The 67057-nt window shown below is 27.2% G+C and overlaps 6 protein-coding genes across 8 annotated transcripts; all 6 read right to left on the bottom strand.

Annotated features, from left to right (window-relative positions):
- Window positions 1–15161: 15161 nt before the first annotated feature.
- Window positions 15162–28556, bottom strand: LOC149059925 (cleavage stimulation factor subunit 1-like). Of its 2 annotated transcripts, XM_089217006.1 has the most exons (12): window positions 28413–28556; window positions 28207–28345; window positions 26740–26856; window positions 17027–17125; window positions 16762–16961; window positions 16543–16697; window positions 16247–16477; window positions 16022–16182; window positions 15797–15947; window positions 15634–15727; window positions 15446–15577; window positions 15162–15382 (listed from the first exon to the last, which is right to left on the bottom strand). In XM_089217006.1, exons 4-12 carry the CDS (start codon window positions 17101–17103, stop codon window positions 15267–15269), a joined length of 1317 nt encoding a protein of 438 aa, XP_089073132.1. In that variant the 5' UTR covers window positions 17104–17125; window positions 26740–26856; window positions 28207–28345; window positions 28413–28556; the 3' UTR covers window positions 15162–15266. The 2 variants fall into 2 exon arrangements, with proteins under 2 accessions (XP_089073132.1, XP_089073133.1); XM_089217007.1 differs by lacking the exons at window positions 26740–26856; window positions 28207–28345; window positions 28413–28556 and having other exon boundaries at window positions 17027–17414.
- A 300-nt stretch (window positions 28557–28856) lies between these two features.
- Window positions 28857–29740, bottom strand: LOC149059924 (protein ZBED8L-like). The gene is made up of 2 exons (XM_089216341.1): window positions 29554–29740; window positions 28857–29449 (listed from the first exon to the last, which is right to left on the bottom strand). The coding sequence occupies exon 2, from the start codon at window positions 29404–29406 to the stop codon at window positions 28930–28932; it is 477 nt and encodes a 158-aa protein (XP_089072467.1). The 5' UTR covers window positions 29407–29449; window positions 29554–29740; the 3' UTR covers window positions 28857–28929.
- A 2254-nt stretch (window positions 29741–31994) lies between these two features.
- Window positions 31995–37309, bottom strand: LOC107167535 (uncharacterized). Of its 2 annotated transcripts, none has more exons than XM_015516631.2 (6): window positions 36925–37053; window positions 36662–36826; window positions 36467–36603; window positions 33174–33302; window positions 32997–33108; window positions 31995–32393 (listed from the first exon to the last, which is right to left on the bottom strand). In XM_015516631.2, exons 2-6 carry the CDS (start codon window positions 36783–36785, stop codon window positions 32260–32262), a joined length of 636 nt encoding a protein of 211 aa, XP_015372117.2. In that variant the 5' UTR covers window positions 36786–36826; window positions 36925–37053; the 3' UTR covers window positions 31995–32259. The 2 variants fall into 2 exon arrangements, with proteins under 2 accessions (XP_015372117.2, XP_015372116.2); XM_015516630.2 differs by lacking the exon at window positions 36925–37053 and adding an exon at window positions 37092–37309 and having other exon boundaries at window positions 31996–32393.
- Window positions 37310–41614: 4305 nt separating this feature from the next.
- On the bottom strand, window positions 41615–44068 carry LOC107167533 (cleavage stimulation factor subunit 1-like). Its single transcript, XM_089217005.1, has 9 exons — window positions 43768–44068; window positions 43505–43704; window positions 43284–43438; window positions 42999–43229; window positions 42774–42934; window positions 42549–42699; window positions 42385–42478; window positions 42197–42328; window positions 41615–42109 (listed from the first exon to the last, which is right to left on the bottom strand). The coding sequence occupies exons 1-9, from the start codon at window positions 43842–43844 to the stop codon at window positions 42006–42008; spliced, it is 1305 nt and encodes a 434-aa protein (XP_089073131.1). The 5' UTR covers window positions 43845–44068; the 3' UTR covers window positions 41615–42005.
- A 10055-nt stretch (window positions 44069–54123) lies between these two features.
- Window positions 54124–57886, bottom strand: LOC149059923 (zinc finger MYM-type protein 1-like). The gene is made up of 2 exons (XM_089217117.1): window positions 57214–57886; window positions 54124–57083 (listed from the first exon to the last, which is right to left on the bottom strand). Exons 1-2 carry the CDS (start codon window positions 57410–57412, stop codon window positions 54529–54531), a joined length of 2754 nt encoding a protein of 917 aa, XP_089073243.1. The 5' UTR covers window positions 57413–57886; the 3' UTR covers window positions 54124–54528.
- Window positions 57887–60541: 2655 nt separating this feature from the next.
- Window positions 60542–64050, bottom strand: LOC107167536 (uncharacterized). Its single transcript, XM_089216560.1, has 2 exons — window positions 63321–64050; window positions 60542–63205 (listed from the first exon to the last, which is right to left on the bottom strand). The coding sequence occupies exon 1, from the start codon at window positions 64033–64035 to the stop codon at window positions 63634–63636; it is 402 nt and encodes a 133-aa protein (XP_089072686.1). The 5' UTR covers window positions 64036–64050; the 3' UTR covers window positions 60542–63205; window positions 63321–63633.
- Between the last annotated feature and the right edge of the window lie 3007 nt (window positions 64051–67057).

The raw sequence follows: 67057 nt of genomic DNA, 5'->3' as shown, positions 1-67057 counted from the left end.
GCCGGCCGACTGCGGCGGCTGTCGGAATATACCGATTCCGCTCTCGTACCCCATTATATTTATCTCAATATTGTCAAGTTTTATTGCCATAGGAATAAATAAATAATTGCCAAAAATGTAATTTATTTTAATAAAATAATATATGATGAAATTATATGAGTACAAAGAAATTATAATAAAATATGAATACCAATAAAGTATAATAAAACATCAATACAAAAAAAGTATTAATACCAATACAATATGAATACCAAAAAAATTATTGTAAATAAAAAATATTTTTATGATGGAAGCATTGAGATAAATATAATGGGTAACGATGGCGGAATCGGTATATCCCGAAAGCCTCCGCAGTCGGCCGGCCGACCGTTGGGGGTACAATAACTGAAAAGTACCCCTTGACGTTTAAAGTATATAGGTTTGTCTCCACTCCCCCCCGCTGGATGGAAATGGATAAGTTAGAGAAGGTAGAGAAAATCCCCTTAAAATCCCCCCAAAAATGAATTTTTATTTTAATTACGTCGCATAACTAGGTCTTTAAAATATTTCGAGCTGCTTAAATACCTATTTTATCTCTTTTTATTCGGGGTTAAGTACCTATACTGATTAATTAAATTATGTTAGTTTGATTTAGACTTCCGAAGTATAGGCAGTATATTCGAAGTATAAATTATTTATAATAATATAATATCTATATAATATATAATATATTACCTACCTTATAGGTACTTGAGAAATGAACTTAACACAGGGATGCTCGTAACTCGTAAAAACTAACTAAAAATAGTAACTTATACGGAGTGTATTGGAGGGTATACACAAATATACCTTAACACTAGTTTACTGATTTAGCGTATATCCGGACCTTTCCAAAGTTTTCCGGGGTCAAGGGCAAGTCAATGTTGGTACCCTTCAACCATCATAATACGGTATTATAAGCAAAGCACTCATTAAGTAAAAAGTAAAAACATTTTTTCGTATTATTTCAAACATTAACCAACCTAAATCATTAGTATTCATGTAATGCATTACATTTTTCAATAACTCATTAACAATGTATTATTCGATATACTAAAAAATTCAATTTATCCCTGGATAATTACCTAACCTAACCTAACCATCATCTACCATAGCAGATCGAGCATCATTATTTTAATCAAGCTGCAATATAATATAGATTATAGGAGTACACATAAAGTACATACATTATATGTGGCTGACACAAGACTTAAATGGGGAACCGAACAAATATTCTAAAAATCTAACCGGGGGAAAAAATGGTCTAGTTGCCACTCCACCCTTTTGAACGACCCTAAAAAAAAGATTTTTATTTCATTATCAGTTATTGTGTTATTATAATAATATAAATTATAGTGTTACCAAAAATAGTATGCAAATATCTTTTTTTTAACCCATCCATATCAAACAGAACGAAATCATGTAACAAAAGTGAGTTCAACTCCATATCTGATGCATAGACGTAAATATAATATTTAATAATCTAGGGGAAGCTAGATAATATTAATTAACACAGGCGAGGATATAACTCAGTGAGTCCAAAGGTCAGAACCATGTACCAGTGTACCACTTGCCACTGGCCAGTGGCCACCATGGTGGTACGGCACCACCCACCTAAACTAGGTATTGCATCGGCAATACCTGAACATAGGGATCGGCGCCACTGTAACTCACCATTACCCAAGTTCAGGTTAGGTCAAAGTGGGGCTAGGACCTTTATTTTCACCCCCATATATACCCATATACTGAGTGTATACCCTAGAAAAAAATGTCCAATACATCACTAAATTAAGGTATAATGCCTGCCGGCTGCCACACGGCTTGCTATCTGCATATAAAATTATCATTGCTAATTTTAAACGGATTACGGGTGTAACTTTAAAACTACTATATTCTATTCATGATAAAGGTAAATACTTACCTTTAAGCTTGATACTAGGCTAATAAATTCACTGTAATATTAATCTAACAACTAGAAAATTCATATTATTGATTCTTCTGAATGCATATTATGTCCATGTTGTCCGTCTACGGTTATGCAACTAGTCTATTATAATATATTATGCTGGTGTGACATCTTTTTAAAAACTAATATAGTAATAATTTATTAATAATATTAATTATTATGTACCTTTTTGTTTTTTTCAAAAGTTATAAACATGACTGTAATTCGTTGTTGTTAATTAGTAAATAAGGATCCAAAAAGCACTAGTACGGTTTTGATAAAATATTATTTTCAATTGATGAGAGAATAAAAAATAAAATTCCAACACAATATTCCCTTCAATTTTATAAACATAACAATACCCTTTAACCAGTTTAAAACTTCAAACAATTTAAAAAAATCAATAGAGTGCCAAAATCATTTGCACACTATAATTAATTTAAATACATGTAACTAGTAACTACCAATATTTGAATTCAAAGCTGAATTTGGTAGATGACTAGAAAAAATCTATTAATTATATTTTCTTTTGAAAATTAAATAATTAATCTTAGTTGTTTATTCTTAATCTTTCTTATACTTACCAAATAGTAATTTTTATTTTTTATTTTTTGTGCTTTTAGAACTTTAATTTTTTTAACAGATTTACTTCTGATTGTTTTAAGTCAAGTTTAATATTTTGAGTAGGTAGATAGGTAATATCTACCACTAAATTACTGTAGTCTAAAATATAAATAATATAATATGTTATTATTTATGTATTTTCGTATACATTTAATGTAGGTACTAAGTACTTTGTACATATTCGTAAAGAAAATAGCACATTATAATTGTTTATGAATTGTATGATCGAGACCTAAAACCTTAATTTTCAAATAAATTGAAATAGGCACATTATAATGTAAATTGGGTTGGTACATATTTGAATATTTCACAAGGAATAATGTAAAAAATAACAAAAACAAGGTTATTGAATTACAATAAAGTTTTAAATTATTTCGAAAATGAATACAGTTATAACTTAAAATAATTATTATTGAAAATATTTTTGAATTAACACATTTAAGTACATATTAAAATGCATAAGTATATAACTACAATAATATATATTTATCATTTGTGAGTGAAAAAATATATGAATACTTATTATTTAGGTACAAATAATATTGATAAAATTATTAAAAAGTTAATCTTAATGATATACTTGTAAATATAAAAATTTAAGTATAGTAACATTATACTAACACAGTAACACAGGTCACAACTATAGGGCAGGGGTGCTAGAAGCGCTGTATATATAGTCATATACGATTAATTTACGTCAATCGATATTAAATAATTACACATATACTTACGGTATATTTTACTTATAATCATAAAAAATAAATTGAATATAAGATAAGATTATAGGTACCTATAGCAAAAAAACAAAATTTATAATTTAAATTAAAGTCTCACCATAAAATTAGCGTCGGTCTCCAAAGCGAAAATACCTAAACTCTATCACCACAGAATATTTATCTTAAAAAATATGTGTACGATTTTTTTGGTATTGAAATATCAATTTTACTTTTGATTATTACTTTTATCTCATTTTTCAAGAAGTGTATTAAACAATATTTATTATTAACAATAACAGTCAACAAAGAGAATATATTAATTACCTATCATTACATTAGGTTTTTCTATATAAGAGTACCTTAATACCTATTATTATACTGAAGTTATATAAAATAATTATTGTTCAACCATCGCGTTTGTACCTACGTATTTAAAATAAATGATACCTATCTAGTTTGTCTATTTTATTTTATTGATAATAATTGTAAATAAAAAAAACATTAATACTTATTACTGGATTAATATTATGATTTATGTTATACATAATAATTTATAACTAGATATACAGTGAAACCTCTAAATACCGGACACTCTCAGTCGCTTAAACGTCGTCCGTTATTTGGAGAGGTGTCCGTTAAAGGAGGTTTCACTGTACATGTATTATGCATTTTATACTTGTAGTTACCTAAAATGTAAATGTATAAAAAAAACCTTTGTGTTTGTTCTTCGGAATATCATTTTTGTGTCAATTTTGAATTGCATTATTTACCTCGGTTTCCAATGTTTGTCTATCTTGATATAAAAATTGAAGCCTCTGGTTAATTGTCTTGTCTTCACTTATCCAAACGTTTTTAAAAAATTCCGAAAAACGGATTTTAGTTTTATATTTTAAAACCATCTGGACATAATCGTTTGATTTAAATACCATCCGAATAGGACGATATAGTCCACGATAGCTACCTAATCGTTTAATTTCCGGGAAATCATATTTGTATCTCAAAATCTTCAGTAAATCAACAACTATAGCACGTAACATCTCTGGTGTCTCGTCCTTCGAATCGGGAACATGGAAAACTAGTACATTCTTAGATCTTTCATAACGATCCTGAACCTCGGTAGCAATTTTATAAAAGTCATTGTCTAATTTTCGGCGGAATAATTCATAAATACCATTGATTGAATCTTTTAGCATTGCAATTTCATCTGCCATACCATCTCTCTCGTTTTTAACTTTGATTAATTCAGCCTTGAATTTATGTATCATGTCGTTAAATAATCCATACGTGACATTCAATGAAGATACATTTATTTGGAGATCATTTATGATCTTATTCTGATCTGACAATCTATCCCGAGTGTCCCGAGTATTAGTGGGTTCCGAAAAAAAAGAAGCACTCGTTAAAGTATTGTAATCGTACTCACCACGATCGGCTTGGATGTTACGGTTGTTCCTCTCCAGAGAAGACGTACCCATTCCAATTCTGGATTGATCCATGTATGGTGTTTGCTAATGTATATTCGTATATAATCTGGTCTTGTGGTTATTTATTATATAGCCTTGGAAAATGTAGGTGTAAGATCAACCACGATGACACCACAATAATGAAATATCCTCCTTATTATCACAGCTATGTAAATTTAAACTAAAATGTATACACGAAAGTCGATGATTTTCACGCACCAATAAAATAATACGCCATAAATTTACTCAAAATAAAAAAGTTACCATACGAAAGATAAAAAAAATACCATAGCGAAACACCTGCACACTCGCGGTCTACACGACCATATTATACCAACTAAGCTTCGAGAATCTTCGATTAGTACAAGTTTCCATAGTCTGCATGATGACGCGTTTAAATAGCCATTAGTTAAATGCTAATGTCTTTATTTTAGGAATGCTATTAATCAACCAAAAATGTGATAAATATTAAGGATACGCCCTACCTATATAGATGTACCAACGGCAGGGCTGCAGAGAATTGTATTATAATTCGTAGAAATATTTGTTGTTAGTATTGTACTGCTTAATATATATCTTTTCTATTTCCAACATCGTTAAATGTTACGATGAAAAAATATTTTTTAAATGTGGTGGAAAAAACACTTGTCCATTTAAAACGAGTCCATTATAAATGTAGCATAATATAAAAGTAATTATTTGCAAGCTTTATACGTATTCGGATATTTTTTATACGATATTCCAATCTTAATATTAGATGCACGTTATTATTAAGTTCTATACATAACTATCGATCATTCGACGATGACTGGCCCAAAGATTTTATTTGATACATAAATTTATTTCTGAAAAAAGTGTATAATATGAAATCTTCCTACTAATTTTAAAAGTATAGATTATAAGCAGATACATAAAAATCAATCCTTACATATATACAAAAACAATATTATAAAGGAGTTCTATCAACAACATTTAGGTAGCATATACGCCTTACGGAATTAATAGCTAAAACAATTAAAATTGTAGTAGGTAGGTAGTTACCTATATAATGTATTTATTTGTAATACATTTTAACATATTATTATTATTTATTATGTGTTTAAAATATCTCTTAGCCACTACGTAAAATGTATCGTTTCATGAAAATTTGACGAATTTAGTAGATAGATAAGTCTTTTTAACACTGTTTCTGACATAGTTACATAAGTTATATAAGACATAAGACAAATGGTAGGTACAACAATTTTTTGTCAATAGTTTATGAAAAAAATATTCCGTGCACCAAAAGTCACAGGTAACCCAACATGCACTTACACTCAAGCCTGGGCAAGTTAATGATAATTTTTAACTGAGTTAAGTTAAGTTAATGGAAAACATTTTAAAAAGTTTAAAGTTAATAGTTAATCTAATATAATATTATTGACCACAGGAAATAGCCAATAGCTTTTCTATATATTGGTATTGAATTAATATAATTATGTAGTAAGTATGAAAAAAATACAAAATTGAAAATGCCGAAACAAATACAATCTTTTGATTTATTAACACACTAATACAGACAACTGACAATTATTATACATTTTTTTTAAATTATTAAATAAAAATAACATGGTATTTAAGAACGTACTCTGAATACTTTTTCAGGAAACTAAAAGTCTAAAACTGTTTGAGAATATAGCCAACTATATACTTCATTATATTTATTATTTAATTATTTATAAATTAACTTAACTCGAATTTGATTAAAAGTAACTCGTTATTTATTAAGTTTATATCAATTAAAATAAGTTAAGTTAAAAATTAAGTTTATGAAAATTAAATTTTAAAAAGTTAAGTTAATTTTAACTTAACTTTTAACTTTTTAACGCGTTTATGCCCAGACTTGCTTACACTGTCCAAAAAAATGGTTTAAAACGTAAATTAAATATTTCGTCAAAACAATTATTTTTATTAGAAGTTACCTACTCCCAATCAAAACAATTTAATTGATTTTAACAAAGATTTGTGTTTAGTCCTAGTAGCAGCTAATATACCATGGTATAAAATGCAAGTGACTCAATTTCGTATATTTTTAGAGAAATATACTGGACATCATATTCCAGATGAAAGTTCGTTACGTAAAAATTATCCCGGGCTGTGCTGCTGCCTGCTATAACGCCTTAACGGAAATTAAAAATGAAATTGGTGGAAACAATATTTTTGGATTGGTGTCGATGAAAAAAAATCAAAAATGTCAAAAGTCTATATAATTATACTATATTAAATAGCTCAAAAAATATCAAACTATTATGAAAATTATATCGTATACATAAAATGCTATAATACAGTGGAACAAAATATATTGAGCAAAATTGTATAGGGATGACCAATACGAATTAATTTTTTTGACAGGTTTCCGTGTTTAAAAGGACGCCACACCCGCATGTGTTGTCTTCGTCGTACAAGTGCGTAGCATAGCAAATTTTACGCTCAGCAGATCACGTTTATCTCCGTATCTCCGTTATTTTAAAATTTAGAGTGAATTGACCTATTATAAAAATTAAAGGCAAGATTATTACCAAGTGCATCTTATAGGCTTTTTATTATATTTTAATTTTAAAGCGAGTAATGAGTATTTTAAAATTGTAAATAATTTTTATATCTAAAAATACTCATAACTCGGCTTAAAATTAAAATATAATAAAAAGCCTATGAGATGCACTCGGTAATAATCTTGCTTTTAATTTTTATAATAGGTCAATTCACTCTAAATTTTAAAATAACGGAGATAATCGTGATCTGCTGAGCGTAAAATTTGCTATGCTACGCACTTGTACGACGAAGACAACACATGCGGGTGTGGCGTCCTCTTAACTGAATAAAAATGAAAAATCCATTTGAGTTAAAAATTTAAAATTTTCACCAAATTTTTAATTTTATGTACATACATCATATTATCATATAATAAAATATAACGAACACGATTTTCAGAAACATAAATCGATGAATAGTAATATTATATTTATTGAATAATATAGTGAATTTATCGTAGGGTCAGAGATACTTTTCAATTATTTTTTCATATTAAAACATACCCCTTTATTATATTCATCAAGGAATAGGATTAAGTAGGTACTATACCTATTACAATTTGCTTTGGAACGCTAATTGTTCAACTTCATTTAGAGTCCGCATTAATTTTTTTTTCCAATTCAACCACTGATTAAATAACACCAAATATCGTTAATTATAAATAATTATTGTTACTATTTATTACCAATGCTTACGTGTATAATGGATGTATACCTAATAATAGTATAATACATTTTAATTTCAAGTAATTATATAGATAGTAGCTGCACTGCCGCAGGTTTAATAGGTATGTAAAAATTAGTCTGTATAAAATGTAATTAAATTTTTCAAAACGCATGCTCATAAGTTTTGTCTGTTTTTTCGTCTCAAGAGTAAGAGCACATGGAGAGCGTAACGTACCTACGAATAATACGACGGTTGAAAGAATTTTGTATTTTTGTGATCCGCAAGTAGGCAATGTTTTATTGACGTCCACTACTTGTAGCAGGCGGTCGGCGACGAAATCGCTCGTTTAGAAGCGATGTTTAGGATTTATTTTATGAACCTTCGTCTGTGAAGTATCGAGTCAATATTAAAGGAGCACACAACACAAAAATTAAGTTTTTTTATTTGAAAGAATGTTCAATTACGTATAAGGATAATGTTATAAGTTTTACGTTTCTATTCACATTATCCAATAAGTTATGAGCAATTGAAAAAAAACGCATGACGTCATTGGGCCTTACTCTTCGTAATCGCCTATCTTATACGTGTAAAAGTTCCTCGCTTATCACAACGATTTACCCACCTAAACATTTTATTTTTGAAATTTAATTTACGTATAAATTTGTGGTTTTATATGACGTTTAGATTTTAAATATTTAAAAAACTAAACGTTATATAAAAATTCTGATTCTTGCGTCTTCTTAAACACACAAAACCACACATTTATACATTATACGTAAATAAACTTTCAAAAATAAAATGTTTAGGTGGGTAAATCGTTGTGAAAAGTGAGGAACTTTTACACGTATAAGATAGGCGATTACGAAGAGTAGGGTCCAATGACGTCACGCAGCTATTTTACATTTTATAATATCTCTTAAAGTAAAAATTTTTTTTGCATCAGATTTTCACTAAATTATTTCATATAGCCATATCTACAATAATTTAACATATAAAAATAATTTTAATTTTATTTTTTTTGTGTTGTGTGCTCCTTTAAATTCATAGCACTAAAATATGTTTAATGTCCGAGCATACTTACGTGATTTGTTTAGGTATTTTGATTTTTATAGGTATATTTACCATTTTATCTATATTCATAAATCATAAAGTATCCATATAATAATAAAACCATTAAAACCAGTGCTTCGATGACGAAACCTCTGCTAAAATACATTTTGTTTATAATATGATGTTCGTGTGCGAACATTAGTTGTATTGCCATTTTCTATATGTATACCAAAAAATTTTCGAAATATTATAGACAATTATGTTTTCAATAAACTTGAAAATTGAATAAAAGGATCTTCATAACTCCTGAATATACTTATATAGTTATTGTTAATGGAAGTATTACAAGATTTCTCATAAGCTATTTCTTACAACAAACATAAAAAAATGTTTACCATGAAATCAAATACCTACATTTTTATGAAGGTTTGAAGACAATGGGTTTTCAGTAAATAAACGAATTCTCATCAAATGATTTTCTTATTTTGTTTTAATAGAAAAACAAATAACCAAAAATTTTGAAAATTTAAAAAAATGTTTATTTAATAATTTTATATGTATGATACATTTTTCAAAATATTTTGACTCATTTGAGTTATGAAAGACATTCTTTATTTTTTATTTATTTTTTTGATAAATGTCAATTTTTATTTATTTCGTATGGCTGGTATACAAATCAACACAGTTAAGGCCACAATATATATCGAATATAAATCAAAATATGAGTATAAAATAAAAAATAAAATAACTACAGTTATATAAATATAAAATGTAAATAGTTAAATAAATAAGTAATGATAGTAGGGGCACATGGTCATTGTTTACAGATAAAATCCAGTCTTAAGGCAATGTCTAGTTCTCGAATCCATTTTAATGCTTCATTATTTGCCGCATGAATTCCCTCGATGCCCCGGTTGAACTTCCTTTTTGCCCTTTTTGTCAATATTTGAAATTCAAATGCTAATAAAAACTTAATTTGAATTTCCAGTGGAATTTTTTTTTGTGATAAAGATTGACAAATTTGTAAGGAATCATGTATAAAAATTTTCATATCTTAGATTTAAAAAGAAAATTTTTATGAATTCTAGCTTAAAACAATTTGTGAATTTTTGTGATTTTTACGTATTTTGTCAAAATTCAAAATTTAAATGCTTGTAAAAAAAAAATGTGACTATGAATTTATTTTATTTTTTAACTGCTATTTCAAAAATATGTTAAGAGTATTGTATTACATTTTCAAGATTTTCTACCCAAAAAATAAATTTTTATCGATATTAATTTTAAAAAAACTAATAATGATCGAAAATTGCATATGCCTATGAATAGTTCAACTTAAGTCAAAAATTTTTTTAAATTGCGTAGTGGATAAAATATACTGATATAAACATTCGGTGAAAATTTCACGTATCAATGATCATTTGTTTTAAAGTTACATCAAAAATCAAAATCGATTTTGTCGAAAACTGAGTGTCCGTAAAATTCCCCGTTTACCCCTTAATTTTTAGTTTGTTTTTCTCGATTATTTAGAAAAGTATTAAGAATTTTTTACTTTTTACTCACCAAAGTACCAACTAGATTCAACGATGTACTGAAGTCAAAAATCAAAGCACAAAAAAAAAATATTCATGGTTTTAACGAATTTTTGTCAATATTTTAATTTAAAATACTAATAAAAAAAAATTGTGCCTCTGTATTCTTATAATTTTTATAATCATTATAAGAATAAATTATGAGGAACTTTGTATTAAATTTTCAAGTATTTTGATTGGGCCAAAAAAATTTTATCGACACTTCAAAAAAAAAATTTTCAGAAATATTGAAAATTTCAGTTGCCTATAAATATCTCAAAAAAATTAAATTATGTAAATAAAATGCCAAACTAAATAACTGGTAAAATTTTCATGTATCTACGACTTATACTTTTTGAATAATAACAAATATTTAAAATCGTTTGAGGATAAATTGTTATCGTTACTCTATTTCGTAAAAATCTGAAATTCAAACGCACTTAAAATTTTTCCTATAATGATGCTTCGAGTTTTCTCTATAGCTACTTGAAGGAAAACTTAGTGTTGTATTTTTAGTTCTTAGTTATAAACACAAAAATTTTTTTGATTTTTTAACTTCAAAATTACTTGCAAATTTTTGCGTTTTCGACAGAATTCGTACAAATTTGAAATATAAACGCTTATAAAAAAAATTGTGCCTATGTATTCTTATAATTTTTTAATCACTATAAGAATAACTTATGAGAAACTTTGTATTAAATTTTCAAGTATTTTGATTGGGCCAAAAAAATTTTATCGACATTTCAAAAAAAAATTTTAAGAAAAATTGAAAATTTCAGTTGTCTATAAATACCTCAAAAAAAGTTAAAATATTTTGAAAATTAAATCATGTAAAGAAAATGCAAATCTAAATAACTGGTAAGATTTTCAAGTATCTACGACTTATACTTTTTTAATAATAACAAATGTTTAAAATCGTTTGAGGTTAAATCGTTATCTTTACACTATTTCGTAAAAATTTAAAATTCAAACGCACTTAAAATTTTTCCTATAACGACGCTTCGAGTTTTCTCTATTGCTATTTGAAGGAAAACTTAGTGTTGTATTTTTAATTCTTAGTTATAAACACAAAAGTTTTATGATTGTTCAACTTCAAAATTACTTTTACCGGCATTTCAAAAAAAAAATTCTCAAAAAAATTGAAAATTTCAGTGGTCTATAAATAACTCAAAAATGTCAAAAAAATTTGAAAATTAAACTGTATATATTTATCACTATCATAAACATTTGGTGAAAATTCAAGTATTTACAATGATTATTTTTTGAATTACAACCATATAAAAAAATCGATTTGGCGAAAACTGGTTTTACGTAAAAATTCCCGTTTTTCTGTCATTTTTTTTTTTTTGTTTTTCTCAATTTTTTTTAAAACTGTTGGAAAATGTTTTCTTTTGACCTCTATAATGCTAATGCACCAAGGATATTCACTTTTACATCGGAAACCACCCCCAAAGTTTGAAATTGAAGCATTATTTCGACTAGTTATGCTGTACACACACAAAAAAAAACACACATCATTGTAAATTCAATACATTCATCACTTCGTTCAGAATCTAAAATGTTATTAAATCAAAATCTTTAAAATGTAATACAAAGTTGCTCATAAATTCTTATAATAACAGTTGGGACATATTAGATACATTAGCATGATTTTTTTACCATAGCATTTAAAGTTTAAAATGTGCAAAATTTGTCGAAATCTAACGAAAACTAACAATTAATTTTTCAGTTGACTTTTATAATATGTTCAATTTTTATGACTAAAGATTGAAAATTTAAAAAAGTTCCTTATAAAAATTTCATACGAAATAAATTTCTAAATAATATATGAATACAATTTTTTTTTTATAAGCATTTTAACGATTTTAGTTGTTCTATTGCTATTTAAAAATACGAGTATGATTTACGGATTTCCTCCTATTGGACCATTATTTTTTATTTTTTTTTTATTACAGGATTATAATTAATGATTATAAATGTATACCATACCTATTTGTATTGGAAAAATTATGAAAAGCCCACACTATACACATCACCAATGAAAAATAGGTAAATACACCACTATAGTGACTAATGAGATAACCAAAAACGAATTGAGGGAGAGTTTAACCCTCAGAATTATTATTGTTTTTTTGGGTTAGCTAAATACAAATCTTCATTTTACTAATCATATTGAACTTGAAATGGCGAATGACAATTTACGTCATAGAATAACCTTGTAAAACCTACAAAGTACAAATATTATCAATTTTTTAACTATTTATCAAAATCATGTTTCACATCAGAATATAATAAATAGTATTATTTCAAATTCTGAGCAGTCTTTGATACTTTAAAGTGGTAAAAATTTTAAATGTGCAGTACACTTAATTATAAATGATGGGAAGGAGGGGGAATTCTGGAATTTTAATACAATATCAATATTTGACTAAAGAAATAGACATTATTTTTATTGTATTTTGTAGGTAACTAATACCTATCTTCATTTTACTTATTAGTTATTATATAATGTTCTGGATTTGTGATGATCTGGATGTTACTTGAAGATATCAAATTAATGAATAACCTTTTAAATATTATTTTTATTTCTTAAGTCAATGGCTATAGCTAAGTAAACACATATATAATAATAAATTTAAATAAAAATATTACAGTATTATACTATTTTTTATTCAGTAAGCAACCTATCTAAAATAATACAATTTTTTAAAATGTTACATTTAAATATAGTATAATAGTATTATAGTAATGTATATTTACCTTGACAAACATTACATTTTGTTATGGTGAGTGGGTCTGTTGGATTAAATTCTATAAATATATATAACATTATGTTTAATGGTGCTTCAACTCAATACAAGTTTTATTTTTATTATTTTTAAAATACTACCATTAAAATATTCAGTTAGTGTATATAATTAATTGGGATTTTAATTTTAATTTTTGTTCTCAAGGAAGGATTTACTGACCACTACACTCCTCAACATGTGTGTACCACAGTGGCGGACTGGCCAGGGGGGCTAGGGGGAAATATCTCACTGGTCTGGTCTAAATTGTAAAATTTAGGCCGGTCGTCGTACAATAAACTTGTAATATATTTAGTCAAGTAGTCTACTAATAAATAATAATTAATAATATATTTCTATTAGTCATTGACATGCAATCAATTTCCAACTGGTTTGTATTTAGACTTAATAAATAATTGTGGATCTATTCTTTACTCGTTTACTGTAGGTATTACTATATTTTATGAAGTATAGGCAGTATAGCTGTAGCCCTATGTATTTGAAAAATCTTGACTTTCAGACTACAGATTGAATATCTAATTATATCGTTCCCTATGAGTTATTGTCTACCTGGTACACAAATTTAAAATCATTTATTATTTTTGTTATCGATGAAACTAACATAATATTGTTGGTTGTCTTTTATATGGGTTATTTTCATCATTAGATAAACGTGTCTGAAGATCCAATTCTTAGAATAGCTTTGAAACAAAGCTCACCATTAATGAAAAAAATGTTAAGTTAAACATCTAAACACATTCAAATGTAAAAAAAAAAATAATAAATATTATGTTCATAAGATAAATAAAGGAAATTGTATTTTATAAAGGTATTTATATTTTTTTAAATAGTTCTACAAGTAAAATTTACATTTGTTTTAAAAAAAATATAGTAATAAAACATTCATATTATTTACAAAATCACAAATGAAATATAGTAATGATATAGTAAAATATTTAGGGCCGCTAAGCTGTATTCCCCCTCTGGGCTGACAATCTCCCAGTCCGCCCATGGTGTACCAGTGTACCACTATTAATATAAGTATAGAAAATGTCAGAAATCAACCAAAATATATGCATGGGTAATATCTGAAGTGATGTGTCCGATTAGGATTTTCCTATAATACAGGTTTTCTAGAAGGTAGCACTGTTTATGCATACTATAAGCATAAATTATTTGATTTAGAAAATAGTATCAAAGCCATAGGTTTAGCTTACTTAATAAACTACAGCAAAAGATTAAGAAATATTTTATTTATTATTCAAATGAAAAGTGAAACATCTAATTATTAGATAATATAATTAATTCAAAAATCTAAGTACCATAATAGTTTTATAGGTTTAGATCAAAAAAATGCCAAAGGCCATATGCTGTCTCTGTTCAACAAATGTACTACATATCTAAGCAGTTTCAATTTTGAGTAAATACCTTAAATAACAGAAGTAACCTTTTATAAACTCTAACATATGAACATTATCTATGATTTCTTATCAGATTTTTTTGATAATTTAATTTTTAGTAAGTACAGATATGAAAAATATTATAATTTTAAAATTCTCATAATTCACCAAAATTAAAAGTATCATAAAAAACTTCCAATAAATAAATTACATAGTTTTGAATTTAATAAAAGGTAAATTCACTTAAAATTATACTTTTTTTTATTAAATATCCATTATTATGCCAAAAAATTTAATTTACTATAATATTTGAAATAAAGAAAACATCATATAATTAAAATGCACATTTCAATATTCAATGAATACATAAATTATATATTTTATAAGATTTGGTATTTTTACCATTGTTTATTGTAAATTAAATAAATGGATTTTTAGATAAAATAAAAAATATCCATTTTATGATTCAATCAATTGTTTTTTATACCAAAAACGAGCTCTAAAATCGTCCGAACATGTTAAAAATGCTGCTGAATTTGGAGAATGCACTATTGAACGAATAGGTCCATTATGGCCTAAAAAATAATTCACAATGATAAAATTTTAATAAAATTAATGCATTTAATAAAATAAAATACCTAGTGATAACAGATTCTGCCGAGAAGCGTTCCGAGCATTCCATGCGCACAAAGCAGTAGTGACTTCATCTGGAAACATGACATACTCCTCAGAATGATTAAAAAATGCTTGTGTACGGTGTTTTTGTTTTCCTATTTAAAAATAATGATTATTTATACAGTTTTTATGAAAATTGATACTATTTTACCAGTAGTTCCAGCTCCAGTATATGCAATCAGACATCTACTAGTGGATAACTCCCAAAGTTTCACCATAGAATCTTTGCCTGATGATAAGATGTACTAAAAACGATAAAAGAAAATTTTTTAATATTACTATGTTTATAAAAATAAAATCATTAACATTTTCACCTTTCCATTTCTTGAAAATGTCACAGAACACACTTGACTACCATCATGTGCTTTTTCAAATGTGTTAACACATTTATTAGACACAGCGTCCCACAATTTAATTGAACCATCTCGACTAGATGACACAAAGTACTTGGCACCAAGTTCAAACCTAATACATCATAATAAACAATACATTTACAAATAATTAAATAGGAATAACACGTAAGATAATTGTTTATATACTTTATTGATGTAATAGGACCAGTATGTTGATGACTAGGAATTGAACTAACATAACATTGAACCGTATTTATATCATAGAGCCTTATGACTGGGCTATTAGTCCCCATTACCATATGGTCTCCAACTGGATGAAAACTTATACATGTTATCGGTTCAACATCCTGTAATGTTGTTGCGTACAGTTAAAATAATTTGAGTACAATAAAATTTGATTTAACATTTTACGTCTATTGTCTTGAAGGCTTTTTTCACAGATGTTTTTGAATAATCAAAAAATTTAATATGACAATCTCGAGAGCCTGAAGCCAAAATTGGCTTGGTAGGGTGGAAATCCAAACACGTCACTTCTTCCAAATGATCATACAAAGTCCGAATTACTGGATGTACCTGTCCTTCATGATTTTCAGCACAACCAACATCATGTGCTTTAGCCAGCATTCTTTCAACATCCAAAATCTATAAACATTTCATAAAAGATCACCATATTCAGCGAGATATTCTATTTTGTTAAATATGATTACTTTGATTGATGCATCACAGCTTCCAGTAGCGATTAATTGACCATCAGGACTAAATGCACCAGCCCTACAGGCTCCTTTGTGAGATGTTACATAAACTGTTTCATAAAGCGATGGTTCCGGAGCAGTACAGATAACATCAGTCTCAAATTCCAAGTCTAATCAAATTATGTAATAGATTTAATAAACAAATGTATGTCACATATAAATCATTAAGCATACCAATCCCTGGTCCAATCAACATTTGCTGAACTGGGTTATAGTGTAATGCCTGTTCATATTGCGATCGTCTATCGGTTTCATGTTGTAAACCTAATGTCACTACTTTTGTGAGTTGATCAGACGGACCACAAGGTGGATCAACGTTTACAATGGCAGACAGGTTTGAAGCAATTGTGGAATGACCATCATTAATGAGTTGACTAAAAAAAAATAATAAAAAAAAAATGTTATGATTTATATTTTACTAGGATTTATATGTGTTTACCTAATGATGAGTCTGTACAAATTTTCTCTATTCCTAATGCACATTTCCGGTTTGGCGTTATTTACTTCGTTCATCATCTCAAATGTCTTTGAATTCAATCTCGAACAAACACAATTAATAGACGGTAATTCAAGAAAATAAAATTATTGTTCAAGTTTTTGTTTTACATATGAACTAAGAATATTGTATTAAGCTATATAGCAAGGTAGCTACATACATGTATACACTAATATAAAATTGTAGACAATTATTGTTTACTTTCTAAATGTTGGATTGAAACGAATAAAGATTTTATCGAGACAACACACTAACGCGGTTTTGTAGTTTTGTTTATTTTATACACGGAGTACCAACAGACTACAACACCGCCCAACACTATGGAGCAGCTGCTGCAAAGTCTACGCGTCTGTAGTAGTTATAGTGCGTATGTCCACAACCGAAAAAACGGGTAAATTTCGTCTCTAACTTCATTCATAAAAAAAAACTCTCCGGAGAGCCTGCTGCAGCTGGTTACTCACGACCACGGTGTTCATGTAGAATGTAGATCGGTGTTTCTTAACGTGGGCGGTACTGCCTCCTAGGTGGGGTTTTGGTTTGTTTTTTTTTTGTTTTTTTTTTTTTTTTTTTTTTGGGGGGGGGGGGTGATCTCTCGAGTGCTGAATAATGGGAAAAAATAAAAAAACACCAGTGTCAAGTGACACGTAGGTATGATACCTTTTTTTTTGTATAGGAAAGTTTGAATTAAAGTCAAATAAAACATTTATTTACTAGACATTAGAGTAATCTATAATCTAACTATTATAAGAGTTTTTATTTTAATTTATAAAACTGATACATAAAGGTATGAGAATTTTTATTGGAAGCGCCGCTGAACCGAAAAATGTTAAGAACCTCACGTGTATGCGATTTTTTTACGTAACTTACCCCAGTCGGTAATACGATTTAAAACTTTTTTCTCAGCACCGCTCCCTGTTAATAATTACCTATTTCCATTCTACCACAGTACCGCAAAACACTTTTTATACACTTATTTTAATTTAAAAAACATTGAACCATTTTGTGAGCCAAAAATAAAATTCATGCGTAAGCCATTTTTCTAAGACTCAAAATTATTAAAAATTGTCTTCAGGTTGAACATCTTCGGGTAAATGATTTACCCTAGGTACAAAATGTTAGAGCCGCGAGTGTCATATTCTAAGATCGACGCACAATTTTAATTTCTCATTTCAAAATAGAATGTTATAATTTTCGAGTAGGTAGGTAGGTACTTTGATGAATAAAACTCGAATTTTGGTGGAACAATTTATATAAGTATATTAAAAGTTTAGGTAGGCAGAGCCTTTAATAGCGCCTATGCGTTAGTACCATCCTGCTAGTAGATTTTGTAGGTTTAGGTACTAGATATTTTCCAAAAACATTAAATCTTTTATATTATTAATATTATTTTGAATTATTAAACATTAGTATTGTTACTTATCGAATTTTTAGTCAATATATAGACTTACTGAAGAACAGAGTAAATGAGTTCATGTTATAAATAGGCAATAAGTTAAAGTTATCTAACCTAAATATTTTGAAAATAAAATATACAACACACAATTTTCAAATCCCCGCGCTTAATATTTTTAAATTACATCAAAACAATTGAAATTTTTAATCGTTGTTTGAATATAATGTAATTTCGTCTAAATTAGAACTCCAAATATTTATACGATAAAAAATTGTGTATATTAATATTTTTTAAATTTTTGGAATACGCTACTTTTACGAAAAACCTTGTATTACATTGCCTGCCTATCTAGGCGATCACGAGTTGCACGTAAATCTATTTTGCCTTGAGGTGACTTGATTACAAGCCGCCACTCAAACATGGTTACACCAAGCACAAAACACTCAATCCGCTGTAGGTAGATTGCTTATAGGCAGTGCCGTATTTAGGGGGGAGCTACAGGGTACTGTTGCCCCGGGCGTCTGAGTAGGAGAAGGCGGCTAATTTTTTTATAATTTAAATTTGTATTTTGAATAATGATTAATGAGGCGTATTTTTTTTTGTTGCCCCTTGGTGTCAAATTCCTAAATACGGCCCTGCTTATAGGTCGGATATCGTCAGTGGCGGATTCAGGGGAGGGGCACAGAGCACGTGCCCCAGTCAGTTTTCTATCGACGATTTTTTTTATGGAATTACGAGTATCTATAAATGAAAACTACTACTTTATTATTTTAGTCATTATTTGCATTCAAATTGATAAAACAAGATTTACAGACTTCTCAAAATGCATAAAACGTTTTCTGTACACAGATTGGGTAGAATATTGTTGTTTTCATACATATACCTATATAACAGAAATATATTGTGATAGCTACATTATACTAATAGTTTTAACTATAAACAGTTAATAAAACAACTATTTACTATTTTTAAATTTTATTTTTATTTTTATTTTTTTTTTTTGGTTATCATAAATTATCATTCAATTTACATATTATATGCTAATTTCTATAAAATAATAATTTTAACAAAGTATAAAACAATGTTTAATGAAAAATTGTTATTTACTGTAATAAATTAAATAAAACAATACAAATAATTAATAAATAAGTATTATAGATATAACTTAGAAGATATTACAATGTACAATACATGATAATAATTATAAATATATGAAATTAAATGCAGTAAATGCATGAAAATTTTAATTATTATAATAGGCATACATTTTTTTTCATTATACATCTTAACGATACTTTTTTTTCTTAAACCATAAAAAATTGAAGGACATGAAGAATATAATGGTGTATCTTATTCCTATAAATTTAAACACAAAAAATATATATGTTGTGGCACTAAGTAGTCATAAATGATGATAAGTTATCAATTAATTTGAGACATTTTAAACTTAATATCTGAAATATTAGTTAAGAAACAATTACATAAATAATTTATATTAACCATTTAAACGTTTACATCTATAAATGAACATATAATTTAAAAACTTAAAAATTCTCATAGGTACACACCAAAAAATTAAAATATCATTAAAAACTTATACAAAGTACAGAATTTTATTTGCTTTCAGTTTAATAATAAATCAATTCACTCAATAATTAAAGATTACTACAGAGAACATGCTGGATAAAATTTTTTGTATAACTTTGTAACAACACAAGTGGGAGAAGCATCTTCAAAATCAATTTTGACTAAATATTTACTACCACTTTAATTCTTAATAATAAAATTATATACGTAAAATAATACTTTTTTAAGTTTAATTATTCATAACAATGCGAAAAAATTCAATATATCATATTATTTGAAGTTTAGGAAATATTATTTAATTAAAAATTTACATTTCAATGAATACATAAATTATAAATTGTATATAATATGATAGTTTTACTAATGTACATTAAATGTTTTTTCAAAATTAAATAAATAAATAAATAGTGTTTAAATTAAACCTTTATTTATTAATGGATTTGGATTTTTTTTTTAAATATCATCAACAACTAAAAACTTAACTTATAAAAATCAATATTAACTATTTTATCTGAAATAGTTCAATAATTTTTAGAGATTATCATTACAAAATAAAAAGGAGAAGATATTATACAATTCAGTTTCATTGAATCTTAGATCATATACTATGAATGTATCCACTCGGTTATATGCTTGTGTATTAGATTTGAAACCAAAATGACTGAAAACGCTAGAGCCTTGGTTATTACTGTGCATGCGTAAATGCCTGATAATAGTTTAGTATATGATATTAAGATCTAAGATCTAAGGCCGGTGTCCGGTACTAGTCTACAAAAATCTTTATAATACACAATTTTATACTTGCAAATTTCGTTTTTGTATTATAATTTAGTATTTATTTATTTATTATATGCAACTATTTTTACTACCTACCTTCAACATCATAACAAATGCGTGTTTACTTTGCCTGAAGTCATCAAAATCACACCCAGGTCTTTCATTGCACAATTAAGTAAAATTTGTTATTATTTCTCTAAATTGATTTTCTAATTATATTTAGTACATGTACATCTCTAAGACTTAACAATAATAAAAATATATTTTTCTATAGTTGTCTTACTGGATATAATATTCTTATGTATTTCAGTGATTTTTAATGCATATTTATGCAATTTTAATTCATAGCTGTCAATTAAAAATTATAAAAATAAACTTATAAGACCAGTTGTGTTATATTATGTACTAAATTAGTTAATTATCTATTTTTAATGAACAGATTTCCAACAAATCTCTCCCTACGTAGTAGTTGGCTCAAAGCCTGTGGATTTCTAGATAGTGACTATGGACCTAATAGAAAATTGTGCTCAATGCATTTTGAGGAAGATTGTTTTAACGGTACTATTAAACAGTATTTAAAGCCTAAATCAATCCCTACACTACATTTAAAATGTAGAAAACAACTTACATACAATATACCAGAATTTTTATAAGTAGAAGTTTATTAATTTTAAATTTAGATGATAAATATTTTATTTTATCAATTAGGTATTGATTAATATTTAAATTTATTAATTGCAGACATACAAGTATAACAAAAGATGTTTGTGATGTATCTGTATTAGAACCTGAAGAACTATTGTCAAATGTTTCAAATCATAATACTATTGATGAAACAAATGAACCTTTGAATTTATTATTAAGTCCTAATATAAATCAATCATTTGATACAACACAAAGTTCTATAATTAGTATGTTATATTTATGAAAGATTTATTATATATTAAGTAAATATTATGTATTAATGTATGTATTTCTTTTATTAAAATTACTTTAGAAACACCAAATAAAACCAATTTAAGAAAATGTTTTGTTGGTGATATTAAAACACCAGATCTTGATACTCCACGACGTGCAAAACATCATTTTAAACAATCTAAAATTAAAATCATCAAACAGAAAAATAAAATCAAAGTTTTACAACAAAAAGTTAGAAGACTTCAAATCAAGTTGTCAAACTTTGAAGCCTTATTTAAACATTTAAAAAATAATAATTATATAACAGATGATGCTCATAATTATTTACTGGTATGTTAATATTAAATTACATAAGTACAATGTTTATAGTATCAATATAATATAATTTTCTCAAACATGTATATTTAAAAAATAATTACTGTGTACAAAGTACAAAGAGCCATGTAAATTTTAATAAATAATACATTTTTATTTTTTAAATTTATAAAATCATTTATAATTAATTCTCATAACATAATATGGGTATAAAATTATAACACTTCTAAAAAAAATACTTAAAAATACTCAAAAACTAACCAAAAATAATTAATTATAAATGATTTAATAAATTTTTAAAAATAATAAATAAAAATGTATTATTTATTAAAATTGACATGGCTCTTATTCAGTCAATTTTGAATTTAGAACCTTAGTTTGTCCAAAAATAAATGTTTTATATTGTATTAAATGTGTAATCTATATGACTAATATAGGCAGCAGGTACTATTAGTTTTAAAATTTAAAATAAATGTATAATGTACGATATTCTGTTACTTTTTTATTTAATAAAAATATTCATTGATAATAATCTTTACATCAAAATATTGGGCCTAATAATGTATATTGTAAACTAATAAATGGTATTTGTTAAATAATTTGATTTTATTTTTTATAGAATAATACTTTAGAATCTATTAAAGAAACATTGAACAGGGAATTTAAATCCAAAAATTCTAAATACACTCCAGCCATTCGAAGCTTTGCATTGACCTTACAATTTTATTCCTCTAAAGCATACAGCTACGTTAAAATAATATTTAAAAATGTATTTCCTCATCCTGCAATTCTTAAAAAATGGTATTCTGTCGTTGAAGGGGAACCCGGATTCACTAAAGAAAAATTTAACATAATTTCTTTACGAGTAAAGCAGAATACATCAACACAACCTATAGTGTGTAATATAGTTATTGATTAGATGGCTATAAGAAAACAGATAATATTTATAAACAACAAATTTTATGGTGGTGTAGACTTGGGTACTCAAAATAACTATGATCGAGATAATACACAGGAAGCTACAAATGTATTAGTTTTTCTTGCTGTATGTTTGAATGGTCATTGGAAAGTTCCACTAGGGTATTTTTCAGCACACAGTTTTTCTGGTAGTGAATGGGCCAACTTACTTACTAGGTGTTTAGAATTGTTTTCAGAAACTGGTGCTATATGTAGATCAATAACATTTGACGGAGCCCAATGTAATATGACCATGTGTAAAAATGTTAGGGGCAGATTTTGATTATTTCTCGACTCAATTTAAACCTTGGATACAAAACCCAGCATTTCCAGATGAACCAAATAAACGTTTATACATATTTTGGGATACTGCCCATATGGTGAAATTGGTCAGGAATACTCTAGGTAATAAAAAGTGTTGATAAACAGTAATGGAAAACAAATAAAATGGAATGATATACAAACGTTACAATAAGAAATACAAGAGTCAAAAGGTTTACACGCCGCAAACAAATTAAAACAAAAACATATACGGTTTTATGAAAACAAAATGAATGTTCACCTGGCAGTACAAACCCTGAGTTCAAGTGTTAGTCATGCTTTAATGTAATGCGAAAAATTAAATTATATGACAGAAGTTGAGGGCACCAAAGAGTTTTGCAAAATATTTAATGACGCTTTTGACCTATGCAACTGTAGGAACAAATTATCAAAGGGGGATTATTCTTTTCCAGTAAATAACAAAACCTTATTACATATCAAAGATTTTTTATATAACTTTAAAATGTACGCTTACGATATTAAAGTAACCAAACTTATCCACATGGAGAATTACTATTAAATAGTCAAAGAAAAACAGGATTTTTAGAAATTATTATTTGTCATACAAATATAATTAATCTATTTGAGAATGTTGGAAAAGAAAATTTAATATCATTTTTATTAAGCTATACATTATGCCAAGATTATATGGAAGTTTTTTTTTAGTGCCATTAGAGGTTGGGGAGGTTTCAAAAACAATCCAAATGAGGTACAATTTAGATCAGCGTATAAAAGGCTTCTTGTTAGACATGAAATTGGTGGATCTACTCATGGTAATTGTACTATTTTAGATAATACTGATACAGATAATATATTGTTTGTATCTACAAATAAAAGGATGGATGCTGATGCTATTTGCAGTAATGACTTAAATGATACAAATGATATTGATGAACTGATTTTATTTGAGGAATTTGAACATGACTATAAGTATCGAGTTCCAGAGTTAGAAGATTTTATCATAGATATTGTAAAATATACTTGTGGATTCATCGTACGCAAAATGAGAAAAGCAAAAAAATATAATATGTAATATTTGTGATTCTTTTTTAACTGAAAAGGATGATGAAAACAGTTCTATTCTATAACAGTTAAAAACTCGAGGAAAATTAATAAACTCATCATCAGATGTCCATAAGACATGTCTAGCGGCTGAATAAATTATACGCTTAAATTCTGATGACATTCTGAAAAGAAAAAAATATACACCAAATATTATGTTTGAAAACAATAAACGAGGTCAGCCAAGATCCAACAATTTTTAATTCTCAAATAATGAAGAACCATATACTAAATAAAGATATGTTTGATAATCATCGTAGTCAATTGCTTAAATTTATCATCAGCTATTATATAACATTAAGCCCATTAAGGTTGCACCACTATGCCAAAATGCATACACTATCCATCACTGGTAAAAATGTAAGAAGGAATTTGTCTAAATTGATATTATTTAAGAATCAATAGTTAGGTTGTTGTTTAAATAGTTATTTTTATAGTTAGTAAATTGGATTGTTTATGATTTTTAAATTCTATTAATTACTTTATTTTATTTTATTTAAACATTTTATTAATTAGTAATATACCTAACACTTTAAATTTTTATAGTGTAAAATAGTTATAGTTCTTACTTATAAGTCTAGAGTTAGGATGTTGATGACCTAAAAAACACATAACCCTAAAAAAATGTGAAAATGCCATAAAAACTTCAAAAAATAACCTTAAAAATTATCTAAAAAGTAAGTGAAAAAATAAATAATAATTTTTATTAGAGATATGGGTGTAATAGTAATTTAAAATATGAATTATAAATATATTAAGCATTTAAATAGTTTATAAATAGTCCAAAGTTAGATTTTAAATAAATTAAATTTGTTTCCAAACTTGGGTGTAACATTTGCCATAAAATCTATATTTTGAGAAAAACGCCCCACATTGTACAAAAAGTACAAAAAATGTCCTAATAGATGAAAAAATGACTTTTAAATGTTGAAAAATGACGTTAAAAAACAAAAAAATGCATTTATAGCTAAAAATGCAAAAAATGCAAAATAAAATTAGAATATTCTGCATCAAGGAAGCATGAAACAAATTTTTAGCTAAGATAGCATTGTATTGAATCAAAGGAAAAAAAATTCAAAAGTCATCAACATCCTAACTCTACTCAGTTATTACATTCTTGGGCTGCTCGTATCTCATTAATTAGGTATCCATCACTTATACATTTTTTTTATACAGTATATTAAGTATTCAAAAAAAATTTTATAATATTCAAAAATAAATTATGTTAACACATTATAGTCACAAATACACAATAAAAATGTTATCAGTTAATAGTGGTTTGATTTTAATTTACGCTCGCGTAGTCGCTTAGTTTTGTTTTTTTTTTTGTGATAATTTATTAACCAATCAGAAGGTTACGTACATGCGCACAAACAGTCGTGGCTCTAGGTTATTCTGGCTTCAAGAATTAGCCCGATGGCTTCATCCATTGTATATGATCTAAGCATTGAATATAGTATAAATTTTAGTATTTTCATATTATTTCCAAACTCTAACATTTGTTTTTCTATTAATCTGTTGTGGATAACATGATATACCCTATATTATTGATTTTAAATATTTTTTAATTTTCTGTAATATTATTTCCTATTAACATTCAACCCAGAATTTATAATACTGTGCGAAAAACTAAATAGATTTAAGATTAGTATACATTTTTACTTTTTTGTAAATCTAGTGAGTAGGATTTTGAATCTAATAGATGAAAATAGGTGTTTGCATTGAATCAGATGTAAAACATTATTAATGTTACAGCCATCTGTTGTAGTGGTTGGCCGTTATTGGAGATTAATGTAAAATCTTCCTTCTGATTCAACAAAAAATACATATATTTTAAATAACAAGAAATAATATAATGTATTATGATATATATTAAATACTATATTATTATGGTAGTATGGTACAGGGATGACCAATTTATGACTCTCACACTCATACAGCTTGTATTTTTTGTAAATTCTTATATAAATAGTTTTGAATTAATTAATTATTTACACAACAGGTTTTTCATTCAAATACATTTTATTGTAACGGTTTTGGTTTGAACCAATTACCAATCGATTCCTGCTAATAGTTAATAGGCATCTAACAATATGGACATATGGTATATTCTCGACTCTATTCTACTTGAAAGTCCAGACCTAAATGAATCATTTTAAATACTACTACAATATTATAATCTATTCAATTATTCTATTACTTTCTAATCACATTGCACTGAATTTGAATAAAATGTTATTTTTCAATTTTCATGGCCATTTGAAATAAAATTATACACATAATAACCATAATATAATACATAAATAATACTCAAAATACTTATTACCTTCATTATTATTATCACTGTTACAGGAAATAAGTTTTTCTTGATGGTTAAGTTAAATTTTTCTTCATTGAAGAATAATCGCTTATATTTGTCTTGTCCAATCACTGCCAAATTTTTCTATTCAACACAAAAAAAATTAAATTGTATTTTTATCACTTATTGATATAGTAACTATAATAAGTTAAAACACAAAATATAATACTTAGATTAAAATTACAATGAAATATCAATTGATTTATATTTTAGTCATTAATTACTATTTATAGGTACAAGAATACAATTATAATTTATAATTTTATTAGTGGAATATGTATGCGTTATACTAAAATATCAAATTTATATATTTGTGATAAATTTAAATTAATTATAAATATTACTATTTTATTACTTTAAATTCCAATTTCCAATTTTATTGAACTATAGGCTAATTTTTTGATCTCTGTGTAATTGCCGCAGTGGCGGCTCGAAGGGAGTATATTTGAATCATGTGATTCACACAAATATTAATGGGTGGGTGGGTGGGTCTTATGGTTGGAAAAGGTAGACTGGACTATTTTTGCAGGTTGGTAATTTAAATATTAAATTATAAATAATAAATAATATATAGCCGTAATGTGTACTCAGCAGATAATGTACCTACAATAATAAGTAATAACTAATAACTATATTTTAGGGTGGGTGGTGTAAAAATATTAAACGTGATTCGAGGGAAAAAAAGTTTAAGCCGCCACTAGTTATTGGTATCTAAATACTCCAGTTAACTTATAGTTTTTACTATATATTAACTCACAAATTTATAATAGTTAGGTATTCATAATTTGTTATGATATTTATTTTATGAATTCAGTATTTTTTATTTAATTTTCTTTTAACATTAAAGATTAGAAAATGTTTTTAATATAATAATGTGGTACTCCCATAAATTACAATTTTCAGATACATTTTTTTTTTGCTTTTTCATAATCCTCTATTATTTTTAGTTAAAAGAAACTGAATGACAATACACATTTTTATGTTCAAATGTATTAAAATAAATCAATTATAGTTTGGCTTTCAAGATATTATAATAAAGAATTATGTGTATAAACCACTTCACATTTAGCACATCTATTTTTTATTTATTTGAAAACATTAAGAAAGCAACTTTTTAATACATTTGTATAGTAATTATTTTTATTTTTCAAATATTTCAAATTTATGGTAACCAAGATCAGTATGTTTAAAGTAAGTTGTATACAGCATTTTTAAAAGTATATACATAATTATGTTAAGATAATATGTATTTGCACCATTCAAAAAATAACATTAAACGCTTAATCCAAAGAAACTATGATTATTAAAATAATAATTTATTATGATTGGTAGGTACCTAAAGCCATATACTTTTTAGGAATATTATTGTCTGCACAAGAGCCTACAAAACACAACATTATAATATTGTTATTAAAAAAATAAAAATGTACATACCATGTTTGCAAAACTTGATTGTTCTAGTAGATAATTTATCTGAATTAGTTTCCACTGGCAAAAGTGTGTAGACAGCACTGTCTTTTGCAAGAATTATTTTCGGCATTTTCACAGGAATCCGTGTTTCAGTTACACAATTCTGAAATATTAATAGTTTAAAATCAGTTTTACAAATTATAAATTGACCCCACAAACTAAAGATATACCTATAAATGAACAATGATCATTCGTGGTAGGAATTTTAAGTTAGGAAAGAAGGTAAGGTAGGAAAATGCATGATTAACTAACTAGTTAGTTAATTATGGGAAAACGTTGGTAGAAAAAAAATTGAAGAGCTTCATAGCGAAAAACTGGAATACATAACGAAATAAATTATTCTGTCATGCTGGAATACAAATAAGAATATGATATAATATGATATCAATTATTTTACTTTTGATATCCAGTTCAAGGCCATTATCAATAAACGATAAGGGCCGTTTCAAATGGACGCGTATGCTAAGCGTCTTATTTTCCTAATGATAAAAATGTTTTTAAAACGTATTTGTTTCGTATAAGGCAGTGTTTCCCAAACATTTTATCTTTACCGCCCACTTCCAAAAAAAAAAATCCGACAGACGCCCCCCTTAAAAAAAATATTGTTAAAAAAGTATGCAATGAAAAATTAAATTTATTGTTTATAAATATATATATAATGTATAGGTACAAATCAAAAAAAATATCTTAATGAGATGGATGTGGTTGGTGTTTTGCTAGAAGTTCGTTGATATTAGGTTCGATTTTCGTAAGCAGCATTCTTAAGTCCCCACGATTAGTTATTTGTAACCGTTGTCTTTTTTTAGTGAGTAGATTGGTTACTGCACTAAATCCACGTTCAACCAAGTAAGATGATGGAAATGCGATCAGAAATTTTTGTACAACAGCCCACAATCCAGGATAAAGTATAGGTATCTGCTTTTGTAGCCAGAATACTTGGTAACCTTCCTTGAACTTTAATTTTAATTCCTCATTTGTAGTTACTTCTATCAATTCTTCTTCTAATTTTGCAGAATCTATGGTTTCTGTATTTGAAAATGGATCTAAAACCCATTTGGGTATGTTCATTTTAAGAATATCCTCAAATCGTTTGTTGAAATCGGAATGTAGTGCTTCCAGGTGTTGACAATATGTCATTAAATCTTCATCATTTTTTTGTGCCATTGATAGATTTGGAAACTGTATAAATTCTTTTCGTCCTAAATTTCTTTTGTACATAAGAAGTTTTATTATTTTATTATTATTATAATAAGGTCGGCATTCGCAAGTGTACTAAATACAAAAATAATTCAGATAATTTAGATCACGTACCTACGTTGTTTCTGTTATCGCAATAACGACAGATTATCGACAAATGTCGACAGACGACGAACGATTAATCTAAAAATACAAAATACACAATTCAGATAATTTGGATCACGTACGGTGTTTCTGTTATTACGATAACGACAGATGAAACTATCACCGCCCCCTTTTTGTAATGAAATGCCCCCCAATTAAGCTTGTAACTTCCATTGCCCCCCTGGATAGGTCTAGCGCCCCCAAGGGGGCGATATCGCCCACTTTGGGAAACACTGGTATAAGGTATAATATGATTCTCAAATACGGTTAGGTACGATTGTACCAATGGCTTAAATTTTTGTGAATATATTTTCTTTAATATTTTATTATGAGAATTTATCATTCGAATTAGAAAATCTGTTTATTAGTGGAAGTAGAGAGCTATTCACTAAAGTCACGAATCACAAGTAAAATAGTCAATAAAAATATTCAAAATTATAACCTATTATCAACGATATTCGGTTGATGATAAATTTATTCGTTAGATTAATCTTTATTCGATGGAAATAGTACCGAATAACTATTCCATGATTTATCTGTCAAATAAATACTATCTGGACATTGAAAAACCGAAAATTATCAATTTGTTCTTATCTGTCAGACAACTCCAGTTAGGTATCTGGCGGATAAATGTGATTATTTATAAAAGTACAGATAATTTAAATCGAATAATGAATAAATTCTATGTTCTATTAAATAAGTTGTATATTCGAATTATGAAGATTGCGGTTTGTTAGGTACCCATTTAGTGGACAAATGATATCACCCAAAACCTTGCTCGTTTTTTACAAAACAAATACAATTATAAATTGTAATAATATAATACACTTTATTCTTAATTTTAAAATGTTTTCATAATAGTATAAGTAATCAATGTGCAAAATATATTATTGATTATAAAATGCAAAATAGGACTATCTTAGTTCATGCTGTCCACAGAATTATATGTATAATTTATTAAAATAACTGACATAATCGATGTCTGTGATTGAAATATAGAAGTATAAAAAAGGTGGGAAATTATATGTCTGGGGGCCTTGGTCCCTACTCCCCCCTGGATCCATGATTATGAATTACTATAATTAAATCAATAATTTGGTGTCACAACACTGTTGCGTGTAACACCATACGCATACTAATTTTAAATATTACTGTAGGTAGTATCAAGCATACACAAGTTGAAAAGTTTAACTAATAAGCACAAATATATTGTGATAGCTAAATAGTGATTAATAATTAGTGTAAATGTTTATAATCAGTAGCGTAATAGGTTAAGGGGGGAATGGGTGCTCAAATCTCACACAATTTTTTTTTCAAATTAAAATAAGTAGGTATATACTTTTATGGATGGTATCCGTATTTCTTCAATTCTAACGTAGTATGTTATATATATATATAAATCATAAGTAATAATATACATACTTTAACATTAACCATTTATTTAAATACATATATTTAATATATTAACTCTTTATCTCTCGGTTTTTTCAAAAATTTTTAATATGTCTTCATTATTACAATAAGTAATAAGAATATCCCTTTCCATATTCAAAATACTTATATTTCTGAACCTATCTTTATTCATTTAAGTATGCAACCATGTTTTTAAGCGTCACATAGTAGAAAATGATTTCTCACAGATCGCTGTATTTACTGGAAGAGTAATAGAAACATCTTACCAACATTTAGAAATACTTTAACATCAACTAATGTCAAATGCTGTTTTATTTTCTTTAAACTGAAGTTTTCACCCAAAATGTTTTTTAAAACAGACATTTCAGACATCAGTGACTGGTCACAAATTCCAAATAAAGCCTTAATAAATATTTAACATTAATTAAGAGCTTGAAAATTAATATGTATTTTATAAGTACCTTGTGATGATCATTAATATTATATGTAATTAAAATTAACAATTGAGACTGGCAGGTATGTTATAAGTGAAAACATTTAAATTGGCCTTATTTATGGAATCAGGGGAACCTTAAAATACCAGTTAATATGACAGGATGACACCCATCAAGTGTACAATAAATTGTGAATATTATTTTTTGATACATAGTTAATAACTACTAAAATTAAACATTATAATAAAAATAAAAATAAATAAAATTGATAGATGGTATAAAACAGGATTTAGAGAAACTAGGGATTTCAAATCGGGAAGAAAAGGTGCAAAATCGGGAAGAGTGGAGGAAGTTATCAGTGGCGGCAAAAACTCTTGAAGAGTTGTGATGCCAATGAGAAAAAAAAAATTGCACATATTGTTTCAGTAACATGAATTACATTTATTATTATTATTCATTTTTTATGAGTTAAAACTTAAAACATTATTCTAGATAAATCTCAAAAATTAAAATTAAATTTTAAACTTAATAAAGATAGTTACAAATATTTTTAATTGATTTGGCATTTTTAGCCATATCTCGACTCATGGATATTCAATTTAACCAAAATATTAAACTCAAAATAATTTACAATCAAATTTTGAAAAAATTCAGTTTATCAAATATGAATTATACAAAACATAAGGTAAATTTGAGTGTTTTTTAGAGAATTATAATAAAGTTTATGATATAAAATGGTGTACTTAAATAATGTAATGTAAGTTTAACTCATATAAGATTAGTAACTCAAAGTTAAAAAAACAAAAAATGTTATTTTTCTTTAGTATGTTTAAAACGATAATGAATTAGGATCTTGTAATAAAGAATCCAAATTGAAATCATTGAAATCGTTTTGATTGTCCTGCTGATTTCCAATAACTTCATCAAAGTCCAAATCATTTAAATCATCCATCTTCGGATCAGCTATAAATAATAATAAGTATTAATATTAAAATGCCTGATTAATAAAACAATATAAACAATATAATACATTTAATGTATCATAAAACTTGTATGGAGAGGAATAAATGGAATAATAAGGGTAAAAAACTACAAAAGATAATAATTGGGTAGAGTTATAAATTATTAATATAATTCTTTAGTCGATGTAAAAAAATTAAAAATAATAAACTCTAATATACTTTATTAAAAGTAAAAACAATTATCTCTCTATGCAAAATTAAATTTTTGTTGTTCCAAGAGTTAAATAAATAAAATAATGGATTTCAAATATGTTTTCCCTAATTAATAAATGTAGTATTTTTAAACATATTAGTTACTACATTCATAAATAAAATTGTTAAAATTGTGTTTGTAGTTTCAGATTACCAGATTGGTAGAACAACATCAAAGGTTTGTCCACTATTTAATTGTGCTAGATAAATAAAAACTAGATCTGCTAGATTATAAATGACTAAGTATGCCAATAAACTTTGACCAAAATTTTAAAATTGATTTTAATTATACATAAAATATGAATTCAAATTCCATTTGGTTTAAATAAAAAAATAAAATAAATTTAATTACATTGTGTTGGAGTATTATCGTTAGGACCGACAGCTTCAGTCTCTCTGGCCGCAATCAAAAATTCCGCAGCTGTTATTTTAGTGTTTTTCTTCAATACTTTTCCTGTGTTAGCCTATGAAAAAATTCATTGAAAAAATAACTAATAAACTGATTAGTTAATAATTTACGATAATTTACCAAATCAGTTTTGAGCCTGTAATTTGTTTGTAAAAAACTTGAACCATCTCGAGGAATTCTCAATCCACTAGCCGGCTTTATTGGAGGCAGAGGTTTTTTGTTTAATTCAGAACTCACTTTGATTAGTTCCTTTATGAAACAATTCAAAATAAAGTTTTATTTATACTTTAAATTTTAACTCGGTATTTCTTAACTTTATTGAGCATATACCCTATTTTAACTACCAACAATCTAAACATGATGCTTTGATCAGAGTTGTGCCAAAGACAATTAATATATTATTGTCCTTCAACACCAATGATGATAAGCATGTCACTGGCTATAAAAGTATCTAAAAACGATTATTTTACAGTTTCAGTCATAGTTGTATTTAAAAAAGTAATATAACAGAAAATGTTATTCAACATATCTAATTAATTTTTTGGTATCATAAATAATATACCCAGTCTTTAAATTAATACATATAAGTAAATGTTTAACTAGTATTAAGAGATAGTAATAACTGAAGTAATTTTAAAGAATTTCAAATACATAGTTGATACCACAAGAATATAAAAAATATCACGAAATTCAATAACAAATTTATCTTTCAATTAAATTAGATACTTATGAGGATACTTGATTTACAATAATAACTGCATTGAAATTAAATATAATTTTTAAACACTAAAGCAATTTCAACAAATTTAATATAATGAAACTATATGTAATATGACTATTGAAAATGTTTAAATGTTTGTAATTTAATATAATAATCAAGGCTCGGAACTTTATGCGCTAAAAATTACTCAAATATGCGCATACATATGCGTTAAAATCATCAAAATATGCGGTATAATATGCAGTAAAAAAATGGAAAATATGGAAAAATATGCAATTTATTGAACAAAATACATTTTACATGCAAAATTGTAAACGTAATTGTTCACAAATTACCTACGATTTACAATATATATTTCATATCATGGTACAAAATATTAATGCAGTGGTAAATGTTGATAAAAATAAATACAGGCCGGTCGGCAGTCACTATTACCTACGAGTTCTCAGTAGTATAGAGATAATATTATTGTTGAGTGCTTGGGAGCAATACAGTAATAGCCGTTGATGAATTAATTTATTTTGTCAAATTATATTAAATTTAGAATTTCGGTTGTCATATATCTAATATTTTTTTGTTTAGCTATAAATTTCTAAAAAAAAAAAAATTGTTTTCGTTAAATCTATGAAATATACATAAAAATGTTCTTAAACCTAAAATATGCGTATTCGTACAATAAATAACGAAATATGCAAAATTATGCAACAATAAATTTTGTATTTAAATTATACGTACAATGAATCGAATTTGCATCGAATCAGAATTTCAATATGCACTTTCTAGACAAATATGCAAATGCCTAAAGTTCCGAGCCTTGATAATAATTATCATATTTTCTAGTAAAAAATATAATTAAATCTATTTTTGTCTAATTTGAATTATTTTTTCCTTATATTATATTTAAAAGTAGTCTTGTTTACAAAATGAGTTGTAAATATTTATTTAAAAGTGTAATATGATTAAGTTAAGTAAGAGTAATTAGAAAATCAAATAAATTACATATATTTAATCCATTAACTATACACAATACATTTAAAATTATATTATTGTATGCACTGTGTCCTCATGTCCAGTGGATAATATAGTTTAGTCTATAACCCATCTATTTTATTCAATTATTTTATGACATACAAACTTTGAAATATAAATCAGATTTATTTGGAATTTTATGTATTTCAAAAATCTAAAAAGAATCTAATATTTTCTTCGATATATTTATTTCCTTTAATACACAATAAAAAATTACATGACTTTTGGTAAGTATAAACATCTAATAGGTGTTAATTAAAAACTATCCATTTAAAAATGTGTTTAGTATTGAATTTAATTTAATTTTCCAAATTCTAAGTACTTAGTATAAAACTAATTTTGATTTTTGAAATTTATATAAATTACTATCGAAAATATTTTATTTATACTTCAATTTTAATTCTTTAAATAATAATTTTATCCTAAACATTTAGATTTTTTTTATAACTTAATGGTGAAAATAAGATTAAAACAAACTTAATTGTTGAGATCAAATATAACTAACTAAGAAGTAACAAGATAATCTAAAACTTTTAAAAAATAAATAGTTTTAAATAGAATTAATATTTAAAAAGCAGATTATGAAAAGACTACTTTTTTGTTGAATAGAACTATTATTATTGTTAGGAGATTTAACATTTTATCGCCATGTTTTTCAAAACATTATAAAACAAAACAATGTTTGTTATATGAATTTTTTTAAAGTTTACCAGTAAAATAGTCATAAGTTATGCTTATAACACTTCACTATTGATAGGAATTGTTGTCAGACTAGATATCTAAGTTACCTTAGTGAATACAAATATAGGAATAATTAATTATTAACATAATGCTTATTTAAACAACTATAATATAATTTTATCTTTAAATCGCTTAGAACTGCTTAGTATGAATTTAAGAAATTTTTGTCAGTTCGATGATTATAATATTATAATTTAGGAAAAATTAAAGTATCTAGTTACAATTATATTTACCTATCTGATTTGAAATGAGTTGGGATGATAAGTTATTTGATCACATAAAAAATGTTCAAGTACAGAAAATAATCACTAGTAATCATAGAGCCATACATTAATATTGAACATACAATTATGTCAACATATCATAATTAGAACAGTGTAAAGAAACTGACAGTACACTATAATAGCACTTTATAATTTGTACACAATTGTATGATTTTGTGTTGAGTTAAATTAAATTAAATTTAGTCAATTGATTTTCACACAATAGTGATAGTGAATAAAATTGGTTGAGAATTTAGATTTTTCACTCTGGAAAACTATATTTAAGTTATTACCTACTTTTTGTGATTCAATTTCTAAAATACAAGTTAGGATTCTTACGCGTTGACTGCGTACAAACACAAATTGACATTTTGAGGATCAATCAGCTACACATTAATGTAAATAGTTTAAAATATTTATAAATACATCACTTGGACATATGACCATATAGCATCAGTTCCATTATATTACTTTTAGAAAACTGTTGTTTTTACTTTTATAATATGCAGTGAGTAAAAACTGCAAAAATATACGCAGTCAAAGCGTAAAATAAAAAACAAAATAAGTTTTATGAGTGACCTTGGGGAGGGGATATTCTAATTCAGCTTCAAAATAATTTAAAAAATGTTAAGATTAATAATAATATAATATAAAATTACATCACGTGGAGGATGATTACGAAATACACCATCTTGAGACAATTGAATTGCCATTTTCACATCATCAGCATCTATTTTATCCTTATTGGCAAATTTCGAACAAGCCTTAGCTTCTTCTAGAATGTGTGATGTGTATCCTGATAAACAAAATTAGAAATCAAATACTATTTTTCACTGTAGCTTGCGGGTACCTACTGTATTTAAATTCTAGCAAGGGATTTAAAACTTGCTGTTCATATTCATGTATTCCTAAATCCTTCATGATCGACACAATGGTTTCAACATCTTTAGGCCCATGATTTCCTTTAGAAGACGACATTTTACAACACCAAAATGGTTATCTCTATTGTTTTCCGATTCCTGTGAATTAAATAAAAAATTATATCATAAACAATTAAACGACTAATAAAATAACTAAAGATTGATTATTATACACGTATCGATATAATAGTACCTACTAATAAATAACACTCCCGACAAATAAGCGCAAATATCAAGGGTGCAGAAAACAAACGAAACGAAATCCCCAATTAATAAACTGTTACCCACCAATAGGTATTTTATCAGTTTATCACGGGTCGCGGAAAATATGATAGGTAATGAAAATATTTCATGGAAAACTTACAAGGAGTCCGTGTACGGGCCGTGTTATGGAAACGAGAAGTCGTGTTAGTGTCGGTAGTGAACACTTGAGTCTTGAATGCACAATTTTGTCTGGTTCGGGCCCCGGGTAGGTTGCAGTGGGCGTCGAGATTTGAGAGGTTACGATGCGTCGACGCCTGCGCTATTTGCTTATATCTAAACCAAACGTGACGACACCAATAAAACCACCGGTAGCGCTGAATACATTCAATGCCCGGGGAAAGTTATTAACCTTTTTTCTCGATCAGCCGTCCCCCGGCCCTCGCCTACCATGTTGTCCGCAGTTCATTTTATCATCCCCGTCCGCGGGTTCTCAAAATGTTACGGGCGAGGGCGTCGGAGCAGGTGCGTTTTTTTTTTTTTGTACAAAAATATGTACTACAGGAAAAACTCTCACGCCCTGTAAAATGTACGGATTTCGTTCATTTTTTCGCCTCCCGGATCATATTATAGAAATTATTATAAAGAAAAACAGTGACAATAGGCAGCTATTATGGATTAAATGGATACAATTTCTTTGATTAAAAACTAGTTAATTAGCTTTTTATTTTGTTTTAATCGAGGTCAAACATTATCGAACAACTCATTATAACTGCATAATATTATCAGTGGCGTTTTTGCCGGGGAGCAAGGGTATCTATTTGCCTCAGATAATAATAATAAATATGTATTTAATATTATTTATCTAATGGTCACTACACGGGCGTTCTCGCAGGGGAGGGGAATATGGGGATGCACCCACATGACCTTTTTTTTAGATAATAAGATGCATTTTCTTAATTAACTGATTAAGTGATATTTAATATATCAATGAAAATTAAATAAATTAATATGCAATTGATATACAGATAACAGATTACAGACCACAGTAGTTGTAGACTGTAATATATTGTGTAATGTACTAATGTGTAATCTATTATTATATTGATGTACACAAAACCTTTGTCCCACGATATTATAACTATACTACTCTATATGATTTTGTAAATTTATCCTAATATTACTTCATATCATATACTTATATAGGTAGAGGCTGTAATCGTTTAGGTAATTATAAGTTTGGTTATTTACTAAACGATTATAGGTCTATGATAGGTACCTATATCAAGAGACAAAAATTAATAATGGTTTACTTTTGTTGAAAATTAATATTTACACAGAAAATTAAACGAAAAACTATTTAATCAACCAGTAATTTAAAATTATACATTTGTATAAACATGTTTTCAATTTTAAGTATAGGTTCTTATTATTTTGCAAATTAATTCAAAAAATATAAGTAATATTACAATGGATAGTAAGTTTTCAGTAAGGTATTCTTATAAATAAAATACCTTGTACAAAGTTCATTAAACTATACTAGTCACTAAAGAATTAACAAATCAAGTACTTAAGTTTTGTACTATACTATAATATGATACATTATACATATAAAAGTATAATATTTATATGAAATTAATTAAAGTGTTATAAGTGATAACAAAATTTTTAAATAAGTTTAAAAAAATCAACAAATCAATGAAATTTTGTTGGTATTGTACTTCAATAGGTATAAAGTTCAGCATCTGCAGGTGCAAAAGCATATCTTTGCACCTGCTACATAATACCAGGGGGTGCAACTGTGCGTGTGCACCGTCGTGCATCCCCGTAATTACGCCACTGAGTAAGTGAATGTTATAGATAAGTAGATAGGTTCTAATAATATTTAAATATTTTGCTATAGCCAATAAATTTGTATTATTTTTAAACATGTAGATATAGTATAGATACATAAAATATATTAATATAATGTAATGACAAATGAACTAGAATGGACGTAGAATACAATACATAATACATTGGTTTTAATAATATTTAACAGGCAAGGAGTTTGACTTTTTTTTTTTGCTGCGGTTGGTAATTCGAGCTGCAATTCATCCCTCAGCAATAATTTAGACTTCTACCTGGCCAAGAAATAACAATCCATGGCTGGGGTTTCAATAGGGTGGGGGAGGAGGGAATCATATTATTGATCTACTTATTGCAGCTTTAGCGCACGCGCGTATTAGGGTTTCGTGCTACATGTTGACAGTCAATCGATATCACACAGACCTATAATATTTTCAGACACATTTGGAAGGTTGCTTACATATTATTCCTGCAGTTATAGTGTGCAGTGGCGAGGCGAGCTATTTTAACACATGTCACAGGGAGCAAAGATTTTAGTCTAGGTACCCACCCACCCAATATTCTATCAAATACACAAAAAATCGGATTATCTTGTTGCTTATTTATATTATAGTAGAACATAGTTACATCACTACTTCCAGTATAAGATCAATTGTAATACCCACCCACCAAAAATTTGGAGGAGCAGCTGCTCCTCTAGACCCCCTTCACCACGCCACTGATAATAGTGTGTTATTGTTACTCATAAAACATTCAAAATTCACTCCATAAGCACACTCATTTGTATTCCGCTTAAATGCATCACTGCGGCATTTTCTAATATACATTATACTGATGTATTATAATTATGTTAGGAATAGGACCTATAAAATATATAATATATGTCTCAATGAGTCATAAACTTGCAAAAAAATGTCAAATACATAATAATAATATTGTCATTATACATAAATCTCGTGTCTCGATGTTGGATCATATTAAATTAATCTCCAAAACCATATAACCGACCATAATTAACTACATTTGTAAATGTTCATCTTGAGAGGTATAGAATATAGGTAATTGTCATCTCGATACCTAAGTGGCCTTTAATTTTTAGATTTATGATGGAAATTTGTGTTTACAAATGGTTGCAATTATTTGTTTATGATCAAAGCTTTTAGATTATTGTTGTAATGAGAGCTTTTAGTATTTTTTGTCATATTAGTTACTCGGGTAGAAGGATTTAACGCATACATTAAATTGTCACGTTCATGGTTTCGAATAAAAAATTACATCTTAAAACAAATATGAAAGTTGAATTCATGTTTGTAGCTCAGGGGCGTATTTAGCTCATCTTCCTAAGGGGGGGGGGGGTTATAAATTGATTCATTGATGAAAACTATTATTAACAATAATAATTTAAAGAAAAACAAAATAAGCAAGTAGGTATACATGAAACAAATATTAGTCAAATACCAAAAAAAAAGGGCTTCTACAACTGAATAATGACTGACTTCTACTTAATTTTGCAAGCTGAAAAAACCCTTGGGTGTGGTGGGAGGGCTGATACTCCTTGTTCAGAACTCCTCTGTTGTTCACTGCTTATAAACATCAATTTATCAATTTATTTACCTAGATGAGCATAAATATTTTTGGTTGTTTTGGTGCCATGTTATTATTTAAAATAATTTTAATAACATATTTCATAAAAAAGATAAAACCATGATAATATAAATTTAAAATCATGAATAATTGTATTGTTACAATTTTACAAACTAGTTATAACTATCATAGTTATAGTTAACTACATAATAAAAATATCTATTTAAAATGAAAAAAAAACTATATTAAAATCTTATTAAATTTATAATTACATTAAAAAATAATGTAATAATATCTAATTTATAGTATATATATAATACAGTATAGGAAATATAATGTCGAAAAATTATCGAGTTTAAAATAAAAAAAATAGATATTTTATTATATTTTAGTTTTAGTTTGATTAATCGTCAGTAAATAGGTACATAGGACTACATACACAAGTAAATGCCCAGGGGGGCAGTCGTTCTGTCGCCCCCTCCTTGATATACGCCCCTGTTGTAGCTTATATAAATAATCAAAAACTACTGAGCCAATTTGTTGAAAATTCAAGGTTTGAAGTTTCTCAAGAGAGTTGTCAAGAAAATTTAGAGAGTAGTTTGAACCAATTAAATTTGTGTAAAGTGCTATTGCTATATCCGATCCACCGTTGGAAAAAAGTCAATCTCTGACAAATAATTACATAACAAAGCGAGGTATACGTTATGATTATAATATTGAAAAGTATTAACAGTTTTTAACTATTTATTGTTTTTACATTTTTTTTTTATTATTATAAATTTTCAATTGAGATGCACCAATACAAATTCATAATAATAAGAATTAATGAAAGGTGTAAATAAAACATCAAATCAAACAATACAAATTATTAATACATAAGTTTTATGGATATAGCTTACAAAATTTAACAATATATAATAATAATTATAAATATATGGAATTAAACAAGTGCAGTAAACACGTGACAATTTAAATAAATATTTTTTTTATACATATTTGTTTTCTATACATTTAAATATTTATAAAGTACATATTGAGGTTCTAAGTAGTCATAACTAATAACTAATAACAATGAATTTGAGTTATAACATTCTAAACTTAATATCTGTAATAATTAAAAAACAATTAAATATTTAATTTATATTAACCATTAATAGCTTACACCAATAAATGAATATGATAAAAATAACACAATTTAAAAGTTTTCATAAATCATCAAACAATTTAAAAAATCACAAAAAATCTTATAAAAGTACAGAATTTTGTCAATCAGATAAAAGGGCAATTACTAAAAAAGAACACTCTGTAATTCAAAATTACTACAAAAAATTGAAACTGCTTAATACAAATTTAGGTTCAACTTTGAAGTATATTTGTAAGACAGTAACAAGACAAGCGACAGAGACATCCTAAAAATCAATTTTGACTAAACATTAACATTAAATTTTTAATAATAAAATTATGTGATACTATATATTTTTAAATTTATTATTATTTTTTTACTAAGCCAAAAAAGTCTTTATACCAAATTGTTTCATATTAAAGAAATGTTATTTAATGAAAAGTTTATATTTTATTGAATACATTAGATAAATTAATTAATAAATAGTTTTTAAATTAAAAAAATTTCAATTTATGATCCAATCTATTGCTTCCTGTACCAAAACCGGGCTCTAAAGTCGTCAGAACAAGTCAAAAATGCTGTGGAATTTGAAGAATGCACTATTGAACGAATAGGTCCATTATGGCCTACAAAATAATGAACAATAAAAACATTTTAATAAAAAAAATTAACTAATTAATTAAATAAATACAATTCATAAAATGCATTTTCACCTAGTGATAACAGATTCTGTCGAGAAGCGTTCCGAGCATTCCACGCGCACAAAGAAGTAGTGACTTCATCTGGAAACATGACATACTCCTCAGAATGATTAAAAAATGCTTGTGTACGGTGTTTTTGTTTTCCTATTTAAAAATAATGATTATTTATACAGTTTTTATGAAAATTGATACTATTTTACCAGTAGTTCCAGCTCCAGTATATGCAATCAGACATCTACTAGTGGATAACTCCCAAAGTTTCACCATTGAATCTTTGCCTGATGATAAGATGTACTACAAAACGATAAAAGAAAATTTTTTAATACTACTATGTTTATAAAAATAAAATCATTAACATTTTCACCTTTCCATTTCTTGAAAATGTCACAGAACACACTTGACTACCATCATGTGCTTTTTCAAATGTGTTAACACATTTATTAGACACAGCGTCCCACAATTTAATTGAACCATCTCGACTAGATGACACAAAGTACTTGGCACCAAGTTCAAACCTAATACATCATAATAAACAATACATTTACAAATAATTAAATAAGAATAACACGTAAGATAATTGTTTATATACTTTATTGATGTAACAGGACCAGTATGTTGATGACTAGGAATTGAACTAACATAACATTGAACCGTATTTATATCATAGAGCCTTATGACTGGGCTATTGGTTCCCATTACCATATGGTCTCCAAGTGGATGAAAACTTATACATGTTATCGGTTCAACATCCTGTAATGTTGTTGTGTACGGTTAAAATAATTTGAGTACAATAAAATTTAATTTATCATCTTACGTCTATTGTCTTGAAGGCTTTTTTCACAGATGTTTTTGAATAATCAAAAAATTTAATATGACAATCTCGAGAGCCTGAAGCTAAAATTGGCTTGGTAGGGTGGAAATCCAAACACGTCACTTCTTTCAAATGATCATACAAAGTCCGAATTACTGGATGTCCCTGTCCTTCTTGAATGTGAGTACTACCAATATCATGGGTTTTAGCCAGCATTCTTTCAACATCCAATATCTATAAATGGTATTTTAATTATTCATTAAATTGTATATTGTAAAATATAATTACTTTGATTGTTGCATCGCAGCTTCCTGTTGCGATTAATTGACCATCAGGACTAAATGCACCAGCCCTACAGGCTCCTTTATGGGATATTACATAAACAGTTTCATAAAGTGATGGTTCCGGAGCAGTACAAATAACATCAGTCTCAAATTCTAAGTCTAATCAAATAAAGTAAGGAAAATATAATACACAAATGTTTGTCACATATAAAACATTAAACGTACCAATTCCAGATCCAATTAATATTTGTTGAATTGGATTTGAGTTGGATTCTTGTTCAGATTCTGTTTGTCTATCGGTTTCATGTTGTAAACCTATTGTCACTAGACTCATGAGTCGAGCGGATGGACAACAAGGTGGATCAGCATTTACTTGAGCAGATAGGATTGTAGCAATTGTGAAATGACCATCATAAAAAAGTTGACTAAAAAAAAATAAAAATGAGTATGATTAAAAATTCTATGGCTTATAATTTATTTTGATTTACCTTATGATGAGTCTGTATAAATTGTTTCTATTCTTAATACACTTCTCAGGTTTGGCATTATTTACTTCTCTCATCATTTTAAATGTCTATTTGTCTAAATCTCAGAACAGAATTAATTGTATAAAATTTACAATACAAGTTTTTTTTTTTTAGATCATACGACAATGTAACGCATTACGAATATTTTATTGCAAGTTAACAACGTGTAAGTACCTAACAACAGTAACAATGAACTTATTTACCTAATGTTATAGCATAATATTACCATGTTGTAGACAATTATTAATATTTAATGCTCACTTTAAACTTTAAACGGTGAACGGTGACGAATAGGTTGGAATATGATAACATTGATAACACTATCAGTTCAGTATTTCGATTATGTTGTACACGGAGCACATCGGACGGACATCAGTTCCTACCAAGCAGAGGTTCTCAAACTTTTCAGGCCAAGCCACTCATTTTGGTCAACCCCAGATATGAGCCACCCCTCATAAAAAAGTCAATAACTGAATACACGGGTAATAAATACGTCTGGAACTTCTTTCATAAAACAAAATTGAATTTCAAATTATTTTTTGAATAGTTGGGTGCTTATTATTATATCGCTTTATTCTGTGTTGTTTCCTACATTTTTACCAATTAATTTGATTAATATTTCACATCAAAATTTCCGAAAAATGTAAATTCAATTTTCATGTTAGAAAACTGTTTTTAAAGTAATTTAATTATATTTTATCATATGTAAATACCTAGGTATACCTATAACCGATACGTATTTACTAGGCACCTATCTATATTTTAATTTACTTTTTTGTAATTATTACATTTCTGGTTTATTCGTAACCTTTTTTTTTATGTATACCTATTTAAGATCATATTGTTGCTAATATGTATATTTCTTCATTATATACCTAACCTAGCTATAAGAATTACTTTCTAATAATAATAACATAGCATAGGTAGTAGTTATGTGCTTGCTATTAAAATGTCCATATACGGTACTAAATTTATCTGGCTGTAGTTTAGCTTACTAATATTAATACAATAAGACTGGAATATATATTTTCAATTAAAATTTTTATTATGTGTATAAATCTATAAATTTATTTTATAAGTTTCAATTTCAAATATAACCACAAATATCGATTTTTAATTACTACTAAATATTTTATACAAAATTGCTGTGTCGTGTTATTTGATGGTGGTATATAAACTGTAAACTAACTATAAAATAATAAATGTCATACGCGTCATAAGAGAAAATTTATTTAGTCGCCAGCAATTTAATTATGATATACATCAATTACGTGAACCATTTGTGCATGATTTAAAATTGTTATTCATAGTTAAATTATCCAAATCGCCCAGGCTTAAAATTAAAATGTCTATAAAAAATGTTTAAATATTTTTCTGTATATTTCTATTAAAAAATTAACAACTTATGAAAAACCTTTTTTAAATTTTTGATATGTATAATATACACATTTTACACTTATTTTTTTATAATAATTTTTTTTTTAATTTAAGCTCTAAATACCTATTTTTTAAATTAAAGTCGTGGTTATAGATCTTTAATGTTTATCGAGTGCTTTTATATATAATTTATAACAACTTACAAGAAACCTTGAATTTAATTTTCAGGTATTTCGGTCCAACGAAAAAATGTAATAAAATATAATAATTGTTATATAAAATTGTAATTTATAGAAAAAAATTTAATTTCAAACATCTCTAAATGTCTAAATAACTCAAAACTTTTTTAAATAATCATGTACCTATATAAAACGATATATAGTACCTATAGGATTATTAGTTTTTTAAATCAACAATTAAAATAATCGTTGTATGAGAACTAGTTAATTTATACAGTCGAATATCCAATCTATAACTTCAAACACTTAAAAAAATTATTTGACTTTAGGAAACTTATTTTTTTTTTGGCGAGCATTGAAAAGCATGAGAGGATGCTAGCCAGTCCAAAATTTAAAAAAAAAAATGATTATTCAACTCCATTTTACCTCAATGAATCCCACGATTCTTGAACATATTATACAATTTTAATTGCTTATAATTTATTATGCCTGTTAATTGGATTATAAAAGTCGCTGAAAACGACGCTTAGTAGTTAGGGGTTTGTTATTTACTCTGTTGTTTCATTTCACGTTGTAGGAACGTAGCAGGGAAATTGTAGAAACTATGACCGATCAGAACACATTATGACGTAACAGAAGCGTAGATAATACAATAATGGATAGGCTGTGCAACCTATCACCCTGGAATTTTAGGTTATGTCATTAATTTATATCTCATATACCTGCTATAGAATCCAATGGGTCACATCGAGTAATATATATATATATATATATATATAGATATAGATAGTATATAATTTGTAGTAAATCCAAAACTTACTATAACTATTTTATGAATTTCAAGGTATTATAGACAATATACAGGGTGTCCCAAAGAGATCTGACATTCTGACAAATGAAATAACTTTTGTACTAATCAATATTTTTTTTAAATGTCATTTAAATATAATCCCTAGACACTTGAGCTACATTTTTAGAATACATTTTTTATTTTTTATTTTTTAATACTGAACATAAAAAACTTAAAAATTGATAAAAAAAATTTTCGAAATATTCATTATAGCCAATTTGTAAATCTGATTTTTAGAAAAATTTATATGATAAAAACACTTATTTAAGTCAAATGGCTGATTTTTTACAATTTTTTTAAATATCAATATTTTCGTTAAGTAAATTACGATCTAGTTTATGTTAGAAACATTTAAATTTCAAATAACATAAAGTTTTTTAAAAATATTTTATAGGAAATTTTTTAAATAGGTGCATGTTAAAATATAATTATTTTTTATATTGCATTTATTTTAATAATATGTGATTATAAACTATAAATTACTATAATTTACTTAACGAAAATATTGATATTTAAAAAAATTGTAAAAAATCAGCCATTTGACTTAAATAAGTGTTTTTACCATATAAATTTTTCTAAAAATCAGATTTACAAATTGGCTATATTTAATATTTCGAAAAAAATTTTATCAATTTTTAAGTTTTTTATTTTCAGTATTAAAAAATAAAAATAAAAAGCGAGTAAGTCGTGGATGTCGCTCTGCTGTATAGTAGCTAGGTTACAAGTGGGTTTCTGTAATGGATGGAATTAAATTTGAATCCAATGATATTATTATATCATATTGTATACGAAAAACGATTCTGAACGAAGACAGTTTATCTGTCTAGGATATATTATAGATTATTAAAAATTTTCAAATCTTAGATTTAAAAAGAAAAATTTTTATGAATTTCTAGTTTAAAATAATTTGTGAATTTTCGTGATTTTTACTTATGTTGTCAAAATTCAAACTTTGAACGCTTGTAAAAAAAAATTGTGCCAATATATTTCTTTTATTTTTCACCTGCTATTGTAAAAATATGTTAGGAGCCTTATATTAAATTTTCAAATCTTAGATATAAAAGGAAATTTTTTTATGAATTTCTAGCATAAAATAATTTACGAATTTTCATGATTTTTACATATGTTGTCAAAATTCAAAATTTGAAAGCTCGTAAATAAAAATTGTGACTATATTTTTATTTTATTTTTCACCTGCTATTGTAAAAATGTGTTAGAAGCCTTAAAATGAGTTTTATATAAAAAGGTTGTAAATACATATTATTATTTTGATACGTACTATGTATAATTTAGATTTGACTGATTTGGAACTATGTGTGTAGCACGAAAATTTGAATACTTTAGGGACTGGTGGCATATACGCATATATAGTCCTATAAGTTAATACTTATTTTTATTTATTACTGCTATAACCAAAAGAACCGGTAAGAATCATGTAAAGAAAATGCCAATCTTAATAACTGGTAAAATTTTCAAGTATCTAGGACTCATACTTTTTGAATAATAACAAATATTTAAAGTCGTTTCAGGATAAATCGTTATCGTTACGCTATTTCGTAAAAATTTAAAATTCAAACGCAATTAAAATTTTTCCTATAATGACGCTTCGAGTTTTCTCTATAGCTACTTGAAGTAAAACTTATGGAAAACTTAGTGATGTATTCTTAATCTTTAGTTATAAACACAAAAAATTTTATGATTTTTCAGCTACAAAATTACTTGCAAATTTTCACATTTTCGACAGATTTTATAAATATTTGAACTATAAACGCTTATAAAAAAAATTGTGCCTATGTATTCTTATAATTTTTTAATCACTTTAAGAATAACTTATGAGGAACTTTGTATTAAATTTTCAAGTATTTTGATAGGGCCAAAAAAATTTTATCGACACTTCAAAAAAAAATTTTCAGACAAATTGAAAATTTCAGTCGTCAATAAAATTAAATCATGTAAAGAAAATACCAATCCTAATAACTGGTAAAATTTTCAAGTATCTAGGATTTATACTTTTTGAATAATAACAAATATTTAAAATCGTTTCAGGATAAATCGTTATCGTTACGCTATTATTTCGTAAAAATTTAAAATTCAAACGCACTTAAAATTTTTTCTATAATGATACTTCGAGTTTTCTCTATAGCCTACTTGAAGGAAAACTTATGGAGAACTTAGTGTTGTATTTTTAATCCTTAGTTATAAACGCAAAAAATTTTATGATTTTTCAACTTCAAAATTACTTGCAAATTTTCGCGTTTTCGACAGATTTCGTAAAATTTTGAACTATAAAAGCTTATTAAAAAAAATTGTGACTTACGATTTTTAATTTTTTTTAGCTACAATAAGAAAAACTCATAAGGAACCTTGTATTAAATTTTCAAGTTTTTTTGGTCGTCCAACATTTTTTTACCGACACTTCAAAAAAAATTCTCAAAAAAGTCGAAAATTTCAGTGTTCTATAAATAACTCAAAAAAAGTCAAAAATTTTTGAAAATTAAACTGTATATAGAGAACACTAACATAAACATTTGGTGAAAATTTCAAGTATTTACAGTGATAAGTTTTTTAATTACAACCATCTAAAAAAATCGATTTTTTTGAAAACTGTTGGAAAATGTTCACTTTTGACCTGTATAATGCACCAAGGATCTTCAATTTTACATCGGAAACCAGCCCCAAAGTTTGAAATCGAAGCATTATTTCGACTAGTTATGCTGTACACAGACACAAAAAAAAAAAAACACACATCATTGTAAAATCAATACATTCATCACTTCGTTCAGAATCTAAAAGATTGATTTAAATTAGATTTTTTTTAATGAAACTTATATAACAATGAAGTAAAGTCATTGCTACTTTTGAGTAAAAAAATTTAATGTTACACATTACTTTTGTACTTGAGTAACTAACAAGTAATCTAGTTACCTATTTTATTTTGTAACTTCTAACGTCACCTAGTCACTTTTAAAAAGTAACTTACCCAACACTGCAGGTATATGCTATACACATATACACTATGACTATATACTATACACAATTTTCTATAGAAATATCAGCTATTAAAATACGATTAATTTTATTCACATACTTTAAATAAGTACCACCATTTATTCATTTTATTTTATTTTATGATTATAATACCAGGAACTTGTATTCAGAAATAAAAATTAAGATTTACTAATATTTGTATTATTTCAACATTTTATTTCTACTTTTAAGTAAAAAAAGGTACATCAAATCCAAAATCCTAAGAGTATTAAGTATGAGTGTAATTTACTAAAACATTTGTGTTTATGAAAATAACTGAATCTTTTTAAAGCAATTTGTATTTGTTTAAGTACATAAGTGCATGCATATTTATTATTTAGCACTTTTTAAGTGCATTATTAAGTTCCGAGCCCTAGACTTATGAAAATTTCTAAATCGAACAAATTAAGTACTACCTATCTGTAATCGATCGTATACCATATAGTCCTTATGAGTATATTACGTACTTACAATTATGCCATATATTATCCATTAAAATTCCAAACTTCAGAAATAATTAATTATTTTGATATGACACTTCAAAAAAAATTCTCAAAAAAAGTGTAAATTTCAGTGGTCTATAAATTACTCAAAAAAAGTCAAAAATTTTTGAAAATTAAACTGTATATAGAGAACACTAACATAAACATTTGGTGAAAATTTCAAGTATTTAAAGTGATTATTTTTTGAATTACAACCATATAAAAAAATCGATTTGGTCGAAAACTGATTTTGCGTAAAAATTCCCGTTTTTCTGTCATTTTTTTTTGTTATTCTCGATTTTTTTGAAAAATTTTGGAAAATGTTTACTTTTGACCTCTATAATGCACCAAGGATCTTCAATTTTACATCGGAAACCACCCCCAAAGTTTGAAATCGAAGCATTATTTCGACTAGTTATGCTGTACACAGACACAAAAAAAAAAAACACATCATTGTAAAATCAATATATTCATCACTTCGTTCAGAATCTAAAAATAAAAAATGTAGCGCAAGTGTCTATGAATTATATTTAAAAGAAATTTTTTAAAAATATTGATTAGAACAAAAGTTATTTCATTTATCAGATCTCTGTGGGACACCCTGTATTAAACAATAAGAATAATTTATGATAATAGGTACATAAAATGTAGGTGTTAATGATTATCAATACGTGGGGACGTGTAAAGCCTAAATAACAGGTTTTTTATAGTTGTTTTTACCTATTCACACAATGCAAATTCAACGACAATGCAAATCCAAAAGAAACTAGAAATTTAATTAGAATATAGTATATCAAGGCACCATACATAATTAAAAGAATCCATGTATAATTAGGGGAAAAGCACCTAGCATTTTTAGAGAAGATAGTAAATATCAACAGGGGCGCATCAAGGGGGGGGCAAAAGGAGCAGATGCTCCAGGCGGCAGGGGCGTCCAAATATTTAAGGGCGGCAAAAAAAAGTCGATAATGTTGTTTGTAATATAATAAAAAAAAAATATTTAGTAGAATAAATATTAATTATTTTAGTTTAAGAATTTACGATGTCAATTGTCGGAATATTTATATAATATCGTAATGGAATCTAATATTCGGTACTTATTAATTGGGAGAGAACGCTGTTTTTAGACCTTGTTTTCGTAATACCTAGTATTTGACGTATTAATCGTACTATTTTTATTTTAATCACTATTCACTATATATATATATATGTATATAGATATGTTATAACCGCCGGGACACGGAGCTACCCGCATTCGATATTGTCATGTACCATTGTACCTACTACTGCAATACTGCAAATCTGTAGCTTGTTGTTCGATTATAATATTCAATATTGTTAAAACTTTTATCGTTATAATAATAATATCATAGTCTTGATAGACGAGTAGAGTAGTGAGTAGTTGACGATCTCGACAGACGACAGTGTAGTCAGTGTAGTGAATAGTGATGACGTACTGTTACGTTTATTAATCACGTGTTATACTAATAAACCGTACGATCAAAATATTTTTAAAATGCCTAATAACTTAAAACGTAAAAGGTTAAGCGGTTCCCAATATAGACGAATATCTAAAGAAAAAAAAGAACGTGAAGAACAATTGATCAAAAAAACGGAGAAATTATAAAACTATTTTAAGTTAAAGGTAAGTGTATATTTTATAACTATTGTTTCAATTGTATTTTTACAAAGTAACTGATTATTTAATTATATAAATATAATACTGCCAATTGGTCTCAATTGGAACGCTTTTTAAAGTTTTTTAATAATTTCTAAAATTAAATTAGTATATATAGGTATTATTGAATATTTTCAAAAGAAGATTTAACAATAAACGGTTTATTCCAAAAACTATCCAACTCCCCTTTGGCATTAACTTTTCCAAATGTTTTAATTGTCTTAAGAATATATGCATGTATGCCATGTTCTAATGCAAGTGGTGAGCGATCATTTTCTGTCCTTTAAAGAATTAAAAATTACCTACGATCAACACTTTCACAAGACAAAACTTCTTCCTTGACGCTATTATGTATTGAAAATGATATTCTTAGAAATATAGAATGGTCTGATATTATTCAAACATTTTTATCTGTAAAAATTCGCAAGAAAAACTTTAAATAAAGCAAACAATAATAATAATAATAATTTAAAGACATGATGTATTTATTTGTGTATTTTAATTTCCTATCATATTTTGTATCTATACTATATATTTATACAAGAAATCACAAAAGTTTTGAACTTTGTAAATTTTTAGGATAAGTAATGTTATTGTTATATAATATTTAAAATTTTAAACATAGTATACCTATTTCCTTGGTCGTTTATCATTACAATAATTCATAGCTAGGTATAGAATATACCAGATACCAAGAGACATGAGTTTGAAATTAATAATGATATGTAGACATGTAGTATATGTAATAATGTATTAATATGTATAAATTGTATCTGGTTCATGTGTTTAAATATATAGTATAAGACAATAGGGAGAGTAGATGACTAATTATTAGGTAAGCATAAAGTTTTTTGTAAGTATTAATGTTTGTTCGAGCGTAGCGAGAAAATTTTTTTTTGGTTATTTACTTGTAAAAAAAGGCGTATACTGAATTAGGGGCGTCATATTTATGTTTGCTCCCCCCCATACATTGTCCCTTAATACGGCCCTGAATATCAATCAAAGGTCTATATCGATCTTACGACTGTGTGTTTAATTAATTTCGTGTTTAAATTCATACGAATGAAATTTTCTATTTTATTTTAAGGTAACTGGTATAGGTACCTTCATAGGCGTAACTAGACCTTAAAGTTAGGGGGGCTGAAGCACTAACATATTTAATATATATATAAAATGTGGGGGGCTCTGCTCCCCACACCCCCCTATACTTATTCCTTAAATCATAACATTATTTTATTATTATACTTTTTGTAGTGTGTATCGTGTATGGCACGTATAAAACAAATTATAAAAATGTGGTATTGAGGTAGGTTAACATTAAAATAGTAACATTATTATTATAACATTTTTTTACGAATAATCTTACGTCTTTTACGTCAATTTTTGTGTTTAGTTTATTGACAACTTCTAAGTAGTATTTATATAGTTAAAAATACACGAAATGATACGTATTACGTCACAGGGTCATTACACAACAATTTGATAACCAAAAAAATAAATATTTTTCCAAGATATTAATAAAAAAAAAGATATTTAAAATTTAAAAAGATAATTAAGTTTAAAAACGTAGCTTCCGATTGTGGGACTAGGATTTTTGACAGGGGGGGCAAAAATATGTTGTTTTTTTTTTTTTTTTGGGGGGGGGGGGCTTAGCCCCCCCAAGTCCCCCCTTGTTACGCCTATGGGTACCTTTACATCTCAAAACCATCTCAAGGTTGTAACGAACGTGCTACGTCATTTAAATAATAATAATTATGAATCAGATCGTCGTGCTCTGCACACAGACTTCAATAAAATTACGGGTCTACCTACAGAATAGTAGTATAGTACGGAAGTTTGTGGTTCTGCACAGCGACCACAACAAATTTAATCTACGTTGATACGCTGTGGACTGTGATCGTAGATTCATAGCGTATTAGTTAATATTACTTTTTTATTTAAACAAAACTTAAGAAACAACACCATGCATAAATGAAAGATCTCCACTGCGTACATTACCTAGTGAGAGCCTTGAGCCTTGAATTAAAAAAGGAGGGCGACATCTCAGCTAGGCGTCATTTTCGTCCACACTATTTCCGTGCTTTATATTTTTAAAATTTTTTTATTCGGTATTGCGGAATAAAGAAAACGCATAACTATTTTTAAAATTAGTTAAAATAGTTTGGAAGCATTATAATATTGCGTATTCAAATAGAAATCCGTACCTAAATATATTCGTAGTTAAATACATTTTCATAAGTATATAAAAGTTTATTGTCACGACGAATAGAAAGTTAAACTAATTTTTGGTGAAGATTAATAATTAATGTGAAGCAACATCTCCGCTCAAACTAACCTAGGCTAAGTAAAAGGCAGAATATTTGTATTGCACATACCATCGTTTCATCAAGCTTTTTAATTTAAGTTTACATGCTGCAATAAAAATTTGGCATAGATAATACAATTTTTTTACTTTCTACATATTAAGTATATTTGGTCTGTAACTTAAATTAGGTAATAATAAACTTAGTAAAAACCAGGAATATTAAAATCTATATTTTTTTAATCATCCAAATTGTCGTCTTGTCGATATTGTTCTTCACATTTATGTGCCATAAAATATGTGAGCTCAGACGCTCAGTAAATTTATGAGGTTAATTCCAATAATTTTAATTATTGAAGGTGTAATGTAGATTAACAAAGTTAATATTTAGACGTGGAACAAATTACATACCTATTCAGGGGCGGAGTGGGAAAAAAATTCAGGCCAGGAAAATTAATTTTCTCCAGGCCACTCAAAATTTTCAATTCCTGATTAAAAATTGTATTTTATCTAATTTTGTATGTAAATATATATAGGCAGACAAACAACAAATAGGTAGGTACTAAAATACAATATAACAGTGCATGTATTTTACAGATAAAACTATTAACAAAACTATAAAACCGAAATAAAAATACACAAACCAAAATAATAATAAATCATTATTGTTTTTATACCTATAATATGTTCTAATAAAATTAAAATAAATATATTAACTTACAAAGAATAAACTACTTTAGCTTCAGATATAATTATAATAATTGTTTTACTTATAACATTAACATTAACTTATAACATTACTCATAACATACCTACTTAATCAATGCTTACAATAATAATTTGTTTAATAATTTACTCTTTTCTCCAACAGAGTTTATTATTTCGTCATTGTTAAGTTCGACTAGTGTTTTTTTCTCGATTGCCATTAACATGAAATTTTCTAAGTGTTCGTTGCTCATCGTACTTCTTAATCGGTTTTTTATATACTTCAGTGTTGAAAATGATCTTTCACACGCAACTTGTGTTACGGGTAATGTCAGTAAGAATTGATATGCCAACATCAAAGTTGGATATGTGTTAGAAAATAAACTATATTTAATTAAGGCCTTGTAACAACAAAGAGGACAATTTTGACAACTTCTGCATGGCTTTATTTTACATGAATTTGAATCTTCTTTGTCATCAGAATTTTCACTATCTTCACAATATATCATATTATATTCGTCATTTACTGATTTTTTTAAAAATTCCCATGAGCTAGAAAAATGTAATAATTCTTCACATAAACTGCTTTTAATTTGTTCAACATCATTGTTACATTCAATAAATGGTTTAAGTTTCAAAGATAATGTAGATAATGCACCACTCGGCATTCCATTTTTGAATGATTCAAAATTGTTTGGCGATAATAGAGAAAGATCAAAGTATAATGTATTATTTTTAATAAACCTTGAAGTCATACTTCGTATAATAGCATCAAATACTTTATTATAAACTTCAACTTCAAATTTTTTTGCAGCATTAATTATTGGTTCATCTTCCGTTTCATAAGTAGACATCCTTTTCTTTCTTTGAATACGTTTATTTTCAAACTGATCTTGAATATCACACATTTCTAAATCTTTCTTATTTTTTTCATCTTCAGTATTTTCAATTTCTAAATCAATAATTCGTTGAGCCTTTTCTATAAACTTATCACATGTTATTTTTATATTTTCCATATCTCGTTGGAGTTTTTCTATTTGTTTTAAAGTGCCTTCGACCATTTGTTGACATTTTAATAAATCTAAGCCACTTGTTTGCAAGTATCTTGATAAGGGACCTGTTATAGAAAATATTTTCATAAACATATGTGCAATGAGGATATTTTCATACTTCAATAATGATGACAATAAACAGTTAGCTTTAGATCGAATATCGGGCTTAAAACCTTCATTATTAGATATTTTAGATAGACAAATAATCAACTCTGTATACAAAGCATCGTCAAATTTATCATAAGTACCAAAAATTCTGTTAAGGGCTGTTTGCTTTGCGGTCCATCTCGTTTCTCCGATGATTTGAAGACGTTTATTTCGAATATTATCGTGATGATTATTACTTATTGACTTCCAAATATTCATACGCTGGTATGATTCTTTAAAAAATACGGCACATGAATTAATGATAGAAAAGAACGTTGCTACTTTAACTGGGTTTTTTGTAGCGTCACATATTACCAGGTTTAAAACGTGGCTATAGCACCAAACATGAACTTGTTCGGGCGCTGTTTTGCTAAGCCAAGACGTAAAACCTTTATACATGCCTTGCATATTAGCTGCACCATCTGTAGCATTCCCAATACAACGAGTAATGTTTATGTCTAATGAAAATAATGCAGATTGTAATAACTTCATCATACCTTCCCCTGTAGAATCAGTACAGCACTTAACAGCGACTAATTTTTCATTTATTTCTCCATTTATTACGTACCTTAGTACAATTGAACACTGGTCTATCACCGAGATATCCTGGGTAGTATCAATCAAAACAGAAAACATATCTGATTGTTTTATTTGATTTGAAATAGTAGACTTTATTAATGAAGAGATTGATGTAACTACATTATCTATTGAATAGTGACTTAAAAGAGTAACAAAACTTCCACGCCCTTGAGATCCATGTTTATGCATTTTTTCGCTCGTATTTATAATTTTATTCAAATGTTCATTTAAAACAGCGTCATATTTACTTAATAATATAATCATTTCAAGGAAATTGCCATGATCTAAGATAGGGTCATTGAGTAAATAAGCAGCTTCATTATTTTTACCTCGTATACTTAAACCACGTTTTCCAATAACCTTGATAACTTCAATAATTCTCTCAAGTACTGCCCTATTTTTCTTAACTTCTTCTCTTTGTATTCTTTTTTGGTCAACTAATAATAAATTTTCAATATTTTTTTGTTGAACATGCATAAAATAAGCTTCAGAGCATTGCATATGACATTTACTTGCCTCGTGTTCTGAAATACGCTGGTAAACATGTTTCCAGTCACTCATACCATTAGTAAATGCATTACTGTCAGTCGAAAAAGCCAAACAAACGGAACAAAATATTTGTTTTGAATGCTCATTGTATGTACACCAATTCCTATTTAATTTGTTGTTACGAAAAAATACCTTTTTACTCGAAAATGGTAAAATTGAATCATCAGACGGTTGTACCGGATGAATTTGAAAAAAGTACTTTAAATTATGAGAATTTGGTTTCTTAAATTTGTTTAATTCTACGTTTTTTTCTGGATTGATAACCGGAGTGTCATGTTGAAGTTGCATTAGAGCAGAACTACTATTTTCGGAATTTAATATTTTTTCATCGTTAGTAAACTCGTTAATATCTGTTAAATAAAAAAAAGGGTGGTCAAGGGGTAAACTTTTTACTTTTTTTGTTATAACTTAAAATTTATTAAATAATTTATAACTTATATGGTACCTATATAAAAAAATAATTTTATTTGATAAGCTTACCTTGGGAAGTATGATCCGTTTCAAATGATAAATCATTATGATCAGAGATATTTTCCGAATCCGTTGAAAGTGTAACTGGATTTCTTTTACCAAAATATGAATCTAATCTCATACATTGTTTTCCACTTAACATCAATAACTTTTTACTTTTTTCCCTCTCTCTTTCAGCGCCACCTTTTCTTTTCTTATTATCGCTCATTTTGATGAGAAATATTTTAGGTTGAAATGAATATAATATTTAAAAACAAAACTTTTTAATACGTATGAAATATAAATGTAGTTACCACTCGCAACGTATTTTATCTAATGACAAAATAACGAAAAAATATAGTAATGTACATTTGATTCGATAGTATAGCGAGGCGATAAACCGATAAGATATTGTCGTAGACCACAGATATAATATAATATAGACATAATACTCCGTGTCGAAGACATAGAAGGCTACAGCGAAAGTTATAAAAATAGATAGTGTGAACTGAACTGAAGTGGGTATATACGTGCGTATATTAGATACGGTATACTTATAATTAAATTTGATTTCGTCTTCGTATATATATAGATAAATAAATTTTTTCATTACTCTACATTATTATTATCTATACTTTAGGTAAACGGGCCATTTGGCTTCCAGGCCACCGGGATTTTTCCCGGTATCCCGGTGGGCCACTCCGCCCCTGTACCTATTTCATCAAAAGTGGGTACTTACTCAAATTATCATTAAATACTATCTCTCATGGTCATGACTGTGAATGAAACGATTAGCATGTCCGCTAAAAAATGTAACATATTACAGAATGTCACTTGTTTTTTTTTTTTTTATATATATATAAAAGAGCTAAAATTATTAATAATTTTATCAAACATTTTTTAAACGTTGTTTTGATTTAAAAAAAAAACGTACTCACTTCTTTGAGAATTTTGATAATTGTAACGTTTTTAACTTAGTCGAATACCTGGATAATAATTAAATAATATTGATATACTATGTTAGGTATTGCATTTATGTATTCCTTAGTTATATTATAATATTATATTAGCATGTTACTATTGTTAGTATTTATCAATACATTTAATTTATTAGCATTTATTGCTTGATGTCAAAATGTGTGCTATTGTTATATATCTGCCCAGTGCCCAGTGGCACGGTGTATATTAGACTATCATTACTCATTAATTATTTTGTTTTTGTGGCAGAAATTATTATTTGACACTATTATTACATACATAGTTTATTAATTATATACCAAATTAATAATCATTTAATACAACTATCAATTGTATTTAGAGCTGAAAAAATTATGGTTATGTTATTTTATTTAAATAAATGTATAATAAAATAATATAAAAATATTTAATGAATATACTAATATTACATACTTTTATGGACTGATCTACTGTTCATAGTTTTAAGAAATAATATAATAATTATTGTATTTCATTTTTTTATAAAATACAACTTACAATTTTATGTATCACTTGATGACAATATTATTTTAAATTATACAAGTATTGAAGTATGCCTGTTTGTTTTGAGCCTACACACTATCTTGTAATATTCTCTTCTCTAAAGAAAAAAAAAAGTGTTGTTATGTACAAAAAAATCCTATTTTATGCAAAATTAATAATATGTGTTATCTTAATGTTAAGCAACTATAGTAGCAAAACATAAATAACAATAAATAAAATTTTATATAACTTATATTTTCATAATCGTTCTTTTAATGGATCTATAAGTATAATATGTAATTATATAAGCTCACTAGATTTACAAAATATTGTGCAATATTAATAATCTCATCAAAATATAAATGTAGATTTGCCCAAAGCGAGTTAGATGTGTACATAATTCCTAACCAGAAGATAAAAGTAGTGATACAAATATTATACATTATACATTATATTATATATCAAATATACAAGTAAAAATATTATTAACAATCTTCAAAATGATTATTATTGTTTGTTTAGTTAAAAATTATTTATTAAAATTGTTCTATTTTATTACAATTTAATAATATTGTTTATCAAAATAAGCTGTGGTAGACTATAGACTTAAAATATCAATACTATTTCATAATAGTACTATTTATTAAAATCTATACCATTTGTAATGATATGCTAACATTCACATATCATGATTGTATATTTATTATTTTTATTCAATAAAATAAATAATGGTAAAGTTGTCGCACATAGATAACCATTAATCCCCAAAAAATTCATTTAATCATTGATGGAAGGAACAATTTGGATTGTCTGGTCACGTAGGAACCCAGACGTGGTTGTGACAATGTGTCGCCGCACGTGTGATCTTTTTTGTGTGCTGCCAGAGACAAGGGATGGATCAATGAGGGTCTCTGCCACCAAGGATAATGGTAAATCTTTGGAAACGCAGAGGCCTTAGACGGAGCTGCCTGCAACTCCGGCTGGCTTAACCACGTCGTCTCCTCTCATCAGTGCATGAGCACCTAAAAACACTTCGACACCAGACGTTGCGAGCGACCGCTGGACTGTTCCTTTTTTAAATCGAAATTTAACAGTGTTATTTTCCTTTAATCTGAGTGTTTAATAAAAAACCTTTATTTATCTTATTCCGTCAACTGTGCATTCAAATACAACTGTGAATAAGATAAGGTGCATGCACATCAATATTTATATACTTATATAATTTTATATATTGTATTATATATATTAAATTTTTATAATAATTAATATTTTATTATTACTGTGTACTTAATTATTCTTGAATCACAACCTCAAGAACCCTCCGACAATCAGGAGGAAGGTAATTTCACAAATCTAAATAACTTATAATAAATCCAGTATTCATTCAAGCCTCGTGCCCTGGTATTAGTCTAGCATTTATTTAAACACAATAACTACTATTAATAACAATAACCTTTAACCAATATCAATAATTTTGTTATTCGTATCAAATTTTTATATTTTTATCTTACTCTTCCTTATATAATTTTATTTTAGCGATATTACACATTGTAAATAAATATGATAGGTTTGCAAATCAGCGAGCTTTTACTTATTTTTTGTAATTGCTAATTTCTTATAACCAACAATATTGATGTATAGTCAAATATTTACATCCAATTTCATGAATTTTTCTATTTTTACCTAGTTAAACAGGCACATCCCTAATATATACTGTCAAAACAATAACACACATGCATAGATATTTTTAACTTTAAAATATCAAACTTTAGTCAATAAAATGTAATAAATATAATAAATTGTTGTTGGGCTAACGGCCAACAACGTTTTGTTCAATTGCAGTATAAGTATAAATGAATAATAAAAACACAAGATCAAATTAGTATGGACAGAAAATTAATTTTATTACAACTTTGTTTCAATGTTACAAATATCCAAAAAAAATAACTCTTGAGAGTTGTACATAAAAAATGTTCATCATATTTATTTATTTGTAATGTATATAAATTAGGAAATTTATAGTTATTGATTAGTTAGAGAAAACAACATTATTTATTTGATGGTAAGAACAGGTAATAATAATATTATCTCATTACAACTCCCGTTTCCATGTACATAATATTTCAGATGATTTAATAATTGTTCTAAGCTAGTGGCACCTTTGATGAAATATTACAACGACAAGGATAAACCATTTTATACACGTATTCCAAGCAGTCTAAATAACCCGGCCTTGGCACAGATATTTTTATCCTCCGGATATAGATACAAATGCCAAGGCAGGGGCAATTTAGTACTCAGACTGCATGGAATACGTATATAAAAATGGATAATCTTGGATTGAGGCTGCTATAGGATTAGAGTGATTATATTTCTGAAGAACGTACATGAAAACGGATTTGCTTAAGATTAAATGTTACAAATATTAAAAAAAAAATAACAGTAAGTTTTAAGAGTTGTACATAAAAATGTTCATCAAATTTATATAATTTGTAAAGTATTTAAATTAGGAAATTTATTGTTATTATTTAGTTAGAGAAAACCACATTATTTATTTGATGGTAAGAACAGGTAATAATTATATTATCTCATTACAACTCCCGTTTCCATGTACATAATATTTCAGATGATTTAATAATTGTTCTAAGCTAGTGGCACCTTTGATGAAATATTACAACGACAAGGATAAACCATTTTATACACGTATTCCAAGCAGTCTAAATAACCCGGCCTTGGCACAGATATTTTTATCCTCCGGATATAGATACAAATGCCAAGGCAGGGGCAATTTAGTACTCAGACTGCATGGAATACGTATATAAAAATGGATAATCTTGGATTGAGGCTGCTATAGGATTAGAGTGATTATATTTCTGAAGAACGTACATGAAAACGGATTTGCTTAAGATTAAATGTTACAAATATTAAAAAAAAAATAACAGTAAGTTTTAAGAGTTGTACATAAAAATGTTCATCAAATTTATATAATTTGTAAAGTATTTAAATTAGGAAATTTATTGTTATTATTTAGTTAGAGAAAACCACATTATTTATTTGATGGTAAGAACAGGTAATAATTATATTATCTCATTACAACTCCCGTTTCCATGTACATAATATTTCAGATGATTAAATAATTGTTCTAAGCTAGTGGCACCTTTGATGAAATATTACAACGACAAGGATAAACCATTTTATACACGTATTCCAAGCAGTCTAAATAACCCGGCCTTGGCACAGATATTTTTATCCTCCGGATATAGATACAAATGCCAAGGCAGGGGCAATTTAGTACTCAGACTGCATGGAATACGTATATAAAAATGGATAATCTTGGATTGAGGCTGCTATAGGATTAGAGTGATTATATTTCTGAAGAACGCACATGAAAACGGATTTGCTTAAGATTAAATGTTACAAATATAAAAAAAAAAATAACAGTAAGTTTTAAGAGTTGTACATAAAAAATGTTCATCAAATTTATATAATTTGTAAAGTATTTAAATTAGGAAATTTATTGTTATTATTTAGTTAGAGAAAACAACATTATTTATTTGATGGTAAGAACAGGTAATAATTATATTATCTCATTACAACTCCCGTTTCCATGTACATAATATTTCAGATGATTAAATAATTGTTCTAAGCTAGTAGCACCTTTGATGAAATATTACAACGACAAGGATAAACCATTTTATACACGTATTCCAAGCAGTCTAAATAACCCGGCCTTGGCACAGATATTTTTATCCTCCGGATATAGATACAAATGCCAAGGCAGGGGCAATTTAGTACTCAGACTGCATGGAATACGTATATAAAAATGGATAATCTTGGATTGAGGCTGCTATAGGATTAGAGTGATTATATTTCTGAAGAACGTACATGAAAACGGATTTGCTTAAGATTAAATGTTACAAATATAAAAAAAAAAAATAACAGTAAGTTTTAAGAGTTGTACATAAAAAATGTTCATCAAATTTATATAATTTGTAAAGTATTTAAATTAAGGAAATATATTATTATTATGAAGTTAGAGAAAACAGTATTTTTATTTATTTGTTAGTAAGAATAGGTAATAATTATATCTTATTACAGCTCCAGTTGCCATGTACATAACATTTCAAATGATTTAATGATAGTTCTAAGCAAGTGGCGCCTTTGATGAAATATTACAACGACAAGGATAAACCATTTTATACACGTATTCCAAGCAGTCTAAATACCCCGGCCTTGGCACAGATATTTTTATCCTCCGGATATAGATACAAATGCCAAGGCAGTGGCAATTTAGTACTCAGACTGCATGGAATACGTATATAAAAATGGATAATCTTGGATTGAGGCTGCTACAGGATCGGAGCGGTTAAATCTTTGAGTACGCACATGGAAATGGATATGTCTATGATTTAATTACCATGACCACGGCAGATGATGATGAAAACAATGAATTAGTATTTAGTTTTGAGATTGAGTGTGTTATTGTTGGTTTGGCTGCTATCTTGAATTTTCTTCCGTCCATATTGATTGATTTATTGATAATCTGTTAACAAATAATAAACACATTATTAGTGACACAATAATTAAACATTCAAGTTGAGCGCCAAGAAAACATAATTACAAGTAACGTTACAAAGACAAAACGTCAAAACACTTACTTTGTTGTTTCGACTTTTGACGACGTCCGATTCCGCACACGGACATAAGTGTTTAGCAATCCAAAATCGGACCAAGGTAGTCGTAATACAATAATCAATTGTATAACAACCACCTCGGTCCGAAACGAATGACGGGCTTTAAAGAACAATAAACGACAGGCGGAAACTGGCAAGCGGAGAGCAACCGCTAAACGACAATGCAGAAAACGTTACACGAGAGACAAAAGCGTGGATAGCACGCCATGTTTTCCGTCGGCTCTGTTGTTTGTATCTGAAGGGCGAAGGCTACAAAGCCTACGGCTGCCGGATGCTGTCAAGCCGCCGCGAAATAATGCCACGTCGACAATGACGCCGCGAAATAATGCCACGCCGACACAGACGCGCAGACGCCACGAAATAATGCCACGTCGACACAGACGCGCAGACGGCCGCCAAATAATGCCACGTCGACACAGACGCGCGGACGCCGCCAAATAATGCCACGTCGACAAAGCGCGCAGGACGCAGACGCCGCAAAACAATGCCACGTAGACAAAGACGCCGCGAAATAATCAATAATGCCACAATGCCACATCGACATGGACGCCGTGAAATGACGCCAGACGCGGTCGGTAGTGCCAACCGTCGTAGGGTGACCAACGAGAAGCGAATCTTGTGGTGGATTCAACATAATATTTTGTTCGACGCTACGAGTATTCACATTTATAACAAACATCGATACACATCCGATAGCGATTGTCGTGCCATATCGATTATCGCCAATTATCAATCGATAGCATGATTAAAGATTGTACAATCAATCATCGTTCATTGTTCATTGTCTATAGTGTCTATTGTGTCTATAATATTACAGATTCACAGACCACAGTCACTTATTTGTGGGTGGAGGGGCGATGGAGGTGATCGCACTTCCCCCGTGACTTGAATAATTATTGGTTTTATATAGAAAAAGTACAATCAAGATTAAACATGCTACCAGAAATCTCTTTGAAATTGAATATTTATGATCATTTCTGTTAGAAAAGTTACATCAGACACAAAAAAAACTAAAAAACAGTTTTTTGTAAAATAAATAGGGTACAATTTAAGCTCGTGTATAATAATTTTAGTATCATCCCCGGCCCCTACAACTAAATCAAATATGCCACTGCAGCTATATTAGTCATCAGGGGTCTTCAACTGCCCAGCTTGTCATTATTTGTGGTCCACGATCACAAATGAAATATAGCATCTAAATAATATGTACCTTTTCTGTTTTGATAAAATTAGAACGACTATAAACAAAATAATTTAAGCTTTATAAGACACCGCTATCAAAAAATAGAGCTAGTATTTTGGTGACTTGCATTTTTTTTCTTTAAGTGCTTCACATTTCTATCAAAAAACTAAATTTGTTTCGTGATATAACAATTTAGAATATGTAATTTTTATTTTACATTTTTTGTGTTAAATGCATTTTATTGAATTTTTAAGGTCATTTTAACGTAATATTACAAATATTACGTTCATTTTTTGTATTTTAACTAATTTTAGTTTATTTTAAGCTTTTCTAATATGTGTTGTAAAGGTAATCCCAATTAGTACCTATAGGCCTATATTATTACCTACTCCAGTCCATTGATATATTATATTGAAAAAGTAATATAAAAATAAGTAAGATAAGATTACATATCGAACGAACCCTAAACTATATAGGTATACCGTACACAATAATAGCTTTAGTAGTGAGTACGATTATTGATTTTTCAGAATAATTATACCAGGAAGCGGTTAAATTCACAAGTCAAATTTATACCTATTTTCTTCATAAATTATAATTATTAATATTTTAAAAATACATTTTTTTCACTCATCTAAGTACATTTTTTAAGTTAATTTATTAGAGTTTTTAGGTCAGGCGTGGATTCAGTAGGGTGGCGGAGGGGGCGCCCCCCCGCCGTAAGCTGTGTTTTGTTTAGGAAAAATGCCCAGTAAAAAGAATCAAAACTAATTTTAACACGTTGAGTGCCGCGGTCGACGGGTAGTCACTAGTCGAAAATTGTCAATTTGTATAGGCATCTTTAAGGCAATATGGCCTTATAATTTACTCGGTTATCAGAGCAATTCTTCCGTTTAAAATGTTTAAATACCTACGTGGTTATTTAGTGAAATGTCTTCTTTTCAACGGTGTATTCGGATTTTATTTTCGTTCATTTTTAGCAAAGTAATGGTTATTTTTTCTCAGAAAACTGTCGATGACGGCGCGACCACGACAATTATTGTATAGGTACCTACACAAATATATATATTATATTTATCTATTATTCTTATAATTTAGTATATACATTTGTAATCTTGTAAAGTTATACTAGTTATAGTATAGTTTTATTTTACATACTATAAATAATAATAATAAGAATTAGGTGTGTGGACGTAATACGTTCATTTTATTATCAATTGATTACAAAGTTGTATTTAACTTAATTGTTTCGTGTAAGTTATTTTTGAACACATATATGCGCGCTTGCACACATATTATATTTTATTAGATATTTTATTTTGTACGTAAATATTCGCCCTCCCCTCCCATAATCTTGGGCTGGACCCGCCCCTGTTTTAGGCCATTAAAATCCTAGCTACAATAAGCAATAACTAATAAGATGAATTAAATTTAAAGTAGGCGTAAAAAGTCCAAAAATAAATAAATATTAATATCAACACATATTGTGTACTCTACTACTCATAATTAGTAATTACTAATTACCATGTACCTACCTATAACTATTAGCGTACGCAAGATTTTAGTTCGATTATTTTTTGCTAAACAGTTTTTTATATAGGTAATTATTTAAAGGATTATTTATAATTAATTATAATTAATAATAACTTAACAATTTATTTTACATCTATTAAAAATTACCAACAATTGATCGATTCGGTGTATTAAAACCGCAGTAAATAAGATTTTTTGTTAAAGAAAGTAAATTATTATAGTAATACTAAAATTTAAAATATAAATATTATAAAAAAAATATTTCATAATTTAATTGATTCTATACTATAAAAGTATAAACTGTAGTAGTCTCTTATACAAAATAGGTAAGGGAATTGGAATCGCTTACACGCTATCTCGTCTGACGTATATTTATCATATTTATAGAAAAGCATTGTTGAACTTTGGTGTGTGTGTGTGGAGGTTCGAGAGATATTATACCGAGTATACGCGATACTCGGCCTGTCGTCAACCGACGGGCGACGGCTGGAACGCCCGAACCATCGATGTTATTTTTAGATTTCTAACAAATTACAAAATTACAATCATAAATAATAATTAATAATATAACTATTTTATTTTATAATTATTAGAATTTGATAGAACCTACAACAATAGTTTATAACTGAAATTGTAAGCAACGCTTACATTGCTTATAATATGCTCTAAATAATATAACTTATACTTAACTATTAATAATGTATTATATATAATCAGGTATATAACTATATAAGAAATAAGAATAGTAAAAATTAAATGTACCTATAATATTAGTATATTATATAAATTGAATTGCAACAAAATAATTATCATCGTTATTCATTGTTCTTTTTTTTTTATTGAACATTTTAGCTTCGGCAACATAGGCCATTAGCTTTTGACAATTTTGCAATTACATTTTTATTTATAAGTTTTTACATATTAATCACTTAAATCTGTTGATTATTAGATGCTGTTTTCTACTTTCAATGACTTGAGGAATGCT

The sequence above is a fragment of the Diuraphis noxia genome, unplaced genomic scaffold (genome assembly GCF_037042655.1).
Source record: "Diuraphis noxia isolate RWA-SAM2 unplaced genomic scaffold, SU_Dnox_SAM2 contig0001, whole genome shotgun sequence".
NCBI lineage: Eukaryota > Metazoa > Arthropoda > Insecta > Hemiptera > Aphididae > Diuraphis > Diuraphis noxia.
This window is presented reverse-complemented; position numbering and strand designations above follow the sequence as displayed.

Bases quoted from the DNA above. Each gene is read 5' to 3' on its own strand.
- LOC149059925 (XM_089217006.1), bottom strand. From the start codon at position 17,103: ATGATGAACGAAGTAAATAACGCCAAACCGGAAATGTGCATTAGGAAT. The intron at 16,698-16,761 runs GTATGCTTAATG...TAATTTGATTAG, and splicing joins GTTGATTGGACCAGGGATTG to ACTTGGAATTTGAGACTGAT. The intron at 16,183-16,246 runs GTAAAATGTTAA...ACAACATTACAG, and splicing joins AAGCCTTCAAGACAATAGAC to GATGTTGAACCGATAACATG.
- LOC149059924 (XM_089216341.1), bottom strand. From the start codon at position 29,406: ATGGCACAAAAAAATGATGAAGATTTAATGACATATTGTCAACACCTG.
- LOC107167535 (XM_015516630.2), bottom strand. From the start codon at position 36,785: ATGTCGTCTTCTAAAGGAAATCATGGGCCTAAAGATGTTGAAACCATT. The intron at 33,109-33,173 runs GTAAATTATCGT...ATTTTTTCATAG, and splicing joins ACAGGCTCAAAACTGATTTG to GCTAACACAGGAAAAGTATT. The intron at 32,394-32,996 runs GTAATTAAATTT...TATTATTTATAG, and splicing joins CGATAATACTCCAACACAAT to CTGATCCGAAGATGGATGAT.
- LOC107167533 (XM_089217005.1), bottom strand. From the start codon at position 43,844: ATGATGAGAGAAGTAAATAATGCCAAACCTGAGAAGTGTATTAAGAAT. The intron at 42,479-42,548 runs GTGAAAATGTTA...ATCGTTTTGTAG, and splicing joins CATTTTCAAGAAATGGAAAG to TACATCTTATCATCAGGCAA. The intron at 42,329-42,384 runs GTAAAATAGTAT...ATTTTTAAATAG, and splicing joins TACTGGAGCTGGAACTACTG to GAAAACAAAAACACCGTACA.
- LOC149059923 (XM_089217117.1), bottom strand. From the start codon at position 57,412: ATGAGCGATAATAAGAAAAGAAAAGGTGGCGCTGAAAGAGAGAGGGAA. The intron at 57,084-57,213 runs GTAAGCTTATCA...TTTATTTAACAG, and splicing joins AACGGATCATACTTCCCAAG to ATATTAACGAGTTTACTAAC.
- LOC107167536 (XM_089216560.1), bottom strand. From the start codon at position 64,035: ATGTTTGTTATAAATGTGAATACTCGTAGCGTCGAACAAAATATTATG.